The 72,089-nt window shown below is 43.8% G+C and overlaps 1 long non-coding RNA gene across 1 annotated transcript; it reads right to left on the bottom strand.

Moving 5' to 3' along the window:
* Positions 1-20,733: 20,733 nt before the first annotated feature.
* Positions 20,734-60,757, bottom strand: LOC140133933 (uncharacterized). Its single transcript, XR_011855965.1, has 3 exons — positions 60,577-60,757; positions 60,069-60,115; positions 20,734-20,937 (listed from the first exon to the last, which is right to left on the bottom strand). It is a non-coding gene; the product is annotated as an uncharacterized lncRNA (long non-coding RNA).
* Positions 60,758-72,089: the final 11,332 nt, after the last annotated feature.

Raw genomic sequence — 72,089 nt, 5'->3', positions numbered from 1 at the left:
CACCAGGTGCTGCGCTGAAGTTCCCCTAGGTCTGCCGGAATGCACGAGCCTATTCCTGGTGAAAGTAAGCGCGAGTCCCGCGACACTTTTTTTTTAAAAATGCGGCAGTTTTTCTGAATCCGTCGGGTTTTCGTTCGGCCACGCCCCCCCTATTTCCGTCGCATGCATGCCAGCGCCGATGCACCACAATCCGATCGCGTGCGCCAAAATCCCGGGGCAATTCAGGGAAAATCGGCGCTAATCGGAAATACTCGGGTAAAACGTCGGGAAAACGCGAATCGGGCTCTTAGTAAATGACCCCCTTTGTGTTTGCTGTTGGATTCCCACTTTTTCTTTTTCCTACATCGCTCTCAAAATTTTACTCTGGTTCTCCGGACCAGCGTTTGGGAATTTTCCGTGCACCTGGCCTGCGACACACTTCCTAAAAAAATCACAGCCTGCAGGTGGTGAGCTGTTACCTAACTTTTTCTTTTCTTGTTTATTATAGTAGTTATATTCTTGTACATAGGGGGCAGTATTATAGTAGTTATATTCTTGTACATAGGGGGCAGTATTATAGTAGTTATATTCTTGTACATAGGGGGCAGTATTATAGTAGTTATATTCTTGTACATAGGGGGCAGTATTATAGTAGTTATATTCTTGTACATAGGGGGCAGTATTATAGTAGTTATATTCTTGTACATAGGGGGCAGTATGATAGTAGTTATATTCTTGTACATAGAGGGCAGTATTATAGTAGTTATACTCTTGTACATAGGGGGCAGTATTATAGTAGTTATATTCTTGTACATAGGGGGCAGTATGATAGTAGTTATATTCTTGTACATAGAGGGCAGTATTATAGTAGTTATATTCTTGTACATAGGGGGCAGTATTATAGTAGTTATATTCTTGTACATAGGGGGCAGTATTATAGTAGTTATATTCTTGTACATAGGGGGCAGTATTATAGTAGTTATATTCCTGTACATAGGGGGCAGTATTATAGTAGTTATATTCTTGTACATAGGGGGCAGTATTATAGTAGTTATATTCTTGTACATAGGGGGCAGTATTATAGTAGTTATATTCTTGTACATAGGGGGCAGTATTATAGTAGTTATATTCTTGTACATAGGGGGCAGTATTATAGTAGTTATATTCTTGTACATAGGGGGCAGTATTATAGTAGTTATATTCCTGTACATAGGGGGCAGTATTATAGTAGTTATATTCTTGTACATAGGGGGCAGTATTATAGTAGTTATATTCTTGTACATAGGGGGCAGTATTATAGTAGTTATATTCTTGTACATAGGGGGCAGTATTATAGTAGTTATATTCTTGTACATAGGGGGCAGTATTATAGTAGTTATATTCCTGTACATAGGGGGCAGTATTATAGTAGTTATATTCTTGTACATAGGGGGCAGTATTATAGTAGTTATATTTCTGTACATAGGGGGCAGTATTATAGTAGTTATATTCTTATACATAGGGGGCAGTATTATAGTAGTTATATTCTTGTACATAGGGGGCAATATTATAGTAGTTATATTCTTATACATAGGGGGCAGTATTATAGTTGTTATATTCTTGTACATAGGGGGGCAGTATTATAGTAGTTATATTCTTGTACATAGGGGGGCAGTATTATAGTAGTTATATTCTTGTACATAGGGGGGGAGTATTATAGTAGTTATATTCCTGTACATAGGGGGCAGTATTATAGTAGTTATATTCTTGTACATAGGGGGCAGTATTATAGTAGTTATATTCTTGTACATAGGGGGCAGTATTATAGTAGTTATATTCTTGTACATAGGGGGCAGTATTATAGTAGTTATATTCTTGTACATTGGAATATTATTATTGCCCACTGTATCTTGTAGAATGATTATATATCCTAGGGGATGTGCAGTTACCTGTGTAGAGTGCACTGCACTGCTCTGACAGAGTGCTCCAACTTTATTTTGTTGCACCTGTAACATAGAGGCCCAGGATTATTAATGCCCCAGTTTTCTGTTGGAATTTGCACGTTCTCTCTGTCCCTGTACTTCTTGCTATATACCCAGTGCAACACAAAATTCTGCACATAAAGGTTCTGGTGCTCAGTCACGTCGGGTCTATGCAACACTTTATAAACGTCAAGCAGCAAACTGTCGCAGAGGCTTTAACCCCTACGGGACTCAGCATCGTTTGGCCTAAAGGACGCGGACCCATTTTTCAAATCTGACCTGTGTCACTATAAGTGGTTATAGTTTTGGAACGCTATGAGATATCCGGGGGATTTTGAGATTGTTTTCTCGTGACACATTGTACTTCAAATTAGTTTAAAAATTTGGATGAAATCTTTTGCGTTTAGTTATGAAAAAAAACAAAATTTGGCAAAAAATTGGAAAAATTCTATATTTTCAACGTTCTAAATTCTCTACTTTTGATGCAGATAGTCATAGCACCCAAATAAATTCATAACTTACATTTCCCAAATGTCTGCTTTATGTTGGCATGGTTTTTTAAGATTCCACATATTTTACTAGAATGTTATGAGGCTCAGAATTTAGGTATCATTTTTCACATTTTTTGTAAAATCACCAAAACCCGTATTTAGATGGACCTGCTCAACTTCTAATTGACACTGAGAGGCCTAAATAATAGCTAGACTCATAAATTACCCCATTGTGGAAACTACACCCCTCAACGTATGAAAAACCACTTTTAAGAAGTTTGTTAACCCTTTAGGTGTTTTATAGGGGTTAAAACAAAACGGAGGTGCAGTCTGAAAATTGTAATATTTTTTCACAATACACTCATTTTGGGTGGAAAATTAAACATTTACAATGGATTAAATGAAAAAAGGCTCCACAAAGTTTGTTACCCAATTTCTCCCGAGTACACCGATACCCTATATGTGGTGGTAACCTGCTGTATGGGCGCACGCCTGGGCATAGGAGGGAAGGAGGCGCCATCCAGATCCGATTTGCTATGTCACATTGTACAGGCTATAATTTTTTTCTTTTTTTATTGAGGACCTATAGGGGCTTATTTCTTTTGCCACATGAGATGCACTTTTCTGGTACATAATTTTGGGGCATCTATAGCTAATTGGTGAGATTTAATTAAAGCTTTGTTGGTGGAGGAAATGAAAATCGTCAATTTTTAGGAACATTTTTATGTGTTTTTTTTTTGGCCGTTAACCATACCATAAAAATAGTATATTATTTTTATTCTATGGGTCGCCACGATTACAAAAATACTTCATTTATATATATTTTTTATTTTTTCCCATTTTTACTGAATAAAAAGTAATTTGGCAAAATTGTTGTTAATTTTAGCATCACCGTCTTTCATATGCATAACTTTTTTATTTTTCACCTCACAAATCTGTTTAAGGGCTTATTTTTTGCGAGAAGGATTGTTCTTTTTAGTGGTCTTATTTTAGATTGCGTAACTTTTTTAAATCACTTTTTAGAGCATTTTTAAAGGGCATTAATAAAAAATCATCTTTTTTTCAGAGAGAGTTTTTTGAGGTTGTTTTTTACGGGGTTCACTTTGCGGATCTAATAATGATTCTGTTTTATTATGCAGATTGTTACGGACGCAGGGATACCAAATATGTGGGGGTTTTGTGTATTTTATTCAATTGTACTGAATAAAAACTAATTTGGAGAAAATCTTATTCATTTTAGCATCACCATCTATTCATATGCATAACTTTTTTATATTTTGGCTGACAAATCTGGTTAGGGGCTTATTTTTTGCGAGAACAGTTGTTCTTTTTAGTGGGCTTATTTTAGAGTGCATAAAATTTTTTAAATCACTTTTTAGAGCATTTTTTATAGGGTATTAATTAAAAATTATCTTTTTTTCGGAACTTTTTTGCGTTTTTTTCCTCCGGCGTTTACCGTGCGGGTCCAGTAATGATTCTGTTTTATTATGCAGATTGTTACGGACGCGGCAATACCAAACATGCAGGGGTTTTTTGTGTTTTTATGTTTTTTATACTTTATTAAGTGTTTTTATGGGAAAGTGACATTTTAGGGGCTTATATTTTTATGTATTTATTTTTTATTTATTATAATGTGTAGTGTTAAGTGTTTTTGCATAATTTTACTTCTACATACTTGAACTTAAACCAGTGATACTCTGATCACTGGTTTAAGTCCAATACACTGCTCTACAATACTATTTTATTGTAGAGCAGTGTAAACTGTCTAAGCATGCTTGCGCATGCTCAGACAGTTTGCAGCCAGACCCGGAAGGGTTCTGGCTGCCATGGAAACCGGGCAGCTCCGGGGCACATGCCAGTCCTCGGAGCTGCCCAGGAGAGGATCGGATCCCCCGGTAAGCGGCACGGGGGATCCGATCCATAGGGGGAAGACCCTTACACGCCGCGGTCATGCTTGACCGCGGCGTGTAAGGGGTTAACACCCGCGATCGGAGTCGGCTCCGATCGCGGGTGTTAGCGCAGGCTGTCAGCTGTACTAGACAGCTGACAGCCGCTGCTTCTGGTACCGGCTCCGTTCGTGAGCCGGTGCCAGAAGCAGGACGTTATAGTGCGTCCTGGTGCGCTAAGTATCTAGCCACCGGGACGTACTATAACGTCCTGGTGCGCCTAGGGGTTAATAAGTGTGCATCACTATGGGGCAAATTTACTTACCCGGTCCATTCGCGATCCAGCGCGTTCTCTGCGGTGGATTCGGGTCCGGCCGGGATTCACTAAGGCAGTTCCTCTGCTGAAGTCCGCTGAAATGCACTTAAGTTCACTGGTCTATTCCTAGTGAAGGTAAGTGCAAGCTCCGCGACACTTTTTGTTTTTTAAATGCGGCGGTTTTTCCGAATCCGTCGGCTTACCGTTCGGCGACACCCCCCGATTTCCGTTGCGTGCATGCCAGCGCCGATGCGCCACAATCCGATCGCATGCGCCAAAATCCCGGGGCAATTCAGGGGAAATCGGCGCAAATCGGAAATATTCGGGTAACACGTCAGGAAAACGTGAATCGGGCCCTTAGTAAATGACCCCCAATGTATCACCCATCTTTCCTAGAATCAGATAAACCTCCAGTAATTGATGCTGTTTTTGTTCCTCATTACATTCTCCGAGGATTTTTACTCTAGAAACGTTTTTTTGGGGGATCTTTTGTTTTTCCACCATGTTTATGGGATGTAAACGGCTGTATTATTAGATAATTTGTGATTCTGAGATGAATGCGGGTTTTGCGGCTCTGGTTAATTTGTTTTTAAGAAGTGATAAAGATGAGTTTATTACATCCAGCAGAGAAAACAGATTATAACAAGCAAATATGAAATGTAATGGAAGTTTATATAAAAGTAACAGCATAATGGTAAGACAGAGCAGTGACTGATAATATGGCTGGGGATCAGCCGTCAGGGTGCAGTACCAGTCCTGTCCTGATGTCAGGGGGGCGCTATTTAGTGATATTGGGGAAAGTGTACAATATGAGTATCTGGGAGACTATAGGATACTCCCCACACCTCTAGCATTGATACAAGATGAGATACACCTCTAGCATTGATACAAGATGAGATACACCTCTAGCATTAATATTTGATGAGATACACCTCTAGCATTGATACAAGATGAGATACACCTCTAGCCTCAATCAGAGACATCATGAAAATAATGGGACTCCAGTCACAGGGCTGGCTGAAGAGGAGGGCTACTGTGGCACTGTTATTAATGACTTTATTATGAGCCACTGTGGGTAAACTGTTACTAATGCGGACACGGTTACTGGGCTACTGTGGGGACCCTGTGACTATTGACTGCTGTGGGGGACATCAAACTCTAGTTTTTTGGGGGCATGGTGACCATATTGGGAACTATGGATGCACATCATCACACCAGCAGGGGGCAGAGTGTCCTCCTATCACTCCTAGGGGTGACTGTCCTATGTCATGGCTCCCAACATCATTGCACCAGCAGGGGGCAGAGTGTCCTCCTATCACTCCTAGGGGTAACTGTCCTATACCATGGCCCCCACATGATCCCACCAGCAGGGGGCAGTGTGTCCTCCTATCACTCCTAGGGGTGCCTCTGCTGCTCTATAGATATAAAATTGGAAACTTAAATACTAAAAAGCGAAGAGATTTCCATAGAATCCCGAGGTCATTCCCTGACCACAGCCTCCTCCTGCGCCCTCCAACCACTTTTACACTCAATATGGTTTAACTAATTAATTTTAATTTGCATATTTCCGAGGAAAATAACCGCGGCGATCATTTTCCCGATTCAATGAGGCAGATATTTCTCAACCTCAACACGAAAAACTGAAACCTCAGCATTTTTTATGGTCAATTCATAAAAATAAAGAAAATAAATACAAATAAATAAAACGTGAGCAGAATGTTACAAAGCAGAGAATGTATCATTTATAAGCTGCTGCGGAACGTCTTATCAGGCGCCGGATGTGACCCGTTTTCTCCACCACTGATACATTTCATACTAACACCCGCGGGTCACTCACAATGTACTGATCAATGTCCGAGAATATATTATGGGGGTCATTTATCGTATTTCCCCCTTCTCTGAGCTCTTTTTGCACCTTTTGTGCTTTTTTGAAGGTATACTTTGCACCTTGAAGTTAAAAATTTTTTTTGCGCAAATCACACCATTGCTTTTCCTCTGCATGATCAGGACTGGTGAGTTATTCCGGATTTATTTGCACCCCTATAGGCACAAATCAACGCGGTGCATTGTCCAACGAGGATTCGGGTCTGCCGCAATTCACTAAGGTCGTGCGCCCGAGTTCCTGCATCCGTCGCTTCTGTGCTCAGGTCCCCGGAGTTCACCTTCTTCTTCCTGGTGCATGTGAGTGCACGATCTTAGTGACTCCCCGCACATCGCATTATACACGGACAATGCACTTACATGCACCAGGAAGAAGAAGGTGAACTCCGGGGACCTGAGCGGGGAAGCGACACATGCAGGATATCGGACGCACGATCTTAGTGACTCCCTGCACAGCGCATTATACACGGACAATGCACTTACATGCACCAGGAAGAAGAAGGTGAACTCCGGGGACCTGAGCGGGGAAGCGACACACTCAGGATATCGGGTGCAGGATCTTAGTGACTCCCCGCACAGCGCATTATACACGGACAATGCACTTACATGCACCAGGAAGAAGAAGGTGAACTCCGGGGACCTGAGCGGGGAAGCGACACATGCACGATATCGGGTGCACGATCTTAGTGACTCCCAGCACAGCGCATTATACACGGACAATGCACTTACATGCACCAGGAAGAAGAAGGTGAACTCCAGGGACCTGAGCGGGGAAGCGACACATGCACGATATCGGGTGCACGATCTTAGTGACTCCCCGCACAGCGCATTATACACGGACAATGCACTTACATGCACCAGGAAGAAGAAGGTGAACTCCGGGGACCTGAGCGGGGAAGCGACACATGCACGATATCGGGTGCACGATCTTAGTGACTCCCCGCACAGCGCATTATACACGGACAATGCACTTACATGCACCAGGAAGAAGAAGGTGAACTCCGGGGACCTGAGCGGGGAAGCGACACATGCAGGATATCGGGTGCAGGATCTTAGTGACTCCCCGCACAGCGCATTATACACAGACAATGCACTTACATGCACCAGGAAGAAGAAGGTGAACTCCGGGGACCTGAGCGAGGAAGCGACACATGCAGTATATCGGACGCATGATCTTAGTGACTCCCCGCACAGCGCATTATACACGGACAATGCACTTACATGCACCAGGAAGAAGAAGGTGAACTCCGGGGACCTGAGCGGGGAAGCGACACATGCAGGATATCGGGCGCAGGATCTTAGTGACTCCCCGCACAGCGCATTATACACGGACAATGCACTTACATGCACCAGGAAGAAGAAGGTGAACTCCAGGGACCTGAGCGGGGAAGCAACACATGCAGGATATCGGGTGCAGGATCTTAGTGACTCCCCGCACAGCGCATTATACACAGACAATGCACTTACATGCACCAGGAAGAAGAAGGTGAACTCCGGGGACCTGAGCGAGGAAGCGACACATGCAGGATATCGGACGCATGATCTTAGTCACCCCCCGCACAACGCATTATACACGGACAATGTACTTACATGCACCAGGAAGAAGAAGGTGAACTCCGGGGACCTGAGCGGGGAAGCGACACATGCAGGATATCAGGCGCAGGATCTTAGTGACTCCCCGCACAGCACATTATACACAGACAATGCACTTACATGCACCAGGAAGAAGAACTTGAACTCCGGGGACCTGAGCGGGGAAGCGACACATGCAGGATATCAGGCGCAGGATCTTAGTGACTCCCCGCACAGCACATTATACACAGACAATGCACTTACATGCACCAGGAAGAAGAAGGTGAACTCCGGGGACCTGAGCGGGGAAGTGACATATGCAGGATATCGGGTGCACGATCTTAGTGACTCCCCGCACAGCACATTATACACGGACAATGCACTTACATGCACCAGGAAGAAGAAGGTGAACTCCGGGGACCTGAGCGGGGAAGCGACACATGCAGGATATCAGGCGCAGGATCTTAGTGACTCACCGCACAGCACATTATACACAGACAATGCACTTACATGCACCAGGAAGAAGAAGGTGAACTCCGGGGACCTGAGCGGGGAAGTGACACATGCAGGATATCGGGTGCAGGATCTTAGTGACTCCCCGCACAGCGCATTATACGCGGACAATGCACTTACATGCACCAGGAAGAAGAAGGTGAACCCCGGGGACCTGAGCGGGGAAGCGACACATGCAGGACGTCGGGGAATGCACCTTGGGGATCGTGCAGGGACTGGTAAGTAAATCTACCCCATTAAGTGCAAACCAGGATACTGCTACATGGCGAACTCTGCCAAAATGCGGGATAAAGGCGCAAAAAATTGTGCAAAAAACGCAATGTGCTCAAAAAGTCACTAAACAAGGTGCAAGATAAATGGCCCCCTTTATATATGTACATGGAAAGAATCACACACACTCTTGGGGGTTTATTTATCATTGTTTTTTCTATGATTTTTTAGTGTAAAAAAGTCTTTAAAAAGTCGCATTGAGGTTTTTGGGGACTTTTGACTGCTAAAAAGTCTCACAGGACTATTTCCACCTCTTTATTAATCTGTCATAAACATAGAACATCTGCTTGCGTCGCAGATTCATGACTTTTGCAAAAAATCCCATAAAAAGTCTCATAGTTCCTTCAGTCCCTGCTGCTGGACGTGCTGAGACTTTTTATGCATTTTCAGACTTTTTTGAAAAAAAAAATCCCAGGCAGAAAGTAGAGCACAAGAACATTTATAAATGGGCCAAGCAACTTTAATGAATCTGATGGGCAGGGGGGCTCCAAATACGCCAAAACAACCCAGGAGAACCAATGATATACAGTATATCCCCTATAGAACTGTCCCAAATAACCCCCTTGGTCTCCATTTAAGATCCTCTGATTTATTACTGAACACTCTGGGTCAGATTTACTTACCCGGTCCTGTCGCGATCCAGCGGCGGGTTCTCCGATGAAGATTCAGGTCTTCCGGCGATTCACTAAGGTCGTGCGCCCGATGTCCACCAGGTGTCGCTGTTGCGCCGAGGTCCGCCGGAGTTCACCTGGTTCTTCGTGGTGCATGTTAGTGCTTTGGTTTTTAAAAAAAACTTTTTAAAAAAAGTTGATTCCATCTGTTGGGGCAGTGCAAGGGGCACCAGATTCATGAAGAACGGGCACCACATGTCATGAATCTGTTGCACACGCAGTACAGTTTGCACTATTTGTGATAAATGTGCGCCTATTTATCATATCAAACTATTAAACACAGCCCAGATTTAGTCATCCAAAAAAAAGGAAAAATTAAATATTCCCTGTTGGTCACATTCAAGCACAGCACACACAGCTCTGTGACATCCATATACTCATACACATCTCTGCTACATGATTTAGCTCACACACAGCTCTGCTACCTCCATTCACACACATACACACCTCTGTGACAACCACTCACTCACACACATCTCTGCTACATGCTTTCGCTCACACACAGCTCTGTAACATCCATATACTCACACACATCTCTGCTACATGCTTTCGCTCACACACAGCTCTGTGACATCCATATACTCACACACATCTCTGCTACATGCTTTCGCTCACACAAAGCTCTGTGACATCCATACACTCACACACATCTCTGCTACATGCTTTCGCTCACACACAGCCCTGCTCGATCCATTCACTGCTACAAACCATCACTTGCTATATTCAACCACTCACTTAGGTCTGCTACATACATACACTCACATGAACACTACATTTCCCTTTACGTAAGACGATATGAGATGGAAAGAAAATAATCAATTTTCTTGCCAGGAAAAATCTCCTCGTGATCATTAACTAAATCCCTGCAGAGTGATGGGATTAATAATTCATCTATTGACAGCGATGATTGAAGTCTACAATGGCGTCCGGCCGGCGAGTCGTACGCGACTCTCATTACTTTGATACCCGACGAGGAGTCAACGAGGATCAAAGCCTTCCAACACCTACTTGGGTAGCGCAAAATAAAGATTTCCCTTCCCATCACCCCGAAGCTCCGGAGGCAGGAGTTTTGTAGCTCTTTTAAGCTGGTTGAAAGGAATCGCTTCGTTCCTCCTCGCAGCCTCTGGTCTAGTGTCAAAGTTAATACTCATGAAACATTTAAAGACGTCTCTGTGTTCTCCTTCCAGGATGTCGAACTCCTTGAAATCCGAGTAAATCATCATTAACAAAAATGACAGGTCTTGATTCCAGGAGCTCAAGAGAGGAAAATCCGAGCCGCTCTTTCATTTGAAATGTTGGCATTCAGCACCTCCAGACGACTTTGTTCCATGTTGTGTTTTTATAAATCTTCTTTCTCGTCACCTTCGGATTCTTAGCTGCTATTTTAATCTTGTGATATCGTTATGTATGAAGACGTTTCCTCTAATCTTCTCCAAATTCGCAAAGTTCAGGATTTTTCTTTTTTTTTTTTCTACTTTCACAAAGTTACAGATTCTTTACAGAAAGTGAATCAGGTCCATGGTAAGTCCTTATCTTTGTATTGCTGGGAGCTTGAGCACTTAAAGGGGTTTCCATAGAAAATCGGCCTACAGCACAGTCCGTGCCCACCGGCGGTGACATCCATGTTCCCATCCTTCTATCTTCAGAACGACTGAGCTCCTCAGGAGTCCTCTAGGTCCTGGCACATGTACAAACTCAAAAAATGTAAAAAATTGTATGGCAGCTCCTGGTTATAAAATGTGTCTGACCCAAAGAATGGGTATTAAAGGGGTAGGTAATTCCACATCTTTACTGGGTAAGAATAGGGTCACCCATATTATAATTACCCTGTTAAAGTTTGGGATTCTCCACCAGGAGACCCCGAGGCAGCAGGACTCAGGACTTCCTGTGATGCCCCATGTCCTGCTGACGTGCAGAGGATGAGTTATTACTGTCTGCATGTCCCCTCCATCATAACCACTCCCCGGCCTGTGATTGGAGGGATATGAGACTATGGCCGCACACCCCTCTAAACACTGATGCAGGAGTGGTTACGATGGAGGGGCTGTGCATACAGTAATGACTAAACTGCTGGAAGTCAGCAGGACACAGGACATCACAGGAAGCCCTGAGTCCTGCTGTGTTGCCACTGATCATGGGTGTAAATTCATTTAAATCAGTGGAGGTTTAGCTCATCATATATTTTGGGGAACTGTCAAAGAGTGAAGATCCTCCCAAAAAGGATTTAGTGCCTAAAAAATCAAGACTTTCGCATCCCTGCAGTGCAGCCTCCAGTCTCTGCTGATACGTCACTTATGTGGCTGTTAAATTTCTTTAACTGTATCTATCTGTGTTCTCTGTGTTATCTGTTATTACTTTCATGATGCCTCAGCCCAGCATCACACAGGCAGCTACAGACTGCACCATCTCTGCCTGCTGGGAGGACAGTGTGGTTTTCCTTTTCTCTTCAGGCATTTTAGAAACTAAGACCATAACGTTACAGTCAGACAAGCTCTCAACAACATTATAACTGTGTCACAGGAAGCTGTCTAATGATTGGCAGTAGAAGTTATAATATTGTGCTCCCCCTGTGCAGGGCCTGTTTGGTACAGTTCATGAAACTGCATCATCCAGAAAGCCTTGGGGTCTGAGTGGGTGACCACTAGAGATGAGCGGACTCGATGGTCGGGTTCAGCATTAGGGGTCCTTTCGCCTTACCCGGACATATTGCTGGATTAATGCCACTAGCAATTAGCCACAGCCATGATTGGCCAGAGCAGATTGGCTGCTTGGATTGGCTGTTTGACCACAGGACTCCCCCAGGCCAATTATAGAAATGGCTAGTAGCTAATGGTGTCAATTTGCCGGACCGGCTGGTCAACTGCCGATCTGGCATTGTGCCTGGGTCAGGCGGCCGAGCTCAACCATTGGGTCGCCTCATGTCTAGTGACCACAATGAGAGTGAAGGGAGTTCACTAAGGAGAGAGAGAATATTTGGGCAGATTTACTTACCCTGCCCATTCGCGATCCAGCGGCACGTTCTCCGACGCTGATTCGTGTCTTCCGGCGATTCACTAAGGTAGTGCGCCCGATGTCCACCAGGTGTCGCTGCTGCGCTGAAGTTTGTCAGAGTTCACTGGAGTTCACCAAGCTAGCCTGGGTGCAGGTAAGTGCGACACATTTTTTAAAAAAAATACGGTGGTTTTTCAGAATCCGTCGCCCCCCGATGCATGCCGGTGCTGATGCGCCACAATCCGATCGCGTGTGCCAAAACCCCAGGGCAACTCAGGGAAAATCGGTAATTTTCAGGCAACCCGACGAAAAAACGTGATTCGGGCCCTTAGTAAATGACCCCCATTGTCTTTGGATGCGACTAGAAAAGACCTTGGTAACCTGTGGGCAATGTATGTGACTGTCTCTTTAAGGATTAGATGGAGAAACTTTTTTGGAAATCACTAGAAGTTTCGATGTTCTTTGACAAATAACAACCACACCGTCCTGCTGGAGGAACGCAAGTAGATCCGTGTTTCAAAGGTTCAGCCTGTGACTCTTGCGCTACTTTACGTCTTTTCCCAAAAGTAAACAAAATTTCATTTCCATTCGCTTTCCTCCGGAATGAAAGCTCTTGGGACCAGGGTCTTTATTTTCCATTCTATTTGTTTGTCTGAATTTTTCATGAAGATGAACCTCCCGGCACTGAAGAAAGACACCGCCATAGAGAGGACCACAAGAGCTGCCGGATGTGGGCTCAGGAACAGATTTTTCTGCCATAGCTTTATAGGAGGTAGATTATTAGACCAGCAACTTTTAACCCCTTACATCCCACATTCCCCTAAAAAGTTGGTGACAAAGGAATCCAGGACTGTACAGCGTGTTGGCTACATGATGGAGACATGTTGGCACATTCTGGGTTGAATACAGAAACCTTTTTTAAATGATACTTGAATGATATTTTAATAGCCCTGCCCACTTCCCATCATGCCCAGCCCACTTCCCATCATGCCCAGTCCACTTCCCATCATGCCCAGCCCACTTCCCATCATGTCCTGCCCACTTCTCATAAAGCCCTGCCCACTTCCCATCATGCCCAGTTCACTTCCCACCATGCCCAGCCCACTTCCCATCATGTCCTGCCCACTTCTCATAAAGCCCTGCCCACTTCCCATCATGCCCAGCCCACTTCCCATCATGCCCTGCCCACTTCTCATCATGCCCTGCCCACTTCCCATCATGTCCTGCCCACTTCTCATAAAGCCCTGCCCACTTCCCATCATGCCCAGCCCACTTCCCATCATGCCCTGCCCACTTCTCATCATGCCCTGCCCACTTCCCATCATGTCCTGCCCACTTCTCATAAAGCCCTGCCCACTTCCCATCATGCCCAGCCCACTTCCCATCATGCCCTGCCCACTTCCCATAATGCCCAGCCCACTTCCCATCATGCCCTGCCCACTTCTCATCATGCCCAGCCCACTTCCCATCATGTCCTGGCCACTTCTCATAAAGCCCTACCCACTTCCCATTATGCCCAGCCCACTTCCCATCATGCCCACCCCACTTCCCATCATTTCCTGCCCACTTTTCATCAAGCCCTGCCCACTTCTCATCATTCCCAGTCCATTTCTCATCATTCCCAGTCCAATTCTCATCATGTCCTGCCCACTTCCCATCAAGCCCTGCCCACTTCCCATCATGCCCTTCCCACTTCCCATCATGCCCTTCCCACTTCCCATCATGCCATGACCACTTCCCATCATTCCCAGCCCACTTCTCATCATGTCCAGCCCACTTCTCATCAAGCCCTGCCCACTTCTTATCATGCCCTGCCCAATCTATTAAGTTTAGCACCGCCCCCTATGCTGTAGTGTTTTACAGCTATTAGTATTGAAAAATTCACCAGATTCTGCCTCACTAAATGTTTGGTTCCTAAATTTAGATTTTCCTCAGTGTATATGTCCTCCCCTTCCCTCCACTTCTCCCACTTTTCTTTTATCCCTCCAACATACTTGACAAGTCAAACCACAGAGAACGTCCTCCCACCGAGCCATTACAATAACGTGAGACGTGTGACTGACAGGTCCGGGATACAGGTTTAGTGTATAATTCATTGCCCCCCCCCCATGACCGCCGATTCCTCGTATGTGAGGGGGAGGGGGAGATGATGAGGAACCGTCTGGGGAGGGGACATTAATTTGAGTGAAGATGACAACACATTATCTAAGTACAGGCTTGAAATATTCAGGGAGCGAGAATATATATTTCATGGGCGTTACGGGGATTGTGTATAATCCCAACATTATATGTAGTGGATCCGAAAATAGCGGATAATAAATTATAAGTGAGGAATTCTTGGAATTCTATGTCCTGAGGATACGTAGTGTAAAGATGTTACGAGGTTGGATCTTGGCCACTCGAAGCCCTTCATGCATATAATGTACATACAATTCTACTCAGTGACTCGTAGTTCATGGTTGGTCTATGGAGGTTGTCGTCCGGAATGACAACACCATGAGAAGAGTAGGGAATATCTCATCGTTGTCAGACTCGTATCCGCTTGGATTTTTGTGTTGGACTTCGTGAAGGAACTACACAGTTTCTAGAGGTCACAGTTGAGTAGATCCACAATGCTCAGGCACCTACTACTGAGGGCGGGTGCCTTACATAACCAGTAACAAGACCCAATGACCCAATACCGGCCTTTCCATCAGAATGTCGCTTGTCATTATTGTATCCGAAAAATTCAGCATAAACACATTAGTTCTGGAACAGTCATGAGTTTCCAGAAAAAGTTACGTGCAGCGGGCCTACGTGTTTCAAGCATCTTACTATCTGCCTATTCATGAGTAACAAACTGAAGGCTGGAGCTGGATCATTATCCTTGTGCGCATCCCGAGGACAGAAACCAAAAATAGGTAAGCGTATATATATGTTTTGGGCAGGTCATGTGATCACCACTAATTTTGGCTGTGCAGTGATGGCAGTTACACATCATTACTATGGTAACAGAGCAGGACAGTCTGTTACATCATCACTGGGAGCAGAACATTAGAGGGAGGAGCTGTTACTGAGAACTAAAGGATCATGGGACTTGTAGTTTCCAGTGGAGGCAAACTTGGTGATAACTTCCCCTTACTTTAGAAAGCCAATAAAATTTTGTGAATCATAAAATCAAACTATTTAAGTTCCATTTTGTGACTAATGGCAGTGAGTTTTGTTATATTCATTTATTTTGAGCATTATGGGTTTTTGTATCAGACGTTCTTATTCCCGGAATACCCCTTTAAATAACCAGCTCTGTGCATTGATAGACTGAGGGCGATTTAGGACTATGGCTGAGCAGACCCGAACCGCAATGTTTGGAAACGTGCTGAACGTTGCACCCACCCTGGTAACACCTGTGATTGGGGCTAGCATCAATTGATGGTGTCCACCCTTTGAAAGCCACCAAAATAGTTGTGGGGGGTATTTAAATGCTAGCAACTCTCTCCCTGTGACATCATCTGGGGGGAACAATCCTAGGGAAAATGGTGGTGCACGGGCAGGTGATGGGTGTTAAATAATGATGAGCATAGAATCCCTTAACGATGCGTGACGTATCTATACATCACACGTCGGCTGTGGGTATATGGAGAGGGCATACGAGCTGAGCCCTCTCCAAACACAGTGAGTGTTTGCTGCATATTGCAGCAAACACCAACCGGTAACACTCGCAATCGGTGCAAGTTAGAAAAATAAAGAATCTTGGCTTCATGGGTGATTGTGCTCCCCCTGTGCAGGGCCTGTTTGGTACAGTTCATGAAACTGCATCATCCAACACACAGGACACCATACAACTTAGGGTCCATTCACACTAGCGCTTGGGACTGTGGACGCAAAAAAGATGCTCTATCTTTGGCCGTAACAACGGTGGTGCGGCTCTATTCTATATGAAGAGGGGCGAACATTGCTCGTGTTTCCTCTTTTCCACCACACCCGATGGGTGACTGTACGGTTACGACCTAAAGGCTCGGCCTGGTTCCTCATTTCCAATATGGTCTCCGGAAAACTCCCTTTCTAAGATTTTGTATTTATTGACTCCAAAACTTGTTTTTTCTTTCCTACTTAACTATTTTTGTCATTTTTTTCAAATGTTTTCTTTTTTATGTTTTCTTCCTGTAACGGACACTCTATGTGGTCATCGTGTTTCCATGGTAGCAACATCCAAAAAGAGCATTATACGTAATCGGACCTGACCTACATTGACGAGGAGTGTGGTCAATACGACTCACCCTGACGTCCTCGATGGCTTTCAAGCAAGAGATAAACCTCAGCAAGGTCTCGGGTGAAGATATTGCATTTCAGCCATTTTACAGATAAACCTCGACTTCCTTGATTCTTTATCTGGATAAATCGACACAAAAGTTTTTTTTTTTTTTTTTTTCCTTCCCTCCAGAAGTTTAATGCTGTTTATCGAACGTAGTTTCTATAAATACCGGGTTACATCAATCCGCGCTCTGCCAACAAAACTTCTAGCAATGATAGGACCATTAAGGTAATGAGCCAGAATGAGGATGGAAGGCGAGTCAATAGAATCCCAGCACACGGAAAGTTTTCAATGTCTCAGATCCGTTTTATTGCCTGGTTAATGTTAAAAATAACTATGCCCCAGTGGGTTCTGGTGCGACAGCTTGGGAGGGGGCTGGGGGGAGCGCGGGAGCTTAGTCACTGGGTGATCAAAGTTATAAGAGGAAGAATACGGCTCCTGGAATAAGGGGGGTCATTCTGAGCATTAAAACAATGTATCAAATTTTAGTTTTTAATTATGGTGATTTCTATAAGGGAAAATCGATTCTGCAGATTTTCACAATCCAATCCAAATTTCTAAAAAAATATATATTTTTTGTATCATTAGATCCCCATTCCTGGTAGCGTTAATTGTTATTAATTTTTATTTTCGGAACTGTCGAATACATTTGAATAATAACTTTTACCAATAATTATGTGGGATAAATGCAATTGTGATATTTCGGCTTCTCGCAGCTTTGGAAACAGCTTTTGCGTTAAATGTTTTAAGTCAAATATTTTATCACTGGAGAATTAATTAATTTTAATTTGGATTGTGTTCATTTTTTATTTTACAATCTTTTTAGCACATTGAATACCTTGGAAATTTCTTTACTGTGGATGAGCGGATCCGAACACGAACATTGCACACAAATGGGGGACTCTTATTCAATAAGCCCCCAATAACTTTTTTCACCTTTTATTTTGGATAAGTGTCAGTCTTAGTATAACCCAAAGGTGCACAGAAAAGCCACATTAGGAATCCAAAAAAGTCGAGCCTGAGCCGGAGGACCATGCACATTGAGCGGGTACAGTCCTGCCTCATAACAGCGGTGATGAGATTAGAGGGGGTACATCGTTTGGTGGACACAAATTATTTTTGGGGCACTAGCTGTGATATATTTTACTACCAGGATAGTAAGTGTCTAGTACTTGAATTATCAAGGCTATCTACTGTATATGTCCTGATTTTTTCTGGAGTGAAGTATTTGGAGTATTGTGAAGCACCAAGCAGCATGGTGGCTCAGTGGGTAGCACTACAGGACCTGGGACTTGGGACCTGGGTTCAAGTTCCAGGGTCAACATATGCAAAGAGTTTGTATATTCTCTCTGTGTTTGCGTGGGTTTCCTCTGGGTCCTCCAGTTTCCTCCCACACTCCAAAACATACTGGTAGGTTGATTAGATTTGGGACAGGGACCGATTTGGCAAACTCTGTGCAGCACTGCGTAATCTGTGTGTGCTATATAAATAAAGAATTACTATTATTAAGCACAACAGGCATAATACACAGAAAAGCAGCAGGATGAATCTTTTAGGGCACCAAGATGAAGAGGATGATGGAAAATTAGTATCTAAGATCTAAAGAAAAATGGAGTTGGAAGAAGTGTTCATGGTGTTCTGGGCTCAATGGAGAATGTCACTGGGTCACTGGATTCAGTGACAATGCAAGAATCTGGTCCATATGAATCAGCACTTTGGCCCCGACCCCTAACATTGCCTTTGAATATTAATGAATATTATGTTACATTGATGCAGTAAATAAATAGCATTTTTGGTTCCTGCTGTGTTCTGGTATCGTATGTCTCCCATCGTCTCCTCTTCCTCACTCACCACTTTGTATTGATTTATTGCAGATTGTATCTAGAACATTCATCAAGACTGGAGCCGCAGCTCAGGGACGGAGGGGATATCTGAAGAACAATGGCCGTAGAATACAGATCCGAGGAACCCCAACAGAATAGTGATACCCAGGTCACCAGCGCCCGGTGGTGAAGTATCTCTGCCGATCTCTCACATGTATGGATGATGGATTTACTATGGAAGTGACAGAACGTCCAACAATCCCTCTGCTACATTTTGTTTCCCTTTAATGATGAAGTGCTGGAGACTTGAGGAGAGGTAAGTAGAATGACAATCACAACCATAAGTCCTCCTAACCCTGCATGGAGAAGAGGATTCTACAGATATCGGTCATCTGTCCAAGGTCTATGCTTCATGGAGGACACAACATTGAGATATTTCTCATTTCCCAGATTGGATGATGCAGTTATGTCCCCTGGGGGTCTATGACTTCTGTTAACTTACAAAGAGGCAGAGACTTGTATCACCCATAAGCTACCACACATAGTAGAACTTACCGACCTATAGGCTATACATTAGGTATATGATGGGCACATCATACCCGTTCCAGCATTGCAGTGGCGCCTCTGGGAATGTGGTCCCCGGCCCCCTCCCTTTAGCCTTAGGGTGTGCATGCGCTGTGTTGGCTAAATGAATAGGACTGGCGCATCCTGTAAAAATTTCATTCCAGTCTAACCCCATTCTAGTCCCTAATGGCCCTTTATACCAAGTAAATTAGTGTCCTGTGAGATGTTGTTTTTTGACTCGCTGAATGTCTCTTGTGTTCCTGACCTTGGCTTGTTCCTGGCTAGTCCCTACTCTGTACCCATGTTGTCTTCCCAACCCTTCAGTCTGTTTTATTAACTACCTTTTCTGTGCTGCCTGCTTTGACCTTGGCTTGTTCTTGGCTAGTCCCTACTCTGAACCTATGTTTTCTGCCCAACCCTTCAGTCTGTTTTATTAACTTCCTTTTGTGTGCTGCCTGCTCTGACCTTGGCTTGTTCCTGGCTAGTCCCTGCTCTGAACCCATGTTGTCTGCCAAACCCTTCAGTCTGTTTTATTAACTACCTTTTGTGTGCTGCCTGCCCTGACCTTGGCTTGTTCCTGGCTAGTCACAACTATGAACTCATGTTGTCTGCCCAACCCTTCAGTCTGTTTTATTAACTTCCTTTTTTATGCTGCCTGCTCTGACCTTGGCTTGTTCCTGGCTAGTCCCTACTCTGAACCTATGCCCAACCCTTCAGTCTGTTTTATTAACTACCTTTTTGTGCTGCCTGCCCTGACCTTGGCTTGTTCCTAGCTAGTCCCTACTCTGAACCTATGTTGTCCGTCAAACCCTTTTGTCTGTTTTATTAACTACCTTTTTTATGCTGCCTGCTCTGACCTTGTCTTGCTCCTGACTACTCTTTTCCTTTGCAGTAGATGACGCATGAGCCTTACTAAGACTCCAGCTTATAGCAAGAGGCTGTAGTATTTGAGAAATCCTGATGTAGCCACATGGTGAGACTATGGAAACGACTAATACATAAAGAACGCTCTAGGGGAGAAGATACATACACTATGGAGAAGAATCTAATCCAACTGACTTGTACCATTTTGTTCTGTGTATTATCACTATTATCACTACCATTTGTTTCTTTCCTTATTGTTCTTTATTACAAAGCGCAGAAATAAAACCATTTTAAAGGATGTAACTAATATTATAACACCAGTCCTGCTGCCTTGTCTGCTCCTGGTAAACAATACGCTCATCTATTAGAATGAAATAAATTAATAGAAGTGTGACAATGTATCAGTGCTGTATATACATCAGAAGTAAGTGCCCCCTCTGTGTATTCTATGCTACTGCATATCAGGACAGACCATGAAACATCTGTTCCTTAGAAGATCTTGTAATGGAGGAACCTGCAGATTCTACTGGTTCATCATGTATTTATTTGAAACTAGGGGAGGAGCCATGTGTGAGAAACTCAATGCCCCCCCCCCCCCCCCCCCATGGATCAATAGCTTGTGAGACCACAGTGACAGCCATTTCTTGTAGACTTCCTCTGCCCATAGCACGAGTAACCGCTGACTGAAGGTGTGTTGAAGGTGCTTGGCCATGGCCACAACTTCTGCTATTATAGAGATGGTCACACCTGCTGATGATCCATTCTTCAAAAATACTGTATTATCGACATCTGCCTGTTACTTTGTGGTGGAATCTGGTTTGTGACCTTCTTTATCTGAGGTTCTATTAATCCAACTTTACGATCCTATAAGAAGCAAATGTATTTTATTATTTTGTGATGTATAAAGAGAATTTCAAGAGTTGTATTTAGTTTTTTTTCATTACTGGATGCAGAGAAGACACAGATGACATCTTGCCTCCCGCTACACTGTGATGTCATCAATGATGTCACCGCTTCTATTATGACCCCTGCAGCCCCATGTAAATGACTGGGCTGCAGGCACAGGAAGCAGCACCATAGCCCTTTTAATTTGCCTGAGAAGGTTTGGAAGTGGTTAATGTTCCAATTACATTATAGAACTGACTATTGTCCAATAATTTGTCATGAAACCGCAGCTCTAGCTTCTAATTACATTGGTAATGGGGATACAATGTCCAGCGCTGATGAAAACACATGTATTCAATGTAATTACTTTGATTTATGACTGTACAGACAACAATAGTGCGGAAGCCGAGAGCACGACATACTGTACTAGTACACTAAGATGAAATCTTCGAGAGTTTGTTTTAGGGGTGCAAGAAACAGTGTCCATGATGTACTGTACCTCCAGGATGACTGCGGGGATGGAGGGTACAATGCAGTAAATAGGGGGATTTTTCTGGCTTGTGAACCAATTTTCTGAAGTAGGAGCAACTCCGGGTTTACAGCCAGAAATTGCGCCTCTTCCCCCCTACACCTCTTGGCATATAGGGGCGCCCATAAAGAGGCTTGTACCAGTTCCTGGTGCAGATTACAGAACAATTCTATACCAGGACGGATATGGAGTACAACCGGTCGGCAACGCAACCCCCGTCATGTCTATCAGGAGACTGTGGCTGTTTTATAGTGATTATTCCCATCATCGAGGCCACTGTGGCAGTTCACACGACCTGGGATTCATAACCTGATACAACCTATAGACACATGTGTTTCTGTTTCTCTCTCCCAAAGCCTTTAAGCCTTTACAGGTTCCTTCTACGACTTAATGTGTGATACATTAAACAATAATTTCATGTATTTGTTCTTAGTTGTGATGAGAGAGGCTTCTCCTCTGCACATTTCCCTCTTGTATTTCCAGAACGGTCTTATTTTACCGTCCAGCCGCATGCGTCTCATGATGCAGATTCTGGAAATGAATGCATCTAATTAATACGGAGATTAATTTGCATGTTGGCGTCGTATGTCAGGAGGATGCAGACGTGTCTTTTATTTGCTTTTTAAATAAAATGACTGCAGCAGATTTAATAAAGCCGTAAATATAAAAGGCGATAATGACATAATAACAATGCAGTCAATTACCCTAAGAGCAGTAATAACAACACAAACATTATAAGGCAGCATAAAACATTGTAATGTAACATAATAACAGCGCCCACATAATAATAACATATAATAACATATGACTCTAATTATAGCCCCGGCCTTAGATGAATTGCTAATGGGATTGGTGCATTTTATCAGCAGCATAAGCCGCGCTTCTTATGAAGGACTTTAGGACTACAACCATTAGGTCCCAGTTACTTCTCTAGTCACTGTAAGGACAAAGTGGTAATTCCAGCCCACGTAGGCAGCCGGGGTATTATCTTCATCTATTTCCTTCACTTCAGTGATTATCAGTGATAATCACTATCTGCTTTACGTAGTCAATACTAATGCAGAAACATTTATAGTGCTCTTGCTGCGAGGTCTCCAAATTAAGCCATGTTCTATGGGAGATACAACACAAGGGATGAGAGATTGCACTACTGTCTGTGAGAGACAGCCATACTAGAAGTGAGCACAGTCTACACTACTGTCTGTGAGAGACAGAAACACTAGAAGTGAGCACAGTCTACACTACTGTCTGTGAGAGACAGAAACACTAGAAGTGAGCACAGTCTACACTACTGTCTGTAAGAGACAGAAACACTAGAAGTGAGCACAGTCTACAATACTGTCTGTAAGAGACAGAAACACTAGAAGTGAACACAGTCTACACTACTGTCTGTGAGAGACAGAAACACTAGAAGTGAGCACAGTCTACACTACTGTCTGTACGAGACAGAAATACTAGAAGTGAGCACAGTCTACACTACTGTCTGTGAGAGACAGAAACACTAGAAGTGAGCACAGTCTACACTACTGTCTGTGAGAGACAGAAACACTAGAAGTGAGCACAGTCTACACTACTGTCTGTGAGAGACAGAAACACTAGAAGTGAGCACAGTCTATACTACTGTCTGTGAGAGACAGCAATACTAGAAGTGAGCACAGTCTACACTACTGTCTGTGAGAGACAGAAACACTAGAAGTGAGCACAGTCTACACTACTGTCTGTGAGAGACAGCAATACTAGAAGTGAGCACAGTCTACACTACTGTCTGTAAGAGACAGAAACACTAGAAGTGAGCACAGTCTACACTACTGTCTGTGAGAGACAGAAACACTAGAAGTGAGCGAAGTCTACACTACTGTCTGTGAGAGACAGCAATACTAGAAGTGAGCACAGTCTACACTACTGTCTGTAAGAGACAGAAACACTAGAAGTGAGCACAGTCAACACTACTGTCTGTGAGAGACAGAAACACTAGAAGTGAGCAAAGTCTACACTACTGTCTGTGAGAGACAGCAATACTAGAGGTGAGCACAGTCTACACTACTGTCTGTGAGAGACAGAAACACTAGAAGTGAGCACAGTCTACACTACTGTCTGTGAGAGACAGAAACACTAGAAGTGAGCACAGTCTACACTACTGTCTGTAAGAGACAGAAACACTAGAAGTGAGCACAGTCTACACTACTGTCTGTGAGAGACAGAAACACTAGAAATGAGCACAGTCTATACTACTGTCTGTGAGAGACAGAAACACTAGAAGTGAGCACAGTCTACAGTACTGTCTGTGAGAGACAGAAACACTAGAAATGAGCACAGTCTACACTACTATCTGTGAAAGACAGAAACACTAGAAGTGAGCACAGTCTACACTACTGTCTGTAAGAGACAGAAACACTAGAAGTGAACACAGTCTATACTACTGTCTGTAAGAGACAGAAACTCTAGAAGTGAGCACAGTCTACACTACTGTCTGTGAGAGACAGAAACACTAGAAGTGAGCACAGTCTACACTACTGTCTGTGAGAGACAGAAACACTAGAAGTGAGCACAGTCTACTCTACTGTCTGTGAGAGACAGAAATACTAGAAGTGAGCACAGTCTACACTACTGTCTGTGAGAGACAGAAACACTAGAAGTGAGCACAGTCTACACTACTGTCTGTGAGAGACAGAAACACTAGAAGTGAGCATAGTCTAAACTACTGTCTGTGAGAGACAGAAATACTAGCAGTGAGCACAGTCTACACTACTGTCTGTGAGAGACAGAAACACTAGACGTGAGCACAGTCTACACTACTGTCTGTGAGAGACAGAAACACTAGAAGTGAGCACAGTCTACACTACTGTCTGTGAGAGACAGAAACACTAGAAGTGAGCACAGTCTAAACTACTGTCTGTGAGAGACAGCCATACTAGAAGTGAGCACAGTCTACACTACTGTCTGTAAGAGACAGAAATACTAGAAGTGAGCACAGTCTACACTACTGTCTGTAAGAGACAGAAATACTAGAAGTGAGCACAGTCTACACTACTGTCTGTAAAAGACAGAAACACTAGAAGTGAGCACAGTCTACAATACTGTCTGTAAGAGACAGAAACACTAGAAGTGAGCACAGTCTACACTACTGTCTGTGAGAGACAGAAACACTAGAAGTGAGCACAGTCTACACTACTGTCTGTAAGAGACAGAAACACTAGAAGTGAGCACAGTCTACACTACTGTCTGTGAGAGACAGAAACTCTATAAGTGAGCACAGTCTACACTACTGTCTGTGAGAGACAGAAAACTAGAAGTGAGCACAGTCTATACTACTGTCTGTGAGAGACAGCAATACTAGAAGAGAGCAGTCTATACTACTGTCTATGAGAGACAGAAACACTAGAAGAGAACAGAGTCTACACTACTCTCTGTGAGAGACAGAAACACTAGAAGAGAGCACAGTCTACAATACTGTCTGTGAGAGACAGCAATACTAGAAGTGATCACAGTCTACACTACTGTCTGTGAGAGACAGAAACTCTAGAAGTGAGCACAGTCTACACTACTGTCTGTGAGAGACAGCAATACTAGAAGTGATCACAGTCTATACTACTGTCTGTGAGAGACAGGAACTGTAGAAGTGAGCACAGTCTACAATACTGTCTGTGAGAGACAGATATGCTAGAAGTGAGCACAGTCTATACTACTGTCTATGAGAGACAGAAACACTAGAAGAGAACAGAGTCTACACTGCTGTCTGTAAGAGACAGAAACACTAGAAGAGAACACAGTCTACACTACTGTCTGTAAGAGACAGAAACACTAGAAGAGAACACAGTCTACACTACTCTCTGTAAGAGACAGAAACACTAGAAGAGAACACAGTCTACACTACTGTCTGTGAGAGACAGAAACACTAGAAGTGAGCACAGTCTACACTACTGTCTGTGAGAGACAGCAATACTAGAAGTGAGCACAGTCTACACTACTGTCTGTGAGAGACAGAAACACTAGAAGTGAGCACAGTCTAAACTACTGTCTGTGAGAGACAGAAATACTAGAAGTAAGCACAGTCTACACTACTGTCTGTAAGAGACAGAAACACTAGAAGTGAGCACAGTCTACACTACTGTCTGTAAGAGACAGAAACACTAGAAGAGAACACAGTCTACACTACTGTCTGTGAGAGACAGAAACACTAGAAGAGAACACAGTCTACACTACTCTCTGTGAGAGACAGAAACACTAGAAGTGAGCACAGTCTACACTACTGTCTGTAAGAGACAGCAATACTAGAAGTGAGCACAGTCTACACTACTGTCTGTAAGAGACAGCAATACTAGAAGTGAGCACAGTCTACACTACTGTCTGTGAGAGACATAAACACTAGAAATGAGCACAGTCTACACTACTGTCTGTGAGAGACAGAAACACTAGAAGTGAGCACAGTCTACACTACTGTATGTGAGAGACAGAAACACTAGAAGTGAGCACAGTCTACACTACTGTCTGTGAGAGACAGAAACACTAGAAGTGAGCACAGTTTATGCTACTGTTTGTGAGAGACAGAAACACTAGAAGTGAGCACAGTCTATACTACTGTCTGTGAGAGACAGAAATACTAGAAGTGAGCACAGTCTACACTACTGTCTGTAAGAGACAGCAATACTAGAAGTGAGCACAGTCTACACTACTGTCTGTAAGAGACAGCAATACTAGAAGTGAGCACAGTCTACACTACTGTCTGTGAGAGACAGAAACACTAGAAGTGAGCACAGTTTATGCCTCTGTCTGTGAGAGATAAATTCCGGGACACAATCAGTAAAAAATAAGTTCTGAAAGGTCTGATAATCTGCAAAGTTCTCTCTTTTGTAAAGTTTTTATCTATACAATTATTATAAATATTTTCAATATTATTCTTCAATAAAACACATTTTGTTATACATCATGTTGAATTAATAGTCATAAAGCAGAAAATAACCAGAACGACCTGTACAATCGGGTGAACATTGATGTATGTAAATGAATTTCCTATGGAATGAACTTTTTGTAGCCATTTCTATGAAACAATTGTTAAGGGCATCGGAAAAAGTTCAGTGAAGTTAAAGCAATCAAAGGGTTAAATGACAAAGCGCCACAGTAACAAATTACAGGAAAATTATATCTGTGAAAGTTTTGCAAGAAAAAAACTTTACTCCCAGCTAGAGATGAGCGAGCACTAAAATGCTCGGGTGCTCGTTATTCGAGACAAATTTTTCCCGATGCTCGAGTGCTCGTCTCGAATAACGAACCCCATTGAAGTCAATGGGAGACTCGAGCATTTTTCAAAGGGACCATGGTTCGGGAATAAAATGTGTCATTTTATTGAGAAATAATGGGGCACATTTACTTACCCGGTCCATTCGCTTTCCAGCGGTGGCTTCTCGGACGAGCGTTCAGGTCTTCCAGCGATTCATGAAGGTCCTGCGCCCGATGTCCACCAGGTGTCGCTGCTGCGCCGAGGTCCGCCGAGTTGCGTCGGAGTTCACTGATCTCTTCCTGGTGCATGTGAGTATGGCCCGTGCGACCAATTTTTTATTTTAAATGCGGCGGTTTTTCCGAATCCGTCGGGTTTTCGTTCGGCCACACCCCCCCGATTTCCGTTGCGTGCATGCCAGCGCCGATGCGCCACAATCCGATCGCGTGCGCCAAAAACCCGGGGCAATTCATGGAAAATCGGCGCTAATCGGAAATATTCGGGTAACACGTCGGGAAAACGCGAATTGGGCCCTTAGTAAATGACCCCCAATGTCTTCTGATACATTAGCAGATGTATGGAAACATCTACAATGTGTTCTTCACTGAAGAATACATTGCAGATGTTTGCTTACATCTGCTAACTTATCAGAAGAAATAGTATGTGAAGAACAATGGGGGTCATTTACTGAGGGTCCGATTCGCGTTTTCCCGACGTGTTAACTGAATATTTCCGATTTGCGGCAAAAAAAAAAAGTGTCGCTCGACACGCGCTTACCTTCACCCACGATAGGACGGTGAACTTCAGTGCATTCCGATGGTCTTCAGCACAGCAGTGACACCTGGTGGACGTCGGAGGAACTTCCTTAGTGAATCCCGGCCGGACCCAAATCCACCGCAGAGAACGCGCCGCTGGATCGCGAATGGACCGGGTAAGTAAATCTGCCCCAGTATGTATGAAGATTCTTCACACATATTGTTCTTCCCATACTATTGTGAAGAACACCACATTGTGTCTTCTGATAAGTTAGCAGATGTACGCAAACATCTGCAATGTATTCTTCAGTGATGAACACATTGCAGATGTTTCCATACATCTGCTAACTTATTAGAAGACAATTTGCATGGACTCGAGCAGTTCTCGAGCGGGCGAAATACTCGTCCGAGCAACGAGCCGTTTCGAGTACCCTAATACTCGAACGAACATCAAGCTCGGACGAGTATACTCGCTCATCTCTACTCACAGCTAAGAAGCTTAGTGCCTACAGTACAATCTACAGATAAGTTCCGGACTCAACAACTGTAGGGGTCCGAGGGGTCCGAGGATGAAGTTGCAAACTACTTCTGGAGAATGTTATATTCTGGGGACGGGTTCTATCGCCATATAGATTAGAGAAGATGGATCAAATTACATGTCACTAAATATTTCAATCCACCCAAAACGTTTTAGAAAAATTTTAGAAAAAAAGAATTAGCTTAAAGGGGTTGTCCCACAAAGCAAGTTAGGCCCTATGCAAAGGATAGGCCTTAACTTTCTGGCTAGGACCTAAATTGCTTCATGGGAAAACCCCTTTAAGGATGACATCTACACACTATTGTATCACTGGGAGATATAAAGGCTAAATCCACTATTTATAAATCATCATTTCCATATTGTAGCTTCTTCTCTATTAGCTGTTATTAGTAACAAATGTCACACTGAGATGTCTGCTGTGAGATGGGAGGAGAATGACTGAGCTAAGGGATGAGAGTAAGGTTACTAAGCGAGAGCTTAAGTGATATCACACTGAGCTGTCTATTGTGAGATGGGAGGGGTGTGGCTGGGGGAGGAATTGAACTATTTCACACTGATCTGTCTGCTGTGAGATGGGAGGTGTATGGCTGGGGGAGGGATTTATCTATTTCACACTGAGCTGTCTGCTGTGAGATGGGAGGGGTGTGGCTGGGGAGGGATTTATCTATTTCACACTGAGCTGTCTGCTGTGAGATGGGAGGTGTGTGGCTGGGGGAGGGATTTATCTATTTCACACTGAGCTGTCTGCTGTGAGATGGGAGGGGTGTGGCTGGGGGAGGGATTTATCTATTCCACACTGAGCTGTTTGCTGTGAGATGGGAGGGGTGTGGCTGGGGAGGGATTTATCTATTTCACACTGAGCTGTCTGCTGTGAGATGGGAGGCGTGTGGCTGGGGGAGAGATTTATCTATTTCACACTGAGCTGTCTGCTGTGAGATGGGAGGGGTGTGGCTGGGGGAGGGATTTATCTATTTCACACTGAGCTGTCTGCTGTGAGATGGGAGGTGTGTGGCTGGGGGAGGGATTTATCTATTTCACACTGAGCTGTTTGCTGTGAGATGGGAGGTGTGTGGCTGGTGGAGGGAATTATCTATTTCACCCTGAACTGTCTGCTGTGAGATAAGAGGGGTGTGGCTGGGGGAGGTATTTATCTATTTCGCACTGAGCTGTTTGCTGTGAGATGGGAGGGGTGTGGCCAGGGGAGGGATTTATCTATTTCACACTGAGCTGTTTGCTGTGAGATGGGAGGGGTGTGGCTGGGGGAGGGATTTATCTATTTCACACTGAGCTGTTTGCTGTGAGATGGGAGGGGTGTGGCTTGGGGAGGAAATGATCTGTATCACACTGAGCTGCTGGATGTTGCAACATGAAGGCTCCTACATGAAGGGGGATAGAGAGATGACCATTTGAATCTTTCTTTAAGAGAACTGTGGATAGCCAATCATGTAAACTGATGGGACATGCGGAGTAGAAATTTTTAAGACATTCCTATTGGTGAAATGATTTAGTCTCTGAGATTTGGTACCTACTGCACCACTGGGAGATGCTGAGGATCAGATTTGTTATATAAGTTAGTTTCCTAATCAGTAACGAGCCCAATTGATATGGCAGAATCCAACTCATTTCTTTAGGACTTCTTCCAGGACCATATTAAAATTGAAGTGTAATTTTTTTTCCTCCCTAATACTGCATCTCTTCAGAATGTCTTCTCTGCATATTCCATTGATTCCATCTGTCATAAACTTGAACTAATGCGATTTTTCAAAGCAATGGGTTTTCTCCAAGTCATTCACGCGCCGTGCCGGTTTTTTTTTTTCCCTAAGAAGCATAAAGTTCACAGAGCTGACAAATTGTTCCAAGTCCCATCTTTAAATATCTCCCTTTGAGAAGACATCAATAGACACGGCAAACGGCATGGTAACCGCTCCCTAAGAAATCCTGACTTTCTTTAATGAATCTTCCGATGCCTCCGACAGAGCGGCCTCCGACAAACGCCATCAGGGCTTTGATTAAATAGAATGTTCAAAGCCACAAGGAAAAAAAAAAAATATCTATAACACACACAGATCTGTATTTTCTGTGCTCGTCCAATGGAAAGCAAAAAAGTGACAAAAAAAATTGTGTGATTCATCATCTTCAATTTGCCTGAGAACATCTTCTATTCATCCTCGGCAATTACTCGTCTTGGAGATAGCGCCGGAGCTCGGAGCTAACAATGTAACATCTTTTAATTGTTACCGCGTGAACTTCCCGAGCCCTTAATGTAAAGACGCGACGCTAAGACAATACAAACCAGGAACCTCGACAGCAAAGAAAGGAAAACGATATTGGATCTGATAAAGCGGCAAAGGAACGTGATAATTTTACACGTCGACCAGAAGGGAAATGAAAGACGACTGTAATTGCATTTTTATCTCAAAGAGACTCAGCAAATTATCATTTCAAAGTATAATATACACACACATAACACGGGGAAATGGCGGCTCTGCCTTTGATTTTTATTTTTGGGTCCCATTATGTCGTGGAGAGGGGATTGTCAGCTTGAAGATTCAAGATGTTTGTCGTGTACTTTGTAAAACACCACTTAGGTGTCCATAATGAGAGAGACCAAAGGGGCTCGCAATGTCAGGGGGCCCTGTCATTAGACCTGACATACTAAACAGTGGAGGATGTGCACTGCTATGGGGCTGGTAATGTCAGGGGGCCCCGTCATTAGACCTGACATACTAAACAGTGGAGGATGTGCACTGCTATGGGGCTGGCAATGTCAGGGGGCCCAGTCATTAGACCTGACATACTAAACAGTGGAGGATGTGCACTGCTATGGGGCTGGCAATGTCAGGGAGCCCCGTCATTAGACCTGACATACTAAACAGTGGAGGATGTGCACTGCTATGGGGCTGGCAATGTCAGGGGACCCAGTCATTAGACCTGACATACTAAAGAGTGGAGGATGTGCACTGCTATGGGGCTGGCAATGTCAGGGGGCCCCGTCATTAAACCTGACATACTAAACAGTGGAGGATGTGCACTGCTATGGGGCTCCCAATGTCAGGGGGCCCCGTCATTCAACCTGACATACTAAACAGTGGAGGATGTGCACTGCTATGGGGCTCCCAATGTCAGGGGGCCCCGTCATTCAACCTGACATACTAAACAGTGGAGGATGTGCACTGCTATGGGGCTCGCAATGTCAGGGGGCCCCGTCATTCAACCTGACATACTAAACAGTGGAGGATGTGCACTGCAATGGGGCTGGCAATGTCAGGGGGCCCCGTCATTCAACCTGACATACTAAACAGTGGAGGATGTGCACTGCTATGTGGCTGGCAATGTCAGGGGGCCCCGTCATTCAACCTGACATACTAAACAGTGGAGGATGTGCACTGCTATGGGGCTGGCAATGTCAGGGGGACCCGTCATTCAACCTGACATACTAAACAGTGGAGGATGTGCACTGCTATGGGGCTGGCAATGTCACGGGGCCCTGTCATTCAACCTGACATACTAAACAGTGGAGGATGTGCACTGCTATGGGGCTGGCAATGTCAGGGGGCCCCATCATTCAACCTGACATACTAAACAGTGGAGGATGTGCACTGCTATGGGGCTCGCGATGTCAGGGGGCCCCGTCATTCAACCTGACATACTAAACAGTGGAGGATGTGAACTGCTATGGGGCTGGCAATGTCAGGGGGCCCCGTCATTCAACTTGACATACTAAACAGTGGAGGATGTGCACTGCTATGGGGCTCCCAATGTCAGGGGGCCCCGTCGTTCAACCTGACATACTAAACAGTGGAGGATGTGCACTGCTATGGGGCTCGCAATGTCAGGGGGCCCCGTCATTCAACCTGACATACTAAACAGTGGAGGATGTGCACTGCAATGGGGCTGGCAATGTCAGGGGGCCCCGTCATTCAACCTCACATACTAAACAGTGGAGGATGTGCACTGCTATGTGGCTGGCAATGTCAGGGGGCCCCGTCATTCAACCTGACATACTAAACAGTGGAGGATGTGCACTGCTATGGGGCTGGCAATGTCAGGGGGCCCCGTCATTCAACCTGACATACTAAACAGTGGAGGATGTGCACTGCTATGGGGCTGGCAATGTCAGGGGGCCCCGTCATTCAACCTGACATACTAAACAGTGGAGGATGTGCACTGCTATGGGGCTGGCAATGTCAGGGGGCCCCATCATTCAACCTGACATACTAAACAGTGGAGGATGTGCACTGCTATGGGGCTCGCGATGTCAGGGGGCCCCGTCATTCAACCTGACATACTAAACAGTGGAGGATGTGAACTGCTATGGGGCTGGCAATGTCAGGGGGCCCCGTCATTCAACTTGACATACTAAACAGTGGAGGATGTGCACTGCTATGGGGCTGGCAATGTCAGGGGGCCCCGTCATTAGACCTGACATACTAAACAGTGGAGGATGTGCACTGCTATGGGGCTGGCAATGTCATGGGGCCCCATCATTCAACCTGACATACTAAACAGTGGAGGATGTGCACTGCTATGGGGCTGGCAATGTCAGTGGGCCCCATCATTCAACCTGACATACTAAACAGTGGAGGATGTGCACTGCTATGGGGCTCGCAATGTCAGGGGGCCCCGTCATTAGACCTGACATACTAAACAGTGGAGGATGTGCACTGCAATGGGGCTGGCAATGTCAGGGGGCCCCATCATTCAACCTGACATACTAAACAGTGGAGGATGTGCACTGCTATGGGGCTGGCAATGTCAGGGGGCCCCGTCATTAGACCTGACATATTAAACAGTGGAGGATGTGCACTGCTATGGGTGCTGGCAATGTCAGGGGGCCCCATCATTCAACCTGACATACTAAACAGTGGAGGATGTGCACTGCTATGGGGCTGGCAATGTCAGGGGGCCCCGTCATTCAACCTGACATACTAAACAGTGGAGGATGTGCACTGCTAAGGGGCTGGCAATGTCAGGGGGCCCCGTCATTCAACCTGACATACTAAACAGTGGAGGATGTGCTCTGCTATGGGGCTCACAATGTCAGGGGGCCCCGTCATTCAACCTGACATACTAAACAGTGGAGGATGTGCACTGCTATGGGGCTCACAATGTCAGGGGGCCCCGTCATTCAACCTGACATACTAAACAGTAGAGGATGTGCAGTGCTATGGGGCTCGCAATGTCAGGGGGCCCCATCATTCAACCTGACATACTAAACAGTGGAGGATGTGCACTGCTATGGGGCTGGCAATGTCAGGGGGCCCCATCATTCAACCTGACATACTAAACAGTGGAGGATGTGCACTGCTATGGGGCTCGCGATGTCAGGGGGCCCCGTCATTCAACCTGACATACTAAACAGTGGAGGATGTGAACTGCTATGGGGCTGGCAATGTCAGGGGGCCCCGTCATTCAACTTGACATACTAAACAGTGGAGGATGTGCACTGCTATGGGGCTGGCAATGTCAGGGGGCCCCGTCATTAGACCTGACATACTAAACAGTGGAGGATGTGCACTGCTATGGGGCTGGCAATGTCATGGGGCCCCATCATTCAACCTGACATACTAAACAGTGGAGGATGTGCACTGCTATGGGGCTGGCAATGTCAGTGGGCCCCATCATTCAACCTGACATACTAAACAGTGGAGGATGTGCACTGCTATGGGGCTCGCAATGTCAGGGGGCCCCGTCATTAGACCTGACATACTAAACAGTGGAGGATGTGCACTGCAATGGGGCTGGCAATGTCAGGGGGCCCCATCATTCAACCTGACATACTAAACAGTGGAGGATGTGCACTGCTATGGGGCTGGCAATGTCAGGGGGCCCCGTCATTAGACCTGACATATTAAACAGTGGAGGATGTGCACTGCTATGGGTGCTGGCAATGTCAGGGGGCCCCATCATTCAACCTGACATACTAAACAGTGGAGGATGTGCACTGCTATGGGGCTGGCAATGTCAGGGGGCCCCGTCATTCAACCTGACATACTAAACAGTGGAGGATGTGCACTGCTAAGGGGCTGGCAATGTCAGGGGGCCCCGTCATTCAACCTGACATACTAAACAGTGGAGGATGTGCTCTGCTATGGGGCTCACAATGTCAGGGGGCCCCGTCATTCAACCTGACATACTAAACAGTGGAGGATGTGCACTGCTATGGGGCTCACAATGTCAGGGGGCCCCGTCATTCAACCTGACATACTAAACAGTAGAGGATGTGCAGTGCTATGGGGCTCGCAATGTCAGGGGGCCCCATCATTCAACCTGACATACTAAACAGTGGAGGATGTGCACTGCTATGGGGCTGGCAATGTCAGGGGCCCCGTCATTCAACCTGACATACTAAACAGTGGAGGATGTGCACTGCTATGGGGCTGGCTATGTCAGGGGGCCCCGTCATTCAACCTGACATACTAAACAGTGGATGATGTGTACTGCTATGGGGCTGGCAATGTCAGGGGGCCCCATCATTCAACCTGACATACTAAACAGTGGAGGATGTTTACTGCTATGGGGCTCGCAATGTGCACCATTATATACATATTGGGGCACACTTACTTACCCGGTCCTGTCGCAATCCCCAAGGTGCATTGTTTGATGAGGATGCGGTGCAAATCGGAAATAGTCAGGAAACTCGACGGAAATGCGGTATGCCGACCCTTAGTAAATGTGCCCCATTATGCTATACATTGTACAGTTTAATATGTATATAACATATATGTGATGTATATATGCTGTATAGGCCTCTCTATGAAGAGCAGGGTAAAATGGGGGCACCAGGGGGTCCATGAGAAATGTCATCACTGGGATTATACAGAGAATAGAGAAGAAAAAAATAGTAAAGTAGAAGTTAGAGAGGAGAAAGTTAATAAAAAAAATGATAACTAAAAATAATAAAATTATACATAAACCACAAGTTAATGCAATAACAAATATACATAGAAATGTAAGGCAAAAGGTAATTAAAACATAGGATGTGCACCATTATATACATATTTTGATACATATTGTACAGCATAATATGTATTTAACATATATGTGATGTATATATTCTGTATCTGTGATGTGTATATACCGTATGGTGTGTGGATATACTGTAAGTGTGTATATATGGTGTTTTTTTGTATATGATGCTGTATGTGTGTGTATATGCTGTATGATTGTATATGACGCTGTATGAGTGTTTAGATGCTGTATGTGTGTATATATCCTGTATGTTTGTATATAGCACTGTATGTGTGTGTGTATATGCTGTATGCTTGTATATGGTGCTGTATGTGTGTATATGCTGTATGTTTGTATATGGTGCTGTATGTGTGTATATGCTGTATGCTTGTATATGGTGCTGTATGTGTGTATATGCTATATGCTTGTATATGGTGTTGTATGTTTGTGTATATGCTGTATGCTTGTATATGGTGCTGTATGTATGTATGTATATGCTGTATGTTTGTATATGGTGCTGTATGTGTGTATATGCTGTATGCTTGTATATGGTGCTGTATGTGTGTATACGCTGTATGCTTGTATATGGTGCTGTATGTGTGTATATGCTATATGCTTGTATATGGTGCTGTATGTATGTATATGCTGTATGTTTGTATATAGCACTGTATGTATGTGTATATGCTGTATGCTTGTATATGGCGCTGTATGTGTGTGTATATGCTGTATGCGTGTATATAGCACTGTATGTGTGTATACGCTCTATATGTGTGTACATGAGTGTATAAATGCGTGATTGTAACTTGCATGTGTGAGTATAAAAATACATATTATTTTTATAAGTGGGAAGGAGGGCCCCATGCATAAGGCAGCTATTGGGCCCTGCTTCTCCTAGTTATGCCACTGGATGGAAAGGTAAGTCAAATGGTACCTAAAACATAAAAGTTATAAATTAAAATAATACAAGTGCAAACAAATCACATTGTAATAAAAAAAAATGTTAAGAAAAAGTTCCTAAAAAAATTAAAATGAAAAAAAAATTAACTAAAAATAAAATAAAAAATGTGGGACTAAAATAATGTGTGTATTGTGATGAGCACTGAGCTGATCAGGTTAGAATAATATGAGCAAACGTGATACAATTCTAAAAAAAAATTGTATCGTGATATAAAATTCAATGGAAAAATATAAAAGAATTTATTTATTTTTTTAAATAAGGGAAAATACGGTAATAAAAATAAAAATAAATGATATTGCTTTAAAAATAATTTAAAAATAATTAAATAGAACTAAACAAAAATTGCCACATTAAAGGGAACCTCCCATCATACAAATCATCGCACTAATGACACCAGTGATGAAAACCACTAATAAAACTTTCTAAGCTTTTCCTGTTTCCCAGCAATTTATTGTCATTTAAGAGAAAAGTCCATTTTTATCTGGTGCTCTGGAGGCGGAGCCATTTCCCCTTGTGTAGCTGTTTCCTCCTCTGTCTGAAAAGCTTATAAAATTCTCTATACAGGCAGCCCCCGACTTAAGAACACACAACTTACAGACGACCCCTAGTTACAAACGGACCTCTGGATTTTGCTAATTTCCTGTACTTTAGTCCTTGCTACAATAATCAGTTATCACAGGTGTCTGAAATTAAGCTTTATTGTTAATCCTGGTTCTGATGACAACCCAAAATTTACAGAGACCAAAAAAATTTTGGCTGGGGTAATTATAAAATATACAGTTCCGACTTACATACAAATTTAACTTAAGAACAAACCTACAGACCCTATCTTGTATGTAACCCGGGGACTGCCTGTACTACACTTGCACTTGACTCCACTGATCCCTGTTCTGGCAACATCTGCAGCAGAAAACGTCTTAGATGTCTCTTTATCCAATCAATGACTGAGGTGGATCAGCGGATCGGCTGATTGGCTGATTCCCAGGAAGTTCCTGTTGAGTCTGGATGGATTCAGGAAGTGAAATGTATCCGGAACTGGACACAATCTTATAAGCGGCAGGGAATCGGTGGAAGTGAATATGGATGTTTTTATCCCACCCAGGTCAACATCTGCAAAGAGTTTGTATGTTCTCTCCGTGTTTGCGTGGGTATCCTCTGGGTCCTCCGGTTTCCTCCCACACTCCAATACATACTGTTAGGTTGATTAGATTGTGAGCCCCATTGGGGACAGGGACTAATTTGACAAGTACTGTGCAACGCTACGTCATCTGTATGCGCTATAAAAATAAAGGAATTATTATTTATTATTATTATTTTTTTGTTTTTACAACCCAATGAGATCAATTTTTATATCATGGAAAATCCCTTTAATCAGAAAAAAACTGTGACTTCCATAAATAGACATTTCCTTTAAACCTTCAGATTATTTTCTTATTACTCAAAGAAGGATTTTCACCTTCGCTGGAAACCTGTGATAAGAAAACCCGGGAGATCATATCCTACGGTGACTCTCACTCTTGTGTCAAAGCAAATGTTTTCCTTTTTTAAAAACGTTTTATATGAAAATGTTTTTTCCCCCAAAGTCCATGTCAGCACATATGTTCCATACAGGCATGAAAGAAACAAAAATATACAAAAAAATAAAATCAGAACATCCCCCCCTCCCCCCCATGGCTTTAAAGGAGAGAAAGAAAACTTCCGTGGGAACGAGTCCTTCGAGTCTCCTGCTCCTCGGAGATAGGAGAAGCCGAGAAAATGCATTTTCCTCCTGACTGATCACCAAATAAACTCAAATAAATAAATAACTGAAATGGGAGCGTGAAGATTCTATTAGAGGAGAAGAGGAGCAATAAAAAAAAAATAAAAATATAAAAAAAAAAAAAAAATTGCTCCGAGAAAATCCTTCGAGCAAATCCCGGCTAATCCCTTGACTTGTGCAGGTGCGTTGCGGCGTTCCATACATGGCTGACACCTGCTTGTATATTTATGAAAACAGCCTCCTCGTAAAGCGTTTATCTGTCACTCGCGCCGATCCCGGCTGTAAATGAAATTATTTTCCATGTAGTTGAGCAGCTAAAGAAATCAAATGAGTTTTATAGAGAGACATTTGCATGTGTATTACATCCGGGGAGCGACGCTCAAAGCCCAACGTAGATCGACAAAGAGGCGACTAAAGCAGACGAGGAGCCGCCTGACGCACGAGCTGAGGGGCTGATGGGGCCCTTGTTTTAGCTTAGGAGTAGTAATTATCTGCCGTAAAGTGAGATTCTGCAAAAGTCGTTGGAGTCGGTGAATAAATGTAACATTTTACGGAGCTTTTATGATAGTGTCAGTTCTATTAATGTAGAAATTCATTTTTTTGTACATTTTTGTGATTTTTTTTTCATTTTTTTTTTGCCGATTCAGGTTGTTTAAAGTCAAATGGGCAGTCCTGAACGGTAAAAGACAATAAAGGACCACCCACCTGACAGTGGAACAGCTTATTAGCATATAAAGGGCAGAATCTTATTGCATTGTACCATGTGGAATCTAATACCAGAGGCAGATCTGATGGTAGATTCCTCCCACTGCCTCTGCCCAACCTGTAATTTAATAATCCTGGAAGGAGCCTAAACTTTATTTTAGTAATATGTAAATTACCTGCAGAGGCTACTGGGGCGTGTCCTAGCCTTAGCTCCCAGTGCCCGGCCAGGCCCCACTAGCCTCTGCAGTTAATTTACATATTACTAAAATAACGTATTTAAGAACTTAGATTAAATTACAGATTAGGGCAGAGGCAGAAGGAGGAATCTACCATCACATCTACTTCTGATTGGAGATTCCTCATGGTAAGTTTCCTTTAATTCCTCCGGAACGGTCGGGGGTTGAGACAAAAATTACAACTGCAGCAAAATCAGGGGAATTGCACTTGGTAAAGAACACAGAGACAACTGTTACAGTGTCGGTGCGGCTCTTTGGTTGGCAGACGGGGAGTCCTTGCACCATATTTCTCTATGAAGCAAAGACTCCCCCGTCCAGTGCATTGTGGGATCTGACCAGCACGTGGGTCCATTTCTAGGGGCCTGAGGATGTTTGTGTGCAGCCTTAGTGGTCCCAATAGTCATGTATTCAAATACAGAAGTTATTGGCAAGTTATTGGTAAATAAATCAGTATATCACAAGGTGGCCACTGTATACCAAAGGATAGCCATGGTTTAAATGACATATGTCATGGATATAAGATGGGGAGAGGTCTAATACACAGCGCCCCCAGAGATCAGTCCTAGTGAGTTGTATATTCCCATCATTATTCAGTGCTGTCCCCAGTAGTCACAGTGCTATCCCCCATAGTCACAGTACAGTCCCCAGTAGTCACAGTGCTATCCCCAGTAGTCACAGTACTGTCCCCAGTAGTCACAGTACAGTTCCAAGTAGTCACAGTGCTATCCCCAGTAATTACAGTGCTATCCCCAGTAGTCACAGTACAGTCCCCAGTAGTCACAGTGCTATCCCCAGTAGTTACAGTGCTATCCCCAGTAATTACAGTGCTATCCCCAGTAGTCACAGTACAGTCCCCAGTAGTCACAGTGCTATCCCCAGTAGTTACAGTACCATCCCCAGTAGTCACAGTACTGTCCCCTGTAGTCACAGTGCTATCCCCAGTAGTCACAGTACAGTCCCCAGTAGTCACAGTGCTATCCCCAGTAGTTACAGTACCATCCCCAGTAGTCACAGTACTGTCCCCTGTAGTCACAGTACAGTCCCCAGTAGTCACAGTACAGTCCCCAGTAGTCACAGTGCTATTCCCAGTAGTCACAGTACAGTTCCCAGTAGTCACAGTGCTATCTCCTGTAGTCATAGTACAGTCCCCAGTAGTCACAGTGCTATCCCCAGTAGTCACAGTGCTATCCCCAGTAGTCACAGTGCACAGCACCATAAATTATGTAGTGGTTGTGCCTGGGACTGCAGCTCTCTGCCAGGTATTGATGGCGACTTATTCCATCTAAGACTATTATGGTCCCTTAAATCAGCTGGAAGTCATATAGGCTACAGATATCGATGACCTATCCTAAAGACTGACCATCAGCATCACAGCCCTGGATAACAGCCCAAAATCTGAATGCAGACGGTGGTAACGCCCAAAACCAAATGTCTTAACGATTATAAATGGGATGAGGAGACATCCGGCTGCATCTTCTATACTCCCGGAATATTGATGGTAACGTGGAATAAAGTGAACAGTCCGCCCAGCCCTCTCAATGCCACCGGATCCCTGATCGATTCCGGATGGATTATCATCTGCATTAATCAGACTAATGACTTCTCATTACGAGCTCGAGACAAAATCCATCAGCTGCTTCCAGACTGGACGAACTGTATCGACATGGAGCTGCAGGAAGGCGGCTGCGGATTATCCGGAATCACCGGCGTGTGCCGACCATCTGTGCCGTGACAACTTCTAGCATTCCCAAGCAATCAATAGTTCTCTGCATTCAGCAAGGTTTAGGATTAAAGATAAAAGTATAACATTCCTGTCACTTCATGGAAAAAATGGAAAAATACAAATTTCCGAAAAGAAAATTCCCATTTGTAGCGCAATAATCCAATCAGGAGCTCCTCTAAAACACCAGTTTGTATTCGCTGAGAAATTCTAATCTCATTTTGATCATTTTCTACAAATGTATTTTTAATGAACCCTATTGCTGACCCCAACCGTAATCTGAATGAAGAGATTAACACAAAGAGATTGGATCTTTTTTATTGAATACAAACCTTTGTTAACAGGTCATTGTCTTGTTGGAAGGTTCGGCCCAGTCTGAGGTCCAGAGCATCTGGAAGAGGTTCTCATCCAGGATTTCTCTGTACTTGGCCGCATTCAATCCTTCCTTCCATTACCCCCAGTGGTCCTGCCCCCCCCCCCCCCCATATCCTGATGCTGCCCTCCATGTGTCACTGCTGGGATTGGGTTTGGCGCCCAGTTTTCTCCTCTGCTTAGAATTAATACCAAAAAGTCCAATCTTCATCTCATCAGAGCAGAGAATCTTATTCCTCATAGTCCGGGTCCTTCATGTGTTTTGCACACTGTATGCGGCTTTCATGTGTCTTGCACTGAGGAGAAGCTTCCAGACTCTTCCATAAAGCCCCAACTGCTGGAGGCCACAGTGATAGGCGACTCCCATCTCCCTCCTGCATCTCTGGGGCTCAGACACAGGGATTTTGGAGTTGTTCTTTACCTCTCACCAAGGCTTCTCCCACGATTGCTCCATTTGGCTGGACGGCCAGGTCCGGGAAGATTTGTGGTTGTCCCAAACTTCTTCTATAAATGGATTATGGAGGTCACTGTGCTCTGAGGAATCTTGAGGGCTGCAGAAATTCTTTTGTAACTTTGGCCAGATCTGTGCCTTGCCACAATTCTGCCTCTGAGCTCCTTGGGCAATTCTTAGACCATATGATTCTCATGTGCTCTGACATACACTGTAAGCTGTATGGTCTTGTACAGACAGGGGTGGCCTTTCCTAATCAAGTCCAATGAGTTTTATTTAACACAGATGGACTCCAATGAAGGAGTAGAACCATCTCAAGGAGGATCAGAAGGAAATGGAATGCATGTGAGTTACATACGAGAGTCAGAGCAAAGGGGCTGAATACTTATGACCATGTGATATTTTAGTTTTTCTTGTTTAATAAATTAGCAAGAATTATGATCATACCACTCTGTAGGGGCTGCAACACAGATTCAGGGGAACTTTGAATTTTCTTTCTAGCCCCCACGGTTGCTGTGATATCAGTCCAGATATCTGACCATTATAACCATCTCCATTGGCAGAGAGGAGGAGGGGGCGTGTGTAATGATATTCTTCTACCTGTTAGATAACATTATCATGACACACGCCCCCTCCCAGCTCCTCCTCCCTGACAGTGGAGAGGATTATCACTGTCAGATACTGGGGCTGATATCTCAGCAACCCTGGGGGCTAGAGAGACAATTTAAAGTTCCCCTGCATCTGTGCTGCGGCCCCTACAGAGTGGTATGATCATACTTCATGCGTGTGAGGTGGTGGAAGGTCCTCTTTAAGTAGTTATTATTGTATAATGACTTTCTTCTGGGCCATAGCCAGAGTACCCATCATATGGGGCAGATACCCAATTTACTGCCCCTCTGGTAGACACATTGCCCCTTGAGCCCCCCTTATATTTTCTTTAATTACAGTCAATGGCTTTTCCTCGACAATTGCTACAAATTTATGGCCGCAGTTTGTTCTATTCACACACGACTCCTCATAAACTATAATATTAATGACGATTACGGTTTTTACGAGAAAAAAAAAATCTTTCCATTTAAATTTACTGGATACATTGTTTCCTCTGCTTCGCCTTAAGGAATTTTAAAAAAAACTACTGCGGTTATTAAATCTGAGCTGGCAGCGACTATCGGTGGCACAAATGACTCCAACCTGAAAATAATCATCCGCGGCCATCAAAATCATAAGAGTTTCCTTCAGCGTAAAGATTTCATAAAATTATATTGACTGGAATTATGCAAATGATCGCGAGGGAATTTCATGTCTCACAATTACACCGCAAGGTTTCTTACCATTAATAAGTAGTGAAATATCATAAAATATTAATTGTGTGAGCAGAATTTTTGCAATAATTTTCTTTTTAAAACAGATGGAAAAAAAGAAAGCAATTTTAGAAATTCCTGGCTCTGTGTACACAGCACCTGCAGACATTTGCGTCTCCATGGTTACAGACTACAAAACAGCTTAGTACTAGAGGGTTATATCCTGGGGGAGGGGGATCTTGCATTAGCGTTCCAAAAGTCTATAAAAAGACTTGTTTTTGTCATTTTTGCACTAAAATCGAAGCTTCTAATATATTCCGGTACTGGTAATTTTATTATTTCTGAATTCCATTTGACCTAGTAAATATTAGGACCAATAAAAAGGACCAGGTAGAATTTGGTAGAATGTTATAAATTAGGGATATTACTTATACATCCAGGCACCGGGACTGTGGTATCTTCTCTACATTTCTTATCCATGGCCTCCTTCCTTCTAAAATCAACTTTTATAGTTATGCTAATGAGCAGGAAGAGCTCTAGGGGAGTTACCAGAGCCCCTCTGTGCTATAGCTTTAATGGCTGTGATATTGTCTCACCCTCCCCCCATGCTCATTCAGGACTTCCCTCTGTCTGATGTAATCCCAGGCAGTGGGAGAGGGGAAGTTCTTCTGCACATTGTAACAGCCATTGAAGCTACAGCACGGGGAGCTCTAACAGACTCCCCAGAGCCCTTCTACCTCATTAGCATAATTTAAAAAGTTGCTTTTAAAAGGAAGGATGCCATGGATAAATATAAGAAGATTTCCACAGTCACGGTGCCTGGATCTATGAGTAACTGCCCCTGTTTTATCATGATGGTTTCTGATTTCCTCTATAGAGATCCGACTATAACAAGGTATCGGTTGGCTTTGTACTGGGAGTTATTGGTTCCACCTGAAATATTGAATCTTTTTAGAAATGTTCCATAGAAAAAAGACATTAAAAAAATGACTACATTGGTGAAAAATACGCAAAAACATAGATTTTTACATTTTTATTAATTGTCATGTTTACGTTCACACAATCAGTTTATACAATTAGTTATTTGTTTATACAAACCTCTATGGATAATTGCAATGTGTTTACAAATACACAAGTTACAATGAGTTTGGGATAATTGGCTTTCGGGGGTAATTTATTGAAAAAGTTTTTGCTCCAGTGAGGGGGAGGATGTGATATTTTGCCAATTTTTCAAGTTGTCCCACCTGCATAGAATGGAGAGGTCCGTCATCTATCATTGGTCACGTCGCTTGTGAGACATTGTAAGATCTTTAAATAATTAACCAGAACTTGGAAATTCTTCTTACGGAGCTGCTCCGTTTGTGTTCTGTCTGTGTGTTTCTGGTCATTGTCATTCTGGAAGAGCCAACCACCACACATCTTCAATGCTCTTATTGAGGGAAGGAGGTTCTTAGCCAAAATCTCATGATGAATGGCCCCATCTATCCTCCCTTCAATATGAGCAGTGGCCCTGCCCCCTTTGTAGTAAAACCCCCAAAATATGATGTACCCTCCCTGTTTCACTGTTGGGATGGTTTTTTGGGGGCTGTACTAATCTATTTTCTTTCTCCTCTAAAGAAAGTGAGGTGATATCTTAAAGTTCTATTTTAGTTTCTGGGTGGTCATTGATGAGCATGTATATCCTGCACAATGGGGGTCATTTACTAAGGGCCCGATTCGCGTTTTCCCGACGTGTTACCCGAATATTTCCGATTTGCGCCAATTTTCCCTGAATTACCCCGGGATTTTGGCGCACGCGATCGGATTGTGGCGCATCGGCGCTGGCATGCACGCGACAGAAATCGGGGGGCGTGGCTGAAGAAAAACCCAACAGATTTGGAAAAAACGCTGCATTTAAAAAAAAAAAAATGTCGCGGGACTCGCGCTTACCTTCACCAGGAATAGGCCGGTGTAACTTCAGTGCTGCAGCGCCACCTGGTGGATGTCGGAGGAACTACCTTAGTGAATCCCGGCCGGACCCGAACCCACCGCAGAGAACGCGCCGCTGGATCGCAAATGGACCGGGTAAGTAAATCTGCCCCAATGTGTGCTACATCTATTGCAGGGACATGGATCGCAGGGACACCCATGACAGTGTTCCATTTTCAGTTGTCTTCACACCAAGGCCATGTTAATTAGTTATAATTTTGGTCTTTGGATATCAAAATGTGAACAGCATGATAAGGAGGACTGTTGAGAAACCCATTCTAATTGAAGCAGAAAATATAATAGGTCATTCATGACTCAAACACCTGGTGTATTTTTCCATTAAGCTCCATGTTAGAGAACACTGAATCGTGCAAAAAATAAGGAAACACTTGGACATGTGCAGCAAATAGGTAACATAAAAACAGACAATGGGGCAGATTTACTTACCCGGCCCATTCGCGATCCAGCGGCGCGTTCTCTGCACAGGATTCGGGTCCGGCTGGGATTTAAGATGGTAGTTCCTCCGCCGTCCACCAGGTGGCGCTGCAGCGCCGAAAATAATCTTAACGCCCCGGAATGCACCATCCCATAGAAGGTGAAGGTGAGCGCTCCCCAAGCGACACATTTTCGGTTTTTAAATGCGGCGGTTTTTCCGAATACGTCGGGTTTTCGTTCGGCCACGCCCCCCCGATTTCTGTCGCGCGCATGCCGGCCCCGATGCGCCACAATCCGATCGCGTGCGCCAAAAACCCGGGGCAATTCATGTACAAGCGGCGCAAATCGGAAATATTCGGGTAACACGTCGGGAAAACGCGAATCGGGCCCTTAGTAAATGACCCCCAATGTGGACGGCAGATGCACCAGATTTATCACCACCATTAGTCACTGATAAATTTGGCGCATTTCTTGGATGCCTTCTCTAATGTTCCGTGAATTCTCAGCCTCTTGTTTGGAGACAACATTGGGGTCACATAATTCTTCATTACGTAAATTAAATACATTGATGCAATTACTGCGCTGGCGCTCGGCTACAATACACAATGTAAAAATTGTTTGTTTCTAATGACAAAATAAGATTAATTCCTGGGAAAAGAAACCGCGCGGCCGTTTATTCATCTCCACCGTAATGAATCGTAATTAGTCCAATGAGCGTTCCGTAAATCCTCCCCATATGTGCAGAAATCCTGACAGTCCTCCAGATCCGTGTACACTGGATGAGGGTGAGTGACGGGTCATCTTCGGGTGTGTGCACTAAAAGAATTTTTGCCAAAACTTTTTGGGCATTCACTGGTGTAACTTATAAAAAATTACAGAATTCATGAGATTAAATCACCTGTGTTATCTAGAGTCACCAAAATACCTCCTGTAGTATCTGACGCCATGATGTGGGGATTTATTAATACTCATAATTCCTATACAAGTCCCATTTGTACCCAGTAGACACATTGCAATATTTTCCAGCAGTGGTCAGGGGGGCTCTGACCCCTTTGTGACTACACCCCCCATACACAGCGAGCTGCCATGTCCTGTGTGTCCTGACACCTTTCTATCATAGCCAGCAGTGGTCAGGGGTCAGCATGGGTGCTCTGACCCCCTCTGTGACTACACCCCCCATACACAGCGAGCTGCCATGTCCTGTGTGTCCTGACACCTTTCTATCATAGCCAGCAGTGGTCAGGGGTCAGCATGGGTGCTCTGACCCCTCTGTGACTACACCCTCCATACACAGGGAGCTGCCATGTCCTGTGTGTCCTGACACCTTTCTATCATAGCCAGCAGTGGTCAGGGGTCAGCATGGGCGCTCTGACCTCTCTGTGACTACTCCCCCCCATACACAGCGAGCTGCCATGTCCTGTGTCCTGACACCTTTCTATCATAGCCAGCAGTGGTCAGGGGTCAGCATGGGCACTCTGACCTCTCTGTGACTACACCCCTCCCCCATACACAGCGAGCTGCCATGTCCTGTGTGTCCTGACACCTTTCTATCATAGCCAGCAGTGGTCAGGGGTCAGCATGGGTGCTCTGACCTCTCTGTGACTACACCCCCATACACAGCGAGCTGCCATGTCCTGTGTGTCCTGACACCTTTCTATCATAGCCAGCAGTTGTCAGGGGTCAGCATGGGCGCTCTGACTCCTCAGTGACTACACCCCTCATACACAGCGAGCTGCCATGTCCTGTGTGTCCTGACACCTTTCTATCATAGCCAGCAGTGGTCAGGGGTCAGCATGGGTGCTCTGACCCCTCTGTGACTACACCCCCCATACACAGCGAGCTGCCATGTCCTGTGTGTCCTGACACCTTTCTATCATAGCCAGCAGTGGTCAGGGGTCAGCATGGGTGCTCTGACCCCTCTGTGACTACACCCCCCATACACAGCGAGCTGCCATGTCCTGTGTGTCCTGACACCTTTCTATCATAGCCAGCAGTGGTCAGGGGTCAGCATGGGCGCTCTGACTCCTCAGTGACTACACCCCTCATACACAGCGAGCTGCCATGTCCTGTGTCCTGACACCTTTCTATCATAGCCAGCAGTGGTCAGGGGTCAGCATGGGTGCTCTGACCCCTCTGTGACTACACCCCCCATACACAGTGAGCTTCCATGTCCTGTGTGTCCTGACACCTTTCTATCATAGCCAGCAGTGGTCAGGGGTCAGCATGGGCGCTCTGACCCCTCTGTGACTACACCCCCATACACAGCGAGCTGCCATGTCCTGTGTGTCCTGACACCTTTCTATCATAGCCAGCAGTGGTCAGGGGTCAGCATGGGTGCTCTGACCCCTCTGTGACTACACCCCCCATACACAGCGAGCTGCCATGTCCTGTGTGTCCTGACACCTTTCTATCATAGCCAGCAGTGGTCAGGGGTCAGCATGGGTGCTCTGACCCCTCTGTGACTACACCCCCCATACACAGCGAGCTGCCATGTCCTGTGTGTCCTGACACCTTTCTATCATAGCCAGCAGTGGTCAGGGGTCAGCATGGGCACTCTGACCCCTCTGTGACTACACCCCCATACACAGCGAGCTGCCATGTCCTGTGTGTCCTGACACCTTTCTATCATAGCCAGCAGTGGTCAGGGGTCAGCATGGGGGCTCTGACCCCTCTGTGACTACACCCCCCATACACAGCGAGCTGCCATGTCCTGTGTGTCCTGACACCTTTCTATCATAGCCAGCAGTGGTCAGGGGTCAGCATGGGTTCTGTGACTTCACTTCATATGCATGTTTTTCTTGATTCCATACTTTTGGATAGATTCTCACAAATGTTTCATTATACTCAGGATAGTAAAGGAATCCCCCCTATGAAGCTGGAGGTCAGGTGGGGGCCCACACAGTGATGCGATGTGGTACATTCTCCAAGACTATTTTGGATTTCCGGGTAAAGTGGAATGCTGTCCTGCAATCTCCCTCCATGCCCTTATCTGTATCAGCATCCTCAGGACGCAAATACAGTTTTATAAGTTTGATTGGAAATTACATAGATACCCAAGAAAGCCCATTAATTTGTGAGAAGTACTGGGCTGATGGTCCAGAAGGGGGCAATAAACACCCTGCCTTGCCATTTGGAAGCCCCAATAATAGACCTACCTCTGCTTCCAACACACCAAAAAATCCACTATGCAGAAATAACTTCAAGCTCCACAGAGAAGGTCAGCGACTGGATAAAATATTCCATAAATCTTTATTTTCAATGCATTAAAACAAGAACACAGCACGGGAAGATGGAGTAAAAACAGAAGGAACAAAAGTAAGCGTTTCGTATCTCCACCTCCATGAAAAACCTATGAATAAGGTTTGATCCGAAACGCGACGGCTTTGCCTACTTTCTGTGGCTTCTACTTCTACCACATGTTTCTGTATGCTTGTTTCAGAGGATTGAAAATATAAATTTATGGAATTTACTATCCAATGGCTGACCTTCTCTGTGGAGCTGGAAGTTGTGTCCTGCATTGCACCTGTGGCCGAGGTTTTCTGTGCTCAAACAGCTGAAACAGCGTCTTGTTTTATCTACCGATGGACAGTGAACTGATCAGTTAAAGCTTTGTAGATATAAAAAAATCCTCTATATACCAAATAGTGACAGATGTAGACCCCCATCGCAGTCTCGTTCAGCTCCATGCCAGTCCTGTAACGTGGCTCTTTAAACAAGGGATTTGGAAAGTGTATCCCTGCTTAGTAGTAACATAAAAGTTGAATAAAATAAAAAAGGCAAGCAAAAAAATCTAAAGTCAGCCCTTCTCCAGCCTCCAGGGAGGATATAGGTAGGAATTATCATAAATATGTAAATCCCCCCGGGGCTCCTCCATAAGAGCCGTCTATGTGATGTCCATTCACTTGTGTTTTCATCTTAATCACAACATAAATACGGTAAGAGGATCAGGAATGGAAGGAAACGGAGTCGAACAAGGAGCATAATCCGACGGGGCGGCTTCTTGTCAGCTGCCTTTAGAATTTTACCCATTTCTTTCAAAATTAAGTAGTCAAGGATCAACTATCGGGAAAGTTGAAATGCTAATTTCCAGAATGCAATAAATAGTCATTTTCCTCTCATTTCACACATAAGCCATAAATCGTGAAGAGTCTGAATACTGATTTCTTTTGAAAGTTACAAAATCCATTCAGATGACCCATTTATGTGCCTGAAGTTAGTTACTCTGGGAAGAGAAATATGAGATTCGCTTTCAAAATGGATTTTATAGGATACGCTTCAAAATCAGTCAGAGAAGTCTTAAAGAAGCAGAGGACTTCACTTAAAGGAGACTCCACCATGGGCGAAGGAACTAAGATCAGAACCCTTATCCATCAACACAGGAGAGCTACCAAGAGCTTGTGGAGGACTCTGCTCGAGAATAGTGTAATACATCATGTCACCTGCGGAGGCGCTGTCTACAATCTAAGCAGTTACTGACAGATTCACTACAGCTGGTTGTTGGGGTGCAGAATTTTTATTGTTGACTTTTTTAAGGTTGTTGAAAGTGGATAATCCATTGAAAGAGTGATAATCTTCATTTGAACATATGACAACCTCATTCCCTCAGAGAAGAGAACTGCACAATGACCCTGGGACTCCCCAGAGCAACAGGCACTCCATGTTATGGAGCTTGTGATGTGGACACACTGGGGCACATTTACTTAACCGTCAGGTTGACGCTGCCGATCCGGAATGTCCAATGATGAGGATTCGGGTCTGAAGCGGTTCACTAAGATCGAGCGTCCAATTTCCTGCATGTGTCGCTTCCCCCGTGAGGTCCGACGGAGTTCACCTTCTTCTTCCTGGTGCATGTGAGTGCTGATCTTGCGACACAATTTGGTTTTTAAATTCCGCGGTTTGTCTGAAACAGTCGGGTTGTCCGATGGCCACGCCTCCCGATTTGTGTCGGCACCGATGCAACACAATCCAATCGCGTGCGCCAAAAACCCAGGCAATTCTGGGCAAAATTGAAAAAAGTCGGGTAACCCGACGAAAAAGCGGTGTTCGGACCCTTAGTAAATGTGCCCCACTGTGCCCCAGAATGATATAGCCTGAGGCGAATCACAACCCAAGGCAGGTGAAGTAAAGGGTTTTAGTCCTTTCGACCCTGTATGGACATCTGAACTACCACAGGATCACAAGGCCACTACATACTACAGCTACAGAAGCTGATAGGGAGCAAAAAAGCATCATGAACTACGTGGGACTGCAGGAAGAGCAAGATGGTGCCAAGAGGTTCGGATTATCATTGGAGCTCCTGTTCCTTACCACGGTATTTTAGAAGTTTGGGGGCCCCAAAGAGAATCTTCAATCATAATTTGGTTTTCTTCTCCTCTCCTATTGATGCCAATAACATTGGAAGCTGGAGCAAAGCAGAGAGCAATGTGTTAGCAAAGTTACTGCTTATATTTCCATGTCAGCACCTGACAATAAATAAGTGCATTTTGGGTTGCAGTTTGGGCACTTGGTCTCTAAAAGGTTCACCATCACTGGTCTAGTGTGGTGTCGGAATTCATTAGAACGGGGATCGCCACAGAAGTAACAGGATAAATATATCTCAGCAGCTAAGATTCTCTGTCAAGTCACTAATCTTTATGGAAGCTCTTCTTAATGGGGCAATCCAGGAATTTCCTTTCCCAAAAAACCCACTGGAGCCATGACAGGGGTGAAAACAAAATTCTACATATTCTCCTCTGGCTCCTGGTTCCTGAGCAGAAGGTCCAGAGATGCTTTGTAGAGATGCCGAACCCAAACCTGACCATCGGATACGCTCATCTCTAATGGCTTAAAGTGGCAAATCGGATCTAGAACAAATTATGTCACCTGCATGCTGAGGACAGATTGGTCGCAAACATTGGATCTTCAATAGAATTTGGAACCAATTAAGATATAAAGAGAATCGTGTTCCCGTGTGGACAGTGACTTACTGGGGATTTCAGGACAGATGACGGCTCGGAAGTGATGTCACTCTCATTAATACACCTGTTCCCTCTTAAGTGCCGGTTCTGGATGCGAGCGTCTAATGCTCGGCCTCATCCATCTCCCGGCCGCTTTAACTCCTTCAGCCATTAATCATCTCATAAAGCGAGAGTAGAAATGGGAATAAATCAGAGCGGTCGGCAGCTCTTCCATCAATGTTCACATGCGTCACGTCACGCGGGGGTCGCTCCGGGGGCAGACCAGTAAATACAAGGCACCTACTCCACTAATTGATTCCAAGTGAAACATTACAAGTTTTTATGAGAGCGCTGATTGCTTCGGAGGTTATGTGGGTGCCGGGGGACCGCAGAACATATCTCAGGGTCTACTTGTAATTTGCTTCCCTTTTCGAAGTGAATTAATGTGGATTTGATATTTCGGAGGCAGGTGGCAAATGAAATGTCACCGATCCATATGATTAGATCCACTAAGGCTCTGTTCACATTATATCTTCCAGCAGACACATAAATGAGGAAAAGTCTTACCTGAGATCTAACTGGTTAACGTGACTTTTTGATTAGTTTCTGTAGAGTATCCCAGGAAGCGCCCCCACACCCCTATGTGCCTATGGATACATCTATGGGAACATTGGGGCACATTTACTTACTCGGTCCAGTCACCATCTCGCGGCGCGTTGTCCGACGAGGATTCGGGTCTGCCAGGATTCACTAAGGTCTGTGTGCCCAATATCCTGCAGGTGTTGCTGCTGTGCCAAGGTGTGCCTGGTGCATGTAAGTGCTGATCTTGCAACTTCTTTTTTAAATTCCGCGGTTTTTCCGAATCCGTCGGATTCGCCTCCGTCGGATTCGCCACCAAAGGAAGGGATCCATCTTTCTACCGGATCACATTACAGTCAGACATTTCAACCAATCAGAAAGTAGGAACTATGAAGGGACTTTATTTCAGCCAATCAGAATGTAAAGGACTGTCTGCAAATTCCAACCAGGGTGTAGGCTACAGAGTATAGGGTTAATGCTATAAAGAGTTAAAAGGGGTTGTCCACTTTCAGCAAATAATTGATGATGTTTGCGTAATGAAAATTTATACAATATGTGTCTTGGTACCCAGCTTTTCCAGACCCCTGGGAGGTATTTCAGCCATCACTACACAGCTAGGAAGATCTGCAGGATATAATAGTTACAACCCAGGCTAGAGTATTTCCATACAGGGATTAGGGGGCAGTAGCTAAAAGCTCAGCAATGACACAAGTGTGAACTAGCGCCATCATCAGTCCTGCACAGTGATGACACCTATAGGACCTGTAATTATTTGGAAATGTATGGCCTCCATCTCCATCTTCCTGCTTAACGTACAATGTGGTTGAGCCCCAATGATGTAACTGTCCAAAGATGGTCCCTAGGGAGACAACCTGAACACCATCAGAAAATCACTGCCGTCTTCTGATGTTTGCTTCTCCTGGAGCAGATCCTGCAGGTGCCCAATTTATTAGCACAAAGCACACAGTAACAGGGGGGGCCCCAGACAAAAGTTTGCTGTGGGGCCCAATCAATTCTAGTTACGCCCCTGGTATCACCTCCACCTGTTTGGAGACAAATTGCATCATTCTTCTCTGGATACTTTTCTAAAATTCTAACTGACCATAAGTGTACAGTCAGGGAGGCTGCACTGTCATCTTGTATAGTATAACTATGTGATGGGAACCTGTGTGATCAGCAATAACTTTGTTAGGAGTCTGTGCTATTCCTGTGTAGATCATTCCATGCATCATCTAGGGAGCCGGGGTGCTGAGATTACAATCACGTAAGTGGAGACATGAATAGGGGTACAGCAAGGGGGGGGGGGGCAAAACCTGTAAGTGGGCCCATACCCAGGGGTACCAATATTACCACCATACAGTGATCATAGAGTGGTAGATAGGAATTCCTTGGGACACAGAGTTGATAGCTTGTCAGTGGGCCCCTCAAAGTCCAGGGGCCCGAAGCCAGTGCCCCCTTAGCCACCCCGTTAGCTACATCTCTGTCCCAAAGACAAGAGAAAGACCCCAGGAATTACACATAACAATATTGGCCAATTGGAGATATTGATACATAATAAATGAACAATGAAATTACCGAATTGCTACTTTACATTCCGTAGTCATCAAGACGTGTGGAAAACTTTTTGGATAAAAAACTTCCATTAGACTTTGTGCTTTTACCTTCCTGATTCTTCTCCACATTTCTGAGGCTCCTGTTGTATCTTCCGCCGGTGACAGAATCAAAATGAAATCAATTTTTCACACTTAGGGCGATGCGGACGTTCAGTCTTCTGCTCCGGAGTCTGAGGTGAAGGAGGTGAAGATCTTGGAAAGGAACTTTTTTTTTTTTTTGTGTTTTCAATGTCATAGATTATTTAATACGACCTGGAACAGGAGAATCGTCTCATTAATTTAGCGATCAGAATGAAAACAATGTATTTAGGCTTCCGCAGTAATAATTCATGGCCGGTTACAAATCAATTTATAGAGGCGACGCGTCACATTGTGTATAATTGATGGTCAGTATTTAATAGGAGAACAAATCCGACTGAATACAAAGTATTAATCACAGGAGCAGAAGCAGCCGCCCCTAGGGAAGCCGGAGGATGGAAGACGGATCCATGACATTGCACTATTGGGGCGGGGGGGAGCAGAGGGGGACCTCAAAATATTTGTCACAAGCAGGAAACCAAACTGGCCCTATATATATAAATCTATAAGTATCCTAGGTACCCAGGTTATACAGGCCTCCCCCAGGTTACATACAAGATCAGTTCCATAGGTTTGTTCTTAAGTTGAATTTGTTTGTAAGTCGAAACTGTATATTTTATCATTGTTCATCCAGACAAAACATTTTTTTGCCCCAGTGACAATTGGAGTTATAACATTTTTTGCTGTAATGGGACCAAGGATTATCCTTAAAGCTTCATTATAGACACCTTACAGCTGATCATTGCAGCCGGGGACTATAGTAACATCCAGAGAGGTCACAGTGGGCAGAGGGGTCCGTCTTTAACTAGACGTGCGGCTCATGAAGCGTGCTGGGGAATTGCATTACAAGCAACCACAGACTCCACTTCCACAGCTACCTTGTTTTGCTCCAGTCTTCCAAAGGCCGCTCCTGCCTCCGGACGCACAATCTGAAGTGGAACCCACGCAAGTCTACAGAGCCCGTCTCACCATCAAGGAATGTTCCAGTCATTGTCAGGAGAACCTCTGCTTGTACTGTGCCAGTCCTGAGCACTTCATTGTGGCTTGTCCAGTCCATTCCCCCACGTCCAGGACGCCAGCACCTAAGGCTCCGGGGAGGAACATCCCTAAGTGTGGATACTGTTTCTCCATGCCTGACAGTTCCTGTAGTCCTCGGTGTCTGTAATTACACTCCTGTGCAAGTCTCAGCCTTCTTGGACTCTGGTTCTTCGGGGAACTTTATGGATGTCGCTCTGGTCTCCCGGCATCACATTCTGGTGGTTCCTCTCAAGCAACCTCTAGTCATTTCCTCGGTCAGCGGACAGCTCCTCTCCAATCCGGTCTGGTACCGCACTGAATCCGTCATTCTTCAAGTAGGAGTCCTCCTGGGTCTTGCATGGCTGTAACTTCACACTATTGGGGATCAGAATGCCACTCATGCCACCTGGCATAACCTCTACCTGTTATGACTTTTTCAGATGTTGTTGGAGAAGAGCCATATCAACCCTCCCCAACAACTTGTGATTTCAGCTCCGGTGGATCTTCGGCAGATACTTCCCGGCAAGACGTATGCCAGACCTGCTCTCCGGAAGAGGGTTCCTTAGACCAAAAAGAGGAGGCGGAGGTCTAAGGGGGGGGGGGTACTGTCACGGGTGCCTCGCTGCGTTGTGGCGCCACACAGGTCCTCAGCCCTCACTTGCCTTCCCATGAGACCGCTCCCCTCCAGCCTAGGTCTTGCATGTGTCCCTGCTTCCTAGGGTGCGAGTTCACCAGCTATCTAAGATTTAAAGGCCCAGCGCACCGCTGATTGGCGCTGGCAGCCCCGGGTTTCCTTAAGAGGCCGGCTGTTCCCAGGAATCCCTGCCGGATCTTTGCACTCATTACCATAGAGAAATCTTTCCAGTATGTTCCTGTGTTGTTCCTTTTCTCTACTCTGCTGTATTCCTGTTGTGACCTCAGACCTGACCTCTGCAATTGTGCGCTGACTCTGTGCCCGTTTCTGCCGTTGATCCTTAATCACGATTCTGTACCGCGTATATTTGGGCCATCAGTAAATCGCCTCCTTCGCACGTGTCCGTATTATAGAATTCTCCACAGTGAGGCGCACACATTAGTGGCAGCTTAGAGTCCCTGAAAGTGGTGGATAAGTGTTTGAAGTGGCGTCCGCCGCCGCTCGCCTTCCGATATGCTCTGTCAATATTTGTAAAATCTGTCAGATTTTAAATTATGCAAATAGGAATTAAATTAGTTTAAGAAAGATCTGAGAAGTCCTGAGCAGTGAAGAGCCGGCGAGATGTGCAGCGTCTCCGTGTTCAGCGTCTCTCGCAGTTTTATATTCATGAAGTGGCGCCTGGAATTAGCAAATCTCTTTCATTTGCTTTTAGGAAAATAAATGGTTTAACAGATGTCAGAAAAGCTTAATGTGATCTATAAGGGAGGAGGAAAATAAAAGTCCTGGAACCGGAGGAATTATGGAATTTGTCTCCAGACTATTTTAAGAAAATTAAACAAAATCATGTTATAAAGGTAAACAGAAAAACGTGTTATTTCTTATGTTTTACAAATGTATCTATCTCCTATCTATCTATCTATCTATCTATCTATCTATCTATCTATCTCCTATCTATCTATCTATCTATCTATCTATCTATCTATCTATCTATCATCTATCTATCTATCTCCTATCTATCTCCTATCTATCTATCTATCTATCTATCTATCTATCTATCTATCTATCTATCTATCTATCTATCCATCTATCTCCTATCTATCTATCTATCTATCTATCTATCTATCTTCTATCTATCTATCTATCTATCTATCTATCTATCTATCTATCTATCTATCTATCTATCTCCTATCCATCTATCTCCTATCTATCTATCTATCTATCTCCTATCTATCTATCTATCTCCTATCTATCTCATATCTATCTATCTATCTATCTATCTATCTATCTATCTATCTATCTATCTCCTATCTATCTATCTATCTATCTATCTCCTATCTATCTATCTATCTATCTATCTATCTATCTATCTATCTATCTATCTATCTCCTATCTATCTATCTATCTATCTATCTCCTATCTATCTATCTATCTCCTATCTATCTATCTCCTATTTATCTATCTATCTATCTATCTATCTATCTATCTATCTCCTATATATCTATCTCATATCTATCTCTCTCTATTTGTACAGGTCACCTCATGTATGGAGTAACCAGTGTCCTGTAGTGTTCAGGGGGATTCTGGCTTGTTCCTCCACACAATCATCTTCCAGTCCTGCAGGTTTTGTGTTGATATGATGTATCTTTTGGCCTCAAGATATGGGGTCAGATGTATGGCTGTTCTGCGCTGAAGTTTCATTGTTGCGCCAGAATTATCACAAGCTACAACCAGCTGTTCCTGCCTCTTATTAATCACTGATACAGGCAGTCCCCGGGTTACATACTAGATAGGGTCTGTAGGTTTGTTCTTAAGTTGAGTTTGTATGTAAGTCGGAACTGTATATTTTATCATTGTAATCCCAGACAGAACGTTTTTTGGCCTCTGTGACAATTGGATTTTAAAAATGTAGGGTTGTCATAAGAATCAGGATTAACACTAAAGCTTCATTACAGACACCTCTGTTAACTGTTACAGCTGATCATTGTAGCCTGGGACTAAAGCACAATAAATTACCAATATCCAGAGGTCCGTTTGTAACTAGGGGTTGTATGCAAGTCGAGTGTTCTTAAGTAGGGGACCGCCTGTAATTGTGATTGTACGACTACACTTTACTTTTATACTCAATTTTAGATTCGGGCTCTTACATGTCATCCTCCTTCAAGCTCCTCTCTGCTTCTCTCCCGCACCCCAGCATGAGAATGACCCCCACAGCAGCACCCAGGTGTGTGACACCCTGAACCCAGTTACCTCCTCAGCAGGGGCTTCTCCTGGCTGGAGGGGATCCCCCAGTGCTGATCTCTCTGTACCGTCTGCAGCTCCACTCACTTCTCTTCTATACTGTTACACAAGACACTTCTCTGTACCGTCTGCAGCTCCACTCACTTCTCTTCTATACTGTTACACAAGACACTTCTCTGTACCGTCTGCAGCTCCACTCACTTCTCTTCTATACTGTTACACAAGACACTTCTCTGTACCGTCTGCAGCTCCACTCACTTCTCTTCTATACTGTGCTGAGCTGAGGCTTTTGCAGAATGTTTGTAAATATAAGGTGATGAACTGTAAACAGAGGCTGAGCTCTGCTGCTGTATTATACAGGGGGATACAAAAACAGGATCAAGATATGTGGAAGTGATAACTAGGAACTGGTCTAGGGCTAGAGGATCTCCACCTCCTCATGGAAAATGCCTCATGGTCAGGTAGAAGATCGATTCTGTAGGTTTGTTCTTAACTTAAATTTGTATGTAAATCAGAACTATAATTATAACCCCAGCCAAAATTTTTTTGGTCTCTGTGACAATTGGATTTTAAAAATGTAGGGTTGTCATAAGAATCAGGATTAACAATAAAGCTTCATTACAGACACCAGTGATAACTGTTATAGCTCTTTATTGTAGCCTAATGCTCGTCGTCTGTAAGTCAGGTGTTCTTAAGTCAGGGACCACTTGCATTTCTGTATAACAGACCCATGTGATCAGTCCCATCTTTTTCTGGTGGTGAAGATCATCCCCAACATCTCCTTGGCCATTAGAGTAGAGGTGAATGGCACCTGGGAGGTGCAGATGTCGGAGGTGCAAGTCATGTGTAAGATTATGTCGAAACGCGTAGGCTTTGCCTGATAGTCAATCATGTGTCTTCCTACGTTTTTCATTTCCTGTATGGACTTTTAATAACCTTGGAATAAAGAATTGGATGAAAACTTTTCAGGGATCTGCAGCGGGATCTTTTGTCTGTCTTTCGGAATTGTAAGGCAGATAAGGGGGAACCCTCCATTCTGCTGCTGAAGATCATCCCCAACATCCCCTAATGCATCAAGTTTTCCTAGATGGGCTCAATTCTTTCTCTGAACCAAAGAGGTTTGCCGTAAATGATACTACAGTATCGGAAAAATTGTCAAATCACAATTTGGACCCCCGCACAATCATGAGGGGTTTCCTCTTATCTGCTTTGCACCTCCAACATCTACACTTCCCGGGTTCCATTGACCTCTATGGGAAAGTTGACATTACGATGGAATGTAAGGTCCACTGCTCTATGGACTGTATTGGATTTCCTGTGCCCCAACACTTAACCAAAAGAAAACTCCAGCTCACCTCCCCGTGACTTGCCACATGTGCCGGATCCGGCACGGGCCACCTTCCTGCCGAGGCATAAAAAATCTCCAAAATACAATCACGGTTCAGCCAGGTTCTTGACATCAGTCAACTTTATTTCGGTTACATAATAAGCACTCCATGAAGCAAATCAAAGCGCCAACGCATTTCAAGCAGAACGCCCGCCCTTACTCATGACAGACACATATGTCATGAGTAAGAGCGGGCGTTCCACTTGAAGCACGTTGACGCTTTGATTTGCTTCATGTAACCGAAATAAAGTTTACTGATGTCAGGAACCTGGCTGGACCGTGATTGTATTTTGGAGCCCCAACACGTAACCCCTTTTTTCTTTGAATTATGTATAAACGCCATTTAAGCGAAAAATTCAGTTTAAGAGTTAAGTAGTCTTTACATATATATTTATTTTAGGGACTTTTTATGCCATTACTTCGGAGACTTTTCTGCTTTGAGACTTTCGCACCTTCCTTTATGATCCATGGCAATAGTCTTAATAAGTCATTGAATTTATTTCTATTATCCTCAGGAAATATGAAATAACTTCTTTTTTTTTATTTTACCTTTTAAAGCAAATGAGCCTTTAATAGAGATGTGATTTGTATGGTCACCATATGGCAGGAGAAGCCGGGCCCCTGCCGGAGAGACAGCTGTGTAATCTATGGAATAGGCTTTCATACAATGTATATATCCCAGGGCACAGAACATATGTTTTATTGTCCATTTCCAGTTAAATATGAATAATTCAGATTGAGCGATCCCCATTAAGTGAAGTTTAGGAAGCTGCGGAAAAAATCTTTATGTGCAGGAAACCAATCACCTTGATTTTTTAATGGAAACATTATATTTTCCCCCAATTTAAATGTCTTTTATTGCTCTCATTACACAGTTATTTAACTCCTGGAAAAATCGAGATTAAAAAAAAAAAAAAAATGACAATGTGTAAAATATAACAGAGACGAGAGAAAAGAAGAAAAGAGAATGTTATAGTCAGGTATAATGTGCGGGAAACAGAACGGAGCAAAAACATGAGAAAACTCAGATAATAGAAGATTCTCATCTGTGCCGTTTTGGGTTGGATTTGACTTTAACCAGGGAATGGGCCAATTCAAAGGTCATCATTTACATAAAACTCAATGGGGGTCATTTACTAAGGGCCCGATTCGCGTTTTCCCGACGTGTTACCCGAATATTTCCGATTTGCGCCGATTTTCCCTGTATTGCCCCGGGATTTTGGCGCTCGCGAGCGGTTTGTGGCGCATCGGTACCGGCATGCGCGCGACGGAAATCAGGGGACGTGGCCGAGCGAAAACCCGACGGATTCGGAAAAACCGCCGCATTTAAAACAATAAAAGTGTCGCTTGGGACGCGCTTACCTTCACTTGGTCTGGCCCGGTGAACTTGAGTGCGTTCAGACGCTTTTCAGCGCAGCGGAGGAACTACCTTGATGAATCCTGGCCGGACCCGAATCCAGCGCAGAGAACGCACCGCTGGATCGCGAACGGACCGGGTAAGTAAATCTGACCCAATGTTTCACATCACTCTGGTTGAGGTGCTCATCTAGCCCAAGACTTAGTCAATCAAAATTAGAGAAACAACTGCTAGACACAACCACATTGAAAGCAGATGAACTGGAGGATGAGATGATGTAGTCGTAGTCAGAATAACTAGAGGTTAGTAATGATAGTCGTCAGCCAAGGAGTCAAATCATACAGGGTAAGTAAAAAAAAAATCATGTGACCAGCTCACCACTCATCCGTATACCTCCTCCGTGTGCAGGGCAAGTGTCGAGACCTCTGGAAAATAGTAAAAAAAGGATAAAACCAGCACTTCTCGAAAAATCCACAATCTTTATCAACACTTAAATCCATAGATAATAATAATAATCCTTTATTTATATAGTGGACACAGATTAAGCAGCGCTGCACAGTTTGCCAAATCGGTCCCTGTCCCCAATGGGGCTCACAATCTAATCAAACTACCCATATCTTTTGGAGTGTGGGAGGAAACCGGAGGACCTGGAGGAAACCCACGCAAACATGAAGACAACATACATCTTTGCAGATGTTGACCTGTTTGGGACTTGAACCCAGGACCCCAGCGCTGCAAGGTTGTAGTGCTAACCACTGAGGCGGAGGATACAATCAAGGCATTTCATGATCATGGCTAAGAGCACACTGGGATGAAACGCGTTGATCACATCCTCTGTATCTATGAATTTTAGCAAGTGCTAATACAAATTGTGGATTTTACCAACCTTCGAAAAGATCTGCTTCTTTCTTTGCCAGAGTAAGTGCAACAAAAAATGGAGGAACCTTGACTTGAGGCAACCAGATTGAACATCTGCACAGCTGGAGAAAGCCTCTGATAACAATTTCAATGATACACGTTTTCTCCTGTTGGCTTCTTCCTAGCCTGAGGTATAGCTGGTATATATATATAACATTACATTCAGATTCAGCTATTCCTGAAGTGGGTGGGCACTTCCAGGTTGTGACATCATCTTAGGGCATTGAAGCCAGAACAGGACGGCTCTTTTGTAATTGGCCAGTCTGAAGCATGTGATGAGTCACATGCTAGTGACATCACAACAGGTTCTACAGCTTCTCTCAACAAGACTCCTGTCTTCACTAGCTGTACTATACAGTTTCCCATGGCAACCAGAAAGCATGGAAAATGTAGATTAGCTGGGCGGGGGGGGGGGGGGGGCAATGTAAAGCCTCTTCTAGCTGCTAAACAGCTGCATATAGCTAATTATAGTAAATTAGAGAATTGCTTATTTTTGCTTAGTGCAGAGTTAGGTAAACGTTTTAATACTTTACAGTTTTACAGTTTTAAGCTGGAGGATAGTTGAGGATAGGAGTGTAGTTGAGTGTGTGAAGGTTGGAAATGTTAGTACCTTACCCTAGCTAGATGAACCAAAATTGGAAGTGAATAAACTGCAGCAAAACGTAGAAAATTAGAGGAGCCCTCGTAAAATGGGTTCTCAAGGTTGGCCTGTCGGTATCATTTCGCAATCATATAGTAGTTGTCAGCAGTAGAGTTGAGTAGTCCATGGTAACTGAAACAGTGGTGGTGAAGTGGTGGAACACTGGTTATAGGCAACAAAATTGAAGATGAAGATGAACTGGGCACTGATTTCATGATGGTCGGAGTATATATAAGTATATAATGGTAGTAGTGAGGTCGGATAACATCATTTGGATTCCGGAGATGTGGAGGAATATCAGGTAAATGAAACATAATCAGAAGTAAGTAAACTGAATGACTGAATGTAGTCGTAGTCAGAGGATCTGGAGGATGGTATCGATATCAGTCAGTGTGGTCAGGTAAAAACAAGGTAATAGTTATAGGGTGTGGGGGTTGGTAGTGGCAGCAGCATGTAGTGGTATCGGATTAGCCAGGGTAGTTGGAACTGGAAGAAATTATAGGAAAACTGGCTAAAGTATTGGAAGTAGAAAAACTGGAGACTGTAGTTGTGTCAGACGGCCAGGAGGTCTGTAATTGTAAATGTCAGCATTGGAATCAGATTAACCGGCGTAGCTGGAACAAAAACTGGAGGAATCTTGGCTAGGGGGGGGGGGGGGGCGATAGTTGTGAATGCCTCACTCTCTAACTATCTCATCGACTCATAACGGTCTTCAGGACGTCTCCCAAACTCTCCCATAAGGAACTTGCTACCAGAAGAACAAGTCCGACTGTCCACCACCCTAAAAACCTCCAAAACTAACCTAAAACCCATCTATAACTCTACTTATGCTCCCTGAATTCTCCATCTAACCTCCTTTGTAGATTGTGACCCACCGGGGGCAGGTTCTTCCTTCCTCTTTTTCAAGTTCAATGTAGTTTTCTAACTTTGTACTCCGTCCATTTGTTTTTGTCCCAATGTAATGTATGTGAACCCCTCAACGAATTATCAGAGCTTCGCTATGCCTGAATAATAATATTGTTGATTAATTGGAGGATAATGTAGTCGTAGTCAGAGTATTTGGCGTTTGGAAATGTTAGTAGTCAGCATTGAATTTCAGATAAGCCAAATTTTTTTTTTAAGAAACTTTAAGAAAATTTAATTTAATTTTTACCTTTTGTCCAATATTTTAATTGAATAAAAATTTGGCCGTTATTTAGTTTGGAAGCTAAAGCTATCCCAACACAATTTTTTTTTTTTAAAAATACATAAAATAGAAACAAAGATGTAAGCGGAGTTTTCTAAATGTATTTATCTTTATACTGGAACGTTATAACCACATATCAAAGGTCCCATCGATCTTCATTTTCATTTTCGAAATTTTGTTTTTCTTTTCGTTTTAAATACCTCTTGTGTTCGTTTTTTGGCTCCTCGTTCTTGCTCATCCCCTAAAAAAAAACAAAAAAAAAAATACATTTTTTAAATTTTTTTTTTTAATTGCCTGTAAATCCTTCTAACTGAATTTGGAATTTTTGCAGCAAAAAAAAAAAAATATAAAAGAAACCGTTTCCAAGCTGTAATCTCCGGCCGCTCTACTCTTGGCACCGCGCGTTGTATACCGGAGACAGAAATACAGCAGCAGGAAACTTCTTGTAGCGCGTTCCAGTGGTTCTGTTTCAATAGCCGCCGGGCGTTCTCTGCTTTATCATGGTGATTTGGTATCATCATTAGCAGGATAAACATGGTAAGTGACACGTTGGATGCTGTTAGCTGCGATTTTTTTGGTTTTCTATAGCCCTTTTTTGAATTTGTATTATTTCTCCGCTTCCGATTCGCCCGCCTGACCCCAATGTAATACTCTAAAGGTGAGGGCGAGATAAGGACGCCACGGAGAGCGAGTCCAGGTTTTATCGAATGCTGGCTCAGCCATAATAAGTGCTTGATCTTTATAGAAATGCAAATGTATCTGGCAACGCAAACCGGAGCCATGAGGTGTTACAAAAATATATTTAAGACGTTTTGGCACCCGATTAAGGATATGTGAAAATCTGCGCTTGGCACACGGGGAAAATATTGCTGGGTATTATGATGTGTTTTATAAGTGAGGAAGACACTTTGAAATGTGAAAAAGAAAATAGAACTTGAACCGTTCGGTAATAATTATCACTGTAATTATCTAGAGATATTTCCTAATGGATGAATCCATAGAGGACTGGTCGTATTCCATTACAGATGGTTTTTAAGACTTTTTCAGTAGGTGGCCAAAGCGAAGAAAATCCTGTACCAAACCCTACATGGCCGTGGCCAACCGGACTTACATCACCTTTCTCTTCAAATATTTTTATTGAGTCACTCATGAAAATTTACAAATATTACATTTGGTGTAGATCATTGGAGTTTCAAACATTTTTTGCTGCAATGTGAACAAGGATTATCAATAAAGCTTCGTTACAGACACCTTACAGCTGATCATTGCAGTCTGAGACCATAGTAACATCCAGAGAGGTCACCAGAGGTCACAGGGGGCAGAGGGGTACGTCTGTAACTAGGGGTTGTCTGTAAGTCTGATGTCCTTAAGTAGGGGACCGTCTGTATTGTCTTCCCAGACACAGGACTGTCTCCACCTACCTGACTCCTTCCTGGTGCTTGTAAACCGATCTATTATTGATTGTCCGTCTTAAGAATAAGGGACAAATATTAAAACTTTGGAAAATAAATATTTGTTAATTCTATGCATTGAGGCACATTTACTTACCCGGTCCAGTCGCGATCCAGCGGCGGGTTCTCCGACGCTGATTCGGGTTCTGCCGGGATTCACTAAGGTCCGTGCGCCGATATTCACCAGGTGTCGCTGCTGCGCCGAGGTCCGCCGGAGTTCACCTGCTTTCTTCTGGTGCATGTGAGTGCTTGATTTTGTGACACAAATGGCTTTTTAAATTCTGCGTTTTTTCCGAATCCTCCGGGTTGTCCGGTGGCCACGCCCCCCCTGATTTCTGTCGCGTGAAAGATTGCGCCAAAAAATCGATCGCGTGCGCCAAAATCCCGTGAAATACAGCGCAAAGCGGAAATATTCGGGAAAACCCGGCGGATTGGCGGCTACGGACCCTTAGTAAATGTGCCCCAATAAGTCAATCATTATGCAGATGAGAAGGAGATTTGTATTATACAGCAGACACCCACCACAAACAACCATTATTGCGTCAAGCGTCAAGTATGGTAGATAGACTCCTTAGATTCCACTCTAAGATGCAACCGAGGCATCCAAGTTGTTGGGGAACCTCATGATTTATGCCCCCCTAGTATGTCAGTATGGGAAATTCTCATTAAATGTACAGCACCATGGGGTGATGGCTACCATATTACTAAATAATACTAAATAATAATAGTGTTGATTAACTGGAAAATTGTATCTGAGTATCTGAGTATCTGGAGCTTAGAATGTGTTCATTTCAATAACCCATGATAATCCAGCAGTGCCAATTTACTTAAATGGAAGGTCAAATGTAGAACCTGCCACATTAACACGTGACATTTGTAATGCTCATGTTCTCCCTTATGCCATAGAGGCTTTAGGTCCCTTTTAGAACTTGGACCAAGTGCAAACTTTGATGCCACTACATACAGAGACTTATTATTCCTACTATAAATGATTAGACCCATAATCCCCTTTATTGGGTTGTGCAGGACCCCATGACGGTACCTGTAAATTAGAATTCTCCATAGTTACATTGTGTAACTTCAGTGTAGGGGAATGTAGTTCTTATGAGACTCTCTACTTCTTCCTATCAGGAGCTGACTACCATTCAAGTAGTATACAAGCCCAGAAATGTGTATGTTTCTATATGATACAATAAATTGTGCTTGTATGGCCCAGCCATGGTAATCCAGCAGCATCAATTTACTTAAGTAAATGTGCCATTTCCAATATTTGTGTTCTCCCTTATGCCATAGGGGCTTTTAGGTCCCTTCTAGAACTAGGACTGAGTGCAAACTTTGTAGTGATGCCCCTGCGGACAGAGATATATTATTGTTTATATTATAAATGCCTAGAACCATAATCCTCTATATTGTCTTGTTCAGGACCCCATGACGGTACCTGTAATAAAGCATTCTCTATAGTTACCTTGTATAACTTCAGTAGGGAATGTTGAGCTTATGAGAGATTTCACCCCTTCCTCTCAGAAGTTGACTACCATCCAAGTACTTTACAAGCCCAGAAATGTGTATGTAGCTACTTCATACAATATATTGGGGTTTTAAGCCTTGGAAATCCAGAAGTGTCAACTTACTTTATTGTAGATCCTGCCGCACTTCCCATGTGCCATTTGTAATTCCAGTCCTCTACCTCATAGGGTCCCTTCAAGAACTAAGGCCAAATGCAAATGTCTTATGCCAACTTGCAAACTTTGGAGCGATGTCCCTGCATACAGAGACCTATTATTCCTATTTTAAATGATTAGATCCATAATCCCCTATATTGGGTTGTGCAGGACCCCATTGCGGTACCTATGATTACAGTTTACATTGTATAACTTTAGTGTAGGGGAATGTAGCATTTATGACAGTCTTTGCCACTTCCTCTCAGGAGCTAATTACCAATCCAGTAGAATTGTGTATGATGCTACATTATACAATGCAATATGGTTACAAGCCAATAGCCAAGCCATGGTAATCCAGCAGTGACAACTTACTTTGGTGTAGGACCTGCCACACTTAACATATATCATGTGTCTTGTCACTTATGCCATAGGGGCTTTTAGGTCTCTTCTAGAATTTGGGCCGAGTGCAAACTTCGTAGCGATGTCCCTGCATACAGAGACCTATTATTCCTATTTTTAATGATTAGATCCATAATCCCCTATATTGGGTTGTGCAGGAACCCATTGCGGTACCTGTGATTGCAGTTTACATTGTGAAGCTTAAATATAGGGGAACAAAGCATTTATGATAAGCATCTCCTGAGAAGAAGGGGCAAATACTACCATTCAAGTAGTTTACAAGCCCAGAAATGTTTATACTGCTACATTATACTGCTACATTAAGGTTATAAGCCAATAACCAAGCAATGGTAACCCAGCAGTGTCATGTGTCTTGTCTCTTAAACCATTGGGGACTTAAGGTCTCTTCAAGAATTTGGGCCAAGTGCAAACTTTGTAGCGATGTCCCTGCATACAGAGACCTATTATTCCTATTTCAAATGATTAGACCCATAATCCCCTATATTGGGTTGTGCAGGACCCCATTGCGGTACCTGATTACAGTTTACATTGTATAACTTTAATGTAGGGGAATGTAGCATTGATGACAGTCTTTGCCTCTTCCTCTCAGGAGATGCCCCCCATTCAGGTGGTACACAAGCCCCGAAATGTGTATACTACTACATTATACCATACATTATGGTTATAAGCCAATAGCCAAGCCATGGTAACCCAGCAGTGACAACTTACTTTGGTGTAGGAGCTGTCACACTTACCATATATCATGTGTCTTGTCCCTTATGCCATAGGGGCTTTTCGGTCTCTTAAAGAATTTGGGCCAAGTGCAAACTTTGTAGCGATGTCCCTGCGTACAGAGATATTTTATTCCTATTTTTAATGATTAGACCCATAATCCCCTATATTGGGTTGTGGAGAACCCCATTGCGGTACCTGTGATTGCAGTTTACATTGTATAACTTTAGTGTAGGGGAATGTAGCATTGATGACAGTCTTTGCCCCTTGCTCTCAGGTGATGCCTACCATTCAGGTGGTATACAAGCCCCGAAATGTGTATACTACTACATTATACAATACATTATGGTTATAAGCCAATAGCCAAGGCATGGTAACCCAGCAGTGACAACTTACTGTGGTGTAGGACCTGTCACACTTACCATATATCATGTGTCTTGTCCCTTATGCCATAGGAGCTTTTCGGTCTCTTTAAGAATTTGGGCCAAGTGCAAACTTTGTAGCGATGTCCCTGCGTACAGAGATATTTTATTCCTATTTTTTATGATTAGACCCATAATCCCCTATATTGGGTTGTGCAGAACCCCATTGCGGTACCTGTGATTACAGTTTACATTGTATAACTTTAATGTAGGGGAATGTAGCATTGATGACAGTCTTTGCCTCTTCCTCTCAGGAGTTGCCTACCATTCAGGGGGTATACAAGCCCCGAAATGTGTATACTACTACATTATACAATACATTATGGTTATAAGCCAATAGCCAAGGCATGGTAATCCAGCAGTGTCATGTGTCTTGTCCCTTAAGCCATAAGGGCTTTTAGGTCTCCTTAAGAATTTGGGCCAAGTGCAAACTTTTGTAGCGATGTCCCTGCATACAGAGATATTTTATTCCTATTTCAAATGATTAGATCCATAATCCCCTATATTGGGTTGTGCAGGACCCCATTGCGGTACCTGTGATTAGTTTACATTGTATAACTTTAATGTAGGGGAATGTAGCATTTATGACAGTCTTTGCCCCTTCCTCTCAGGAGATGCCTACCATTCAGGTGGTATACAAGCCCCGAAATGTGTATACTACTACATTATACAATACATTATGGTTATAAGCCAATAGCCAAGCCATGGTAACCCAGCAGTGACAACTTACTTTGGTGTAGGACCTGTCACACTTAACATATATCATGTGTCTTGTCACTTATGCCATAGGGGCTTTTCGGTCTCTTTAAGAATTTGGGCCAAGTGCAAACTTTGTAGCGATGTCCCTGCATACAGAGACCTATTATTCTTATTTTTAATGATTAGATCCATAATCTCCTATATTGGGTTGTGCAGGACCCCATTGCGGTACCTGTGGTTAGTTTACATTGTATAACTTTAATGTAGGGGAATGTAGCATTTATGACAGTCTTTGCCCCTTGCTCTCAGGAGTTGCCTACCATTCAGGTGGTATACAAGCCCCGAAATGTGTATACTACTACATTATACCATACATTATGGTTATAAGCCAATAGCCAAGCCATGGTAACCCAGCAGTGACAACTTACTTTGGTGTAGGAGCTGTCACACTTACCATATATCATGTGTCTTGTCCCTTATGCCATAGGGGCTTTTCGGTCTCTTTAAGAATTTGGGCCAAGTGCAAACTTTGTAGCGATGTCCCTGCGTACAGAGATATTTTATTCCTATTTTTAATGATTAGACCCATAATCCCCTATATTGGGTTGTGCAGAACCCCATTGCGGTACCTGTGATTACAGTTTACATTGTATAACTTCAATGTAGGGGAATGTAGCATTGATGACAGTCTTTGCCCCTTCCTCTCAGGAGATGCCTACCATTCAGGTGGTATACAAGCCCCGAAATGTGTATACTACTACATTATACCATACATTATGGTTATAAGCCAATAGCCAAGCCATGGTAACCCAGCAGTGACAACTTACTTTGGTGTAGGACCTGTCACACTTAACATATATCATGTGTCTTGTCACTTATGCCATAGGGGCTTTTCGGTCTCTTTAAGAATTTGGGCCAAGTGCAAACTTTGTAGCGATGTCCCTGCATACAGAGACCTATTATTCTTATTTTTAATGATTAGATCCATAATCTCCTATATTGGGTTGTGCAGGACCCCATTGCGGTACCTGTGGTTAGTTTACATTGTATAACTTTAATGTAGGGGAATGTAGCATTTATGACAGTCTTTGCCCCTTGCTCTCAGGAGTTGCCTACCATTCAGGTGGTATACAAGCCCCGAAATGTGTATACTACTACATTATACCATACATTATGGTTATAAGCCAATAGCCAAGCCATGGTAACCCAGCAGTGACAACTTACTTTGGTGTAGGAGCTGTCACACTTACCATATATCATGTGTCTTGTCCCTTATGCCATAGGGGCTTTTCGGTCTCTTTAAGAATTTGGGCCAAGTGCAAACTTTGTAGCGATGTCCCTGCGTACAGAGATATTTTATTCCTATTTTTAATGATTAGACCCATAATCCCCTATATTGGGTTGTGCAGAACCCCATTGCGGTACCTGTGATTACAGTTTACATTGTATAACTTCAATGTAGGGGAATGTAGCATTGATGACAGTCTTTGCCTCTTCCTCTCAGGAGATACCTACCATTCAGGGGGTATACAAGCCCCGAAATGTGTATACTACTACATTATACCATACATTATGGTTATAAGCCAATAGCCAAGCCATGGTAATCCAGCAGTTACAACTTACTTTGGTGTAGGACCTGTCACACTTAACATATATCATGTGTCTTGTCACTTATGCCATAGGGGCTTTTAGGTCTCTTCAAGAATTTGGGCTGAGTGCAAACTTTGTAGCGATGTCCCTGCGTACAGAGATATTTTATTCCTATCATAAATGATTAGACCCATAATCCCCCATAACTGACAATGAAGCAAGCTTTAATGCACGATTAACAATTTCATTTTCAAACCTCAAAGGATTAATAGCCGGGGGGGGGGGGGGGGGACGTATTAAACGCCAATTGAGCGCACATACATTTTGCATAGTTAAGTATAGCCCGATGCCGCTCTTTTTTTGCTGAGGACAATGAATATGCAACACACAAATCTTTACATTTAGTAGAACATTGCAGAAAATTACTGGCAGGAAAGGCTTGAAAGTGAAAATCCCACAAGCGCGAGCCGGGGAATTTACAGAAAATCCAATATTTATGAAGCGCATATTAATGCACTGCAGCCGGGACAGTCTCACAATGAATTATAGATACACAATTAATAGATATTTTGGCTTCCGTCCCGTGTGAAAGTGGCTGATAAAATGGAGTCATTTAATTAATAGAGATGATGATAAAACCGGTAATTTATTAATAGGTGATTTTTTATTAAAAGTCATTAAGGAAGGTGATTAATCTTAAAGATACAAACTTTATTCAAACTCTTGTGGGATGAGGAGGAAGAACAATCCTCTATTGTATGGAAATATCTGCCTAATGTATGAGGGGTCGGGGGAATCAGAGGCGGCTCATACAGCTAAGCCGACTCATATCATGCATAGAACGAGCTGAAAATCATCATATTCCGCATAATTATGGGGATATAATTAGTTGTGACTTAGAATTTTCAAAGCCAGTTATCTCCCGTTACACAGGTCTCCGCCTCCGGGGCGGGGTCACAGAGTGTAGGCTAAAGCTGCCCATAGACCTTCAATAGTAGATGGTCAACTGCTGATTCAGCTATTCCTCCTAATGCCCCATACACATGAACACCCGGATGACCGTGCATGCAAGTGTTCTGATTGGGGAGAGAGAAATAATCAGCTAATAAAAAAAATCTAGGTCCTTCTTACACCCTACGGTAGGATAGTGGATACTCCTATACTCATCAGTCAAATACGCTAGTAAGTCAATGTTAATGTCTATGCCCCCTTAAGAGATTCTACATTCTTAAAGGGGTTGGTCCGAAATGACTATTTGTGTCCTTTACTCAGGTGATTGAGGGGGGCTGACATATTGGGGGTCATTTACTAAGGGCCCGATTCAATTTTTCCCAACGTGTTACCCGAATTTTTCCGTTTTGCACTGATTTTCCCTGAATTGCCTCGGGATTTTGTCGCACATGATCGGATTGTGGCGCATCGGAGCCGGCATGCACGCGACGGAAATCGGGAGGCGTGGCCGTACGAAAACCCCACGGATTCGGAAAAACTGCTGCATTTAAAGAAAATAATTGTCGCTGGACACGCGCTTACCTTCACTCGGCCCGGCTTGGTGAACTCCAGTGCATTCAGCGCAACAACGACACCTGGTGGACGTCGGAGGAACTGCCTTAGTGAATCGCCGAAAGACCCGAATCCACCGCAGAGAACGCGCCGCTGGATCGCGAATGGACCGGGTAAGTAAATCTGCCCCATTGCCTCTACACTGATGAACCTGGATGCCTGCAGTGACAGGAACCTGCCACTAGGGACACCGGCTGCTTTCAGGTAAACCATCAATGGTGCCCTTAGAACAGCGATAGATGTAGGAATTTAACTAAAGGAATTCCTTAAGCAGACCATGAACTCCTGGATCTTTATGTAATGTCTGTGATGGGAACCCTACCTAATATTTGCTATTTATAACGCTAGCTTCTTGTTAGGTTTGAGAAGAGCCCATACTCTACAAGAAACACCATCACATTTTTCAGAATAATTCCTTATATGGGGATTGAGGTCCAATCTTTATATTATTCAGAGCTCTAAATCTCCTGCACAAACATAGAATAAAAATATATGATACTCACTACCTGCAGACACCACTAGGGGAGCTCATGGGCTCACTGTATACTGAGTCACTATTTAGTTCTATGTAAATCCAGTATGCAGTGGGCTCCTGGGTTCCCCCTACTGGTGGATGCAAGTAGTGAGCATTTTAAAAATACATTTTTGGAACCTTGTATCAGAACATTAAGAAATGGCTTTTATTTATGTATTGACAATGTAATCCTAATTATCAAAAAAAAAAAAAAAAACACGTTGTAGAGATGCCTTTTATCATCGACTTTTAAAATACTCTAATTAGCACCGTGCACTCCTGTGGACGTCATACAGGCAGCCTGGTGCTCTTTCAGTTACTAATTATGCACGCCTACTGCGTGCTAACACTCCCACTCCCACCTCCACAGACCGAGAGCCGGTGACGTCACCCCGCTTTAGGAAGTCTTGTGAGTGCGTGCGCTCCTCCTTACTTTTTCATTTGGGGGGGGGGGGGGGGTTATAGCCCTACAAGCTGATCCACATGCTTTGTCTTTACATTTTATTTTTTTTATGCCACTTTTATTTTTACTTTATTTTTTTTTTACATCTTTGAGTCTTCCAACCTGGTGTGCAATGGAGGAATATGGACTATTTGATTTTGCATCACATCTCCCTAATCCAG

The sequence above is a fragment of the Engystomops pustulosus genome, chromosome 5, assembly GCF_040894005.1.
Source record: "Engystomops pustulosus chromosome 5, aEngPut4.maternal, whole genome shotgun sequence".
Lineage (NCBI taxonomy): Eukaryota > Metazoa > Chordata > Amphibia > Anura > Leptodactylidae > Engystomops > Engystomops pustulosus.
Note: the sequence above shows the minus strand (reverse complement) of the source record. Positions and strands in the feature narration are given on the sequence as shown.